Source organism: Procambarus clarkii, chromosome 22 (genome assembly GCF_040958095.1).
Source record: "Procambarus clarkii isolate CNS0578487 chromosome 22, FALCON_Pclarkii_2.0, whole genome shotgun sequence".
Lineage (NCBI taxonomy): Eukaryota > Metazoa > Arthropoda > Malacostraca > Decapoda > Cambaridae > Procambarus > Procambarus clarkii.
The window spans coordinates 13297889-13369121 of NC_091171.1; the positions used below are offsets into that span (position 1 = coordinate 13297889).

The 71233-nt window shown below is 51.1% G+C and overlaps 1 protein-coding gene across 4 annotated transcripts; it reads right to left on the reverse strand.

The window, feature by feature from the left end:
• Positions 1-14350: 14350 nt before the first annotated feature.
• On the reverse strand, positions 14351-54515 carry LOC123757514 (angiopoietin-4). 4 transcript variants are annotated; one of them, XM_069329459.1, is made up of 12 exons: positions 54377-54511; positions 53966-54043; positions 53890-53935; positions 48799-48913; positions 44001-44114; positions 39077-39212; positions 38819-38911; positions 35249-35320; positions 32073-32239; positions 28771-28897; positions 18987-19099; positions 14351-14739 (listed from the first exon to the last, which is right to left on the reverse strand). In XM_069329459.1, the coding sequence occupies exons 2-12, from the start codon at positions 53998-54000 to the stop codon at positions 14498-14500; spliced, it is 1260 nt and encodes a 419-aa protein (XP_069185560.1). In that variant the 5' UTR covers positions 54001-54043; positions 54377-54511; the 3' UTR covers positions 14351-14497. The 4 variants fall into 4 exon arrangements, with proteins under 4 accessions (XP_069185560.1, XP_045597186.1, XP_045597179.1 ...); XM_045741230.2 differs by having other exon boundaries at positions 32073-32224; positions 53890-54043; XM_045741223.2 differs by having other exon boundaries at positions 53890-54043; positions 54377-54509.
• Between the last annotated feature and the right edge of the window lie 16718 nt (positions 54516-71233).

Sequence of the window (71233 nt, forward strand, 5' to 3'; positions counted from 1 at the left end):
GGTTCTTAAGCTATATCTTGCTCTGGTTAGGCCCCATTTAGATTATGCAGTTCAGTTTTGGTCGCCGTATTATAGAATGGATATAAATTCACTTGAACGTGTCCAACGTAGGATGACTAAGTTAATTCCCCAAATTAGAAATCTTTCATATGAAGAAAGATGAACAAAGCTTAAGCTGCATTCACTGGAAAGGCGAAGAGTTAGGGGTGACATGATAGAGGTTTACAAGTGGATGAATGGACATAACAGGGGGGATATTTATAGGATATTAAAAATATCAACACAAGACAGAACACGAAACAGTGGGTATAAATTGGATAAGTTTAAATTTAGGAAAGACTTGGGTAAATACTGGTTCAGTAACAGGGTTGTTGATTTGTGGAACCAATTGCCGCGTAACGTGGTGGAGGTGGGGTCCCTCGATTGTTTCAAGTGCGGGTTGGACAAGTATATGAGTGGGATTGGGTGGTTATAGAATAGGAGGTAACTGCAGAAGGCCAATAGGCCTTCTGCAGTTACCTTTGTTCTTATGCAGAAGGCCTATTGGCCCATACGAGGCAGCTCCTATTTATAACCACCCAATCCCACTCATATACTTGTCCAACCCGCGCTTGAAACAATCGAGGGACCCCACCTCCAGCACGTTACGCGGTAATTGGTTCCACAAATCAACAACCCTGTTACTGAACCAGTATTTACCCAAGTCCTTCCCCCTCCCCTTCCGGCCCGTTGGCGTCGTGAGGGGGCTTGGTGGACGGCTGCCGGAGTGTGATGCTCCGTTGGGCAGTCCTCTGTCCTTTTCTGGCCTTGCACTCCTGCTGCTGTCTTCTCCAATTGTGCCGGATCGCTTTTCCTTTTCCTTATGTTTCGTTTTTCTCCCCCCTCTTCTCCTATCTGCTTGTCGTTTCCTGCCGACCTTTTGCTTGTTTTGGATTATTTCTTTGGACTTCTTCTATTTTGACGCCCGGGTGCTTGAGGAAGCATACTCTTGCACCCGTACAACTGTAGTACCCGACGTCTCGAGCGAGGGGAACCTTTTATTGTCAATCCCCCTTTCGTCGCTGAACCCGATCTCGACGGACTGACTGTTCTTAAGGTGGCGTTTGTGGGGCGTATACTCACGACGCACCCCTAGGGGGCCCCGGCATGATCGGCGATAGCTTCCTGTTGGGTGTCCTGCCTCTAATTGTGGCTCCATGGTGGGTATGGGGGCACATTCGTGGATGAATTTGTCACTTTTCGTCTCTATGTCGTTAAATGTTTCCGTTGTACCCTCTCAGGCTCGTGGGGTGGGCGACCAAGCCCCCGAGTCGGCCTGTATTGGAAGACCAGGCTCTGTAGCTCCCGCTGCGTTGGGCCCCGACCTTGCTCCTCCTTTGACCGTCCTGACTTCTTCCCCCAGCTCCCCTCCCTCCTCTGAGGTTGGGTCGAGCCTCCAGCCCCCGGTGGTGACCACTTCGTCCCCTGGTGTGGCTAAGTCTTTCGTTGTGACTACTGCGCCTTTTGACCCCTCTCTCTCTAGGGGTTCTCAACGCCGTTCGCGCCCCAACCGCACTCGCTCGATTCCTTCCCGTGCTGATGCGTATTAGGCCTTGTTTGGTCCTGCTTCATGGGCCAAATACTTTGAACTCCTCCCTCTTGATTCTGCGCCTCCTGACGATTTCTCCCTCCATCGGCATCTTGTAGATTCCATGGATGCGTGTGTTACTTTCAACCCCACTCGTCTCGGTACACGTGTCGTTGCTGCTCCTTCTCAGGATGCGGCTTCCCGCTTGGCTGCCTTATCTTGCCTTGGCGAGATCCCTGTTCGGGTCTCCAAGAACGTTCAGATGAATTCCAGTGTTGGCACTATTCTCCTCCCACCCCATGTTGCAACCGGTGTTCGGAATCTGCAGGATTGCCACGATGATATTCGGCATATCCTTGATGCCCAAGGCCATTCTGTCCTCCAGGTTGACTCGTTTACTCGTCCCCCTCGTGGTCGTCGCCGTCAACCCCTTCGCGTTGTGAAGATCACCTTTGATGGTAGGACCCTTCCATCCTCTGTCATTCTTGCTGGTGCTGGGTGCTCTGTCCAGGAGTATATTCCTTCTCCTCGACTTTGTAATAAGTGCTGGAGGTTTGGGCATGGTGCCCTCCGCTGCTCTGGGACTGTCTCTCTCTGTCCTTTGTGTGGGAGTGAAGGTCACTCTAAGTCAGAGTGCACTTCTCCCCAAGCTCACTGCCTCAACTGCGGTGAGGCCCATCCTACGTTCTCCCGTGCCTGTGTCCATTACAAGCTTGAGGCGGCCGTCCTTAACCTGAAGCACCGGGAGCGTTTGTCTTTTCCTGAGGCGACGCGCCAGGTTCGCCGGCTCCCGCCTTATACTAACATCTCTTATGCTCGCGTGTTGCGCTCTTCCTCTCCTCGTCCTTCCCCCCTTCCTCAGACTCTCAACCGTTTCCGGGCCTTGGACCCTGATACGCCCACTGCCCCCTCCTCTGTTCCTTTGAGTTCTTTCCCGAGGGGTCCCCCTCCTGGTCCTCTGTCTGGGGTTCCCCTTCTTTCAACCCGGTCTGTCATGTCTCCTGTGTATCTTCCTCGTCCCCCTCCGATCCTCCTTCCCATCCTCTTCCTCCATCTATCGGCTCTCCCCGCCGCCTGTCGGTGCAGGCGGATGTCCATCGCTCTCCTAACGGCCGTCGTGTGTGCTCTCGTTCGGCTTCTCCTGTTGAGACACTGGAATCCGTTGCCCGGTACGTAGTTGCTGGGACACCTGTCTCTCTAAGTCAGAAGCGTAAGCCTGGCTCCTCTCCTTCCTCTTCCCCGGCGGGTAAGAAGGCTTCGCTTTCTTCCTCAGCTCCTACTTCTGGCTCTGTTGCTCCTTCCCCTCCCGTTTCAGTGGTTGCGCCCCCTGTTCCTGCTATGGAGGTTTCTTTGGCCCCTGCTTCCCTTTCGGTTGCTGCTCTTGCTGGGGTGCGCTCCCCTCTTTCTACTCCCCCTCTTCCTACTGCTGTCCTTGACTGCTCCTCTCCGTTGTCTCCTCCTCTTCCTCCTCCTCCGGACCCCGCCCGCCCACCTCTGATCTGTTCTCCCGTTTCCTTCCCTCCGTCTTTGCTCAGTTTACCCATGCCCCCTAACCCTGACTTTGCTGACCCTGATCCCGACCCTGATATTCTTTAACGTGCTCTGTTGCTCTTTCGCCTTTGTTTCTTCCTTGTTCTCTGTTTTTGTCCTTTCTCTTCTCGTCGTTGTCCATTCTTCAATGGAACGTTCGAGGTTATTACGCCAATTTCCTCGAACTCCAACTTCTGATTTCGCGGTTTTCGCCCCTTTGTGTCTGTCTCCAGGAGCCAATGCTTGGTGCTCGTCCTGGTCGTTTTCGTGGCTATTCCTTTCTCTCCCCCCCCCCCAGCCATTGCTGGGGCTTCTAATTCTTCTGCTCTCTTGATTCGTGCAGATGTTCCCTTTGTTCCTTTACTTTTTCCTTCGCCTCTCCATTGTTCTGCTGCTCGTATCTTTGTGGGGAAATGGTACACAGTTTGTTCCATTTATCTCCCCCCGAGTGTCCCGCTCTCTCTTCCTGATTTGAAACACCTCCTAGACTCCTTGCCGGAGCCTGTGCTCCTGCTGGGTGACTTCAATTGTCGTCATTCTCTTTGGGGTGACGTTCTGACGAATACCCGGGGTCGCCTCCTTGAGCCGTTTCTCCTATCTTCTTCCCTGTCTCTTCTGAATTCTGGTGAGCCCACTCATTTGGACTCTCGGACTCGCACCCTTTCTTGTCTTGATCTTTCTCTCTGCTCTTCTTCTCTTTACTTAGATTTCACGTGGCAGGTTCTTGATGACCTCCATGGAAGTGATCATTTCCCCATCCTTGTTTCCTTTTTCTCTTTTCGCCCTTCCCTCTCTTTCCCTAGGTGGCAGTTTGCTAAGGCAGACTGGACCCTATTTACCCTCAGTGCTGCTCTCTCTGACCTCTCCCTTCTGCCTCTCTCTCGCGCTCTCCTCCTTTTTCATGACACTGTCTTCAACGCTGCCCTCCGCTCTATTCCTCGCTCTTCCTCTCGGGGTCCACGGAAGTGCGTTCCCTGGTGGAATGCGGACTGTGCTCGGGCTGTCCGCTGTAAGCGTGCAGCCTGGAAGAGGCACCGCCGTAGGCAGACGACCGATTCTTTTCTTTTCTTTCGGAAAGCGAGTGCGGTGGCCCGTAGGGCCATCCGTACGGCTAAACGTGAATGTTGGGCATCTTATGTCTCAACAATTACGTCCGAAACCCCTCTGGCCCAGATCTGGAAGCGTATCCGCAAGATAGCGGGTAAGTTCGTTCCCGATGTTTCACCGGTCCTTCACCTCCATGATACTCTTGTGGCGGACCCGTTGCAGGTCGCTTCCGAACTGGGTTCCCACTTTTCTTCTGTTAGCTCTGGTCTTCATCTTCCCCAATCTTTCCTTCTTCGTAAACCTGTCCTTGAGTCTCGTCCTTTAGATTTCTGCACTCATCTTCAGCTTCCCTATAATGATCCCTTCTCTCTCTCTGAACTTCGTTCTGCCCTGGCCCTCTGCGGTTCTACGGCGGCGGGCTCCGATGGTATTCATTATGAGATGCTTCGCCATCTCCCTCCGAGCACGTCTCAGTATTTACTGAGTCTGTATAATCGGGTCTGGGAGTCGTCGTCAGTCCCTGAGGACTGGCTCGATGCCGTTGTCCTCCCTGTTCGCAAACCGGGGTCTCTGGGTACTTCCCCTAAGGACTTTCGCCCTATTGCTCTCACGAGTTGTGTCTGCAAACTCTTTGAACGTATGGTTAACGTTCGTCTGATGTGGTTCCTGGAACACCATCACCTCCTCTCCCCTTCTCAATTTGGTTTCCGCAAGTGCCGCAGCACGACAGATGTCCTGGTGAACTTGGAGGTCTATATTCGTACTGCTTTTGCTGCGAAGACCTCCGTTGTTGCCGTCCTTTTTGACCTGGAAAAGGCTTACGACACCACTTGGCGTTATCATATCCTATCTCAACTTCATTCTTTTGGCCTTCGTGGTCATCTCCCTCTCTTTCTCCGCAGCTTCTTCTCTCGTCGTTCCTTTCGGGTGCGCCTTGGTACCGCTCTCTCTCCCTCTTTTCAGCAATACGAAGGTGTGCCCCAGGGTAGTGTTCTGAGCACTACTCTTTTTCTGGTTGCCCTCAATGGTCTTCTTTCCTCTCTTCCTTCTGGTGTCTTCTCCGCTCTCTATGTCGATGATCTTACCCTTTGTTGTCAGGGTGATGATTCGCCTCTCCTTCAACGCCGGCTTCAACTTGCAATTGATGCCGTGTCGTCTTGGGCCACTGATCATGGCTTCAAGTTCTCTACTTCTAAGACTTGTGCCATGACATTTACGCGGAAACGGGATGTTCTTCGTCCCTCTTTGTCACTTTATGGTCATCCCCTTGAATACAAAGATTCCGCGAAGCTTTTGGGGTTATTCCTTGACACTCGTTTGTCTTGGTCTCCCCATATCTCTTACCTCCGTGTTGAGTGCTCTAAGGCCCTTACCCTCCTTCGGGTCTTGTCCCATACTTCTTGGGGGGCAGATAGGCGCACTCTCCTTGCTTTACATTCCTCTCTCGTCCTGTCTAAGCTCGATTATGGTTGCCCTGCTTACTCGTCTGCTTCTCCTTCTACTCTTCGCCGTCTTGATGCTTTGCACCATACTGGGTTGCGCCTCAGTTCTGGTGCCTTTCGTTCGACTCCCGTCCTTAGCTTGTATGTTGACACTGGCTTCCTGTCTCTCCAGGACCGCCGTGATCGCTACTGTCTTCGCTATCTTGCGCGGTCCTTGCAACATCCTTCCTCTCGCCTCTGTCGTGCTTTAACTTTTACCCCTCCTGCGGTTCCTGTTCCTCTTCACCACCTCCCTCTTTCTGTCCGGTTATCTCGCCTGCAGGATTCTCTTTCCGTTCGTATTTCTGATGTTTCTCCTCGTGTTGTTCCTTCTTTGCCCCCGTGGAGGGTCCCTCTTCTGCGGTTTTGTACTTCCTTGACCCGTATCACTAAAGCTTTTACCCCTCCTACGGTTCTAAAACGCCTTTTCCTCAAGCACTTTTCTTCTCACTCCCGCTCCGTTTCTGTCTTCACCGATGGGTCTAAGTCAGCGGACGGTGTTGGCTACTCTGTTGTTTTTCCTGATCGCACTTATATGTGTCGCTTGCCTCCGGAGACTAGCATCTTTACAGCGGAACTTTATGCTATTCTCTATGCTCTTCGTCTCCTACTTTCTCGTTGTCAGTCTTCCTTTGTAGTTGTTGTTGACTCTCGTAGTGCCCTCATGGCTCTCGGGTCCTTTAATCCAGTTCATCCAGTGGTTGTCGAGATCCAGCATTGGCTGTTTCTCGTTCATTGTAAATTTAAGTCGGTTGAGTTTTGTTGGGTTCCCAGCCATATTGGTGTGTCTTTAAATGAGCGTGCGAATGCTGCCGCCAAGGAAGCTGTCCGCTCTTGTCCCATCTCTCGTAAGGGCATTCCGTATTCCGACTTTTACCCGGTTATCCATTCCTCAGTCCTTACCCGTTGGCAGGCTTCTTGGTTGTCTGTTACTGGTAACAAGCTACGTACTCTTAAATGTTGTGTTTCCTCGTGGCAGTCCTCCTTCCACCGTAACCGGCGGTGGGAAACAGCTCTGGCGAGGTTGCGTATTGGCCATACTCGCTTAACCCATGGTCACTTGATGGAGCGCCGCCCTGCTCCTTATTGTCCTAGTTGCATTGTCCCTCTTACGGTCGTGCATGTCCTTCTTGAATGTCCTGACTTCCAGGACGAGCGTATGTCTTGCTTTCCGACCGCCCCTCGCGGTCACCTGTCCCTCGATAGAATTCTTGGTGACTCGGATACTTTTGATATCGTTCGCTTTATGCGTTTTTGTTCTCGTATTGGCATCCTTGGTGATATTTAGCGCCCTCTGATTATTTTGCGTCTTTGATGGTGCTACATAGCCTTCCCGGTTTGGTGCCTTCTTTTGATAATTACTTACTTACTTACCCAAGTCTTTCCTAAATCTAAACTTATCCAATTTATACCCATTGTTTCGTGTTCTGTCTTGTGTTGATACTTTTAATACCCTATTAATATCCCCCCTGTTATGTCCATTCACCCACTTGTAAACCTCTATCATGTCACCCCTAACTCTTCGCCTTTCCAGTGAATGCAACTTAAGCTTTGTTAATCTTTCTTCATATGAAAGATTTCTAATTTGGGGAATTAACTTAGTCATCCTACGCTGGACACGTTCAAGTGAATTTATATCCATTCTATAATATGGCGACCAAAACTGAACTGCATAATCTAAATGGGGCCTAACTAGAGCAAGATATAGCTTGAGAACCACACCAGGTGTCTTGTTACTAACGCTGCGATTAATAAATCCAAGTGTCCGATTTGCCTTATTACGAACATTTATGCATTGATCCTTTTGTTTTAAATTCTTACTAATCATAACTCCCAGATCCCTTTCGCAATTCGACTTCGCAATATCAACACCATCTAGCTCGTATCTTGTAACCCTATCATCATTACCTAACCTCAGAACTTTACATTTATCAGCATTAAACTGCATCTGCCAATCCTTCGACCATTTCAAAACCCTATCTAGATCAACTTGAAGTGATAGCGAGTCCTCCTCCGAATTAATTTCCCTACCGATTTTCGTATCATCGGCAAATTTGCAAATGTTGCTACTCAAACCTGAATCTAAATCATTTATATATATTATAAACAACAGAGGTCCCAGGACAGAGCCCTGAGGCACCCCACTTACAACATTTTCCCACTCTGACTTGACTCCATTTATACTAACTCTGTTTCCTTTGGTATAGCCATGCCCTTATCCAGCTTAATATAGCACCCCCAATACCATGAGACTCTAACTTTTTAATCAGTCTTTCATGTGGCACTGTATCAAAAGCTTTGCTAAAGTCAAGGTACACAACATCGCAATCCTTACCACTATCAACTGCCTCAACAATGCTAGAATAAAAAGATAACAAATTTATTAAACATGAACGGCCATTTATAAAACCATGTTGTGACTCAATTATTAATTTATGTTTTTCAAGATGAAGACGAATTTTATTTGCTATTATAGATTCGAGTAACTTTCCCACAATAGACGTTAGGCTAATTGGTCGATAGTTAGACGCAAGTGATCTATCTCCTTTCTTAAAAATTGGTATCACATTAGCAACTTTCCAAAACTCTGGCACTCTGCCTGACTCTATTGATTTATTAAATATGGTTGACAGTGGGTCACAAAGCTCCTCTTTGCATTCTTTAAGCACCCTGGCAAACACTTCATCCGGCCCTGGGGATTTGTTTGGTTTGAGTTTTACTATTTGTTTAAGAACATCCTCCCTGGTAACTGCTAAACTCGTCAACCTGTCCTCGTCCCCACCCACATAGACTTGTTCGGTTGAAGGCATATTGTTAAGTTCCTCTTTAGTTAATACAGATACAAAATATTTATTAAAAATACTACTCATCTCTTCATCACTATCTGTTATTTGACCTGTCTCAGTTTTTAATGGACCTATCCTTTCCCTAGTCTTAGTACGATATAACTGAAAAAACCCTTTAGGATTTGTCTTTGCTTGCCCTGCTATGCGAACTTCATAGTTTCTTTTTGCTTTCCTTATCTCTTTTTTAACATTTCTAACCAGTTGTACGAATTCCTGTTCTAAAGTGACCTCCCCATTTTTAATCCTTTTGTACCAAGCTCTCTTTTTACCTATAAGGTTCTTCAAATTCTTTGTTATCCACTTTGGGTCATTGGTATTCGATCTATTCAATTTGTATGGTATACTACGTTCCTGTGCTTTGTTTAGAATATTCTTAAATAAGTTTTTTTTTTTTTTTTTTTTTTTTTTTTTTTTTTTTTTTTTGAGAGATATATACAAGAGTTGTTACATTCTTGTACAGCCACTAGTACGCGTAGCGTTTCGGGCAAGTCCTTAATCCTACGGTCCCTGGAATACGATCCCCTGCCGCGAAGAATCGTTTTTTCATCCAAGTACACATTTTACTGTTGCGTTAAACAGAGGCTACAGTTAATGAATTGTGCCCAGTAAATCCTCCCCGGCCAGGATACGAACCCATGACATAGCGCTCGCGGAACGCCAGGCGAGTGTCTTACCACTACACCACGGAGACTGCAAATATATTGAATCCACATCGAAATCCCCATTTACGTCACCTATCGCTGGGTTCATGTCTCGCTCCAAGACCGGCCCCCACCCCATACCCAAGACTTTCCAATCAATTTGACCCAAAAAATTTCTAAGGCTATTAAAATCAGCTTTTCGAAAATCTGGCACTTTAACAGAATTTTCTCCTACAGGTCTATTCCATTCTATGCTAAATCTGATTTCTTTGTGATTACTGTTCCCTAGCTCACTCCCTATTTCGATGTCATTAATTTGTGTTTCCCTGTTAGTTAACACTAAATCTAAAATATTATTTTCCCGTGTTGGTTCCTTAATGTGTTGCGTAAGAAAGCAATCGTCAATTAATTCTAGAAAATCTTCTGCTTCACTATTCCCTGTTTTGTTCAACCAGTTTATTCCACTAAAATTAAAGTCACCCATGACGTAAATACTGTTAGATCTAGATGCCCTAGATATTTCATCCCATAGATGCTTTGCTTCCATTCTGTCTAAATTTGGTGGCCTATATTTAACTCCTATTATAATATTATTTGCTTTTTCGTATAATTCTATCCAAATAGTTTCTGTGTGTGGCTCAGTTTTGATTCCCTCTTTGAGACTATATTTCAAATTGTCCCTAACATATATATGGCTACTCCCCCTCCTCGTCTAATATATCTATCTGTGTGAAATAGTTTAAATTCATTTATTTGATATTCAGCTAATAGTTCTCTATTTTCTACATTCATCCACGTTTCGGTAAGTGCAATAATATCTATTTTTTCTGTGCAGACAAGAGCATTTAATTCGTTAATTTTATATCTTAGACTTCTACTGTTAGTGTAATATACCCTAAGTGAATTGTTATTTTGAGGCCCTTCTCTTTCCCTGATCATTTTGCCAATTCCTTTCTCCCACAAACACATACTTTTATTACCTCCTTCTTCCAAATCAATTCCCATACCTCTATCTACTAACAGTTTAAACCCAAACAAACACCTCTAACCACTTCTTCCAACGAGTTCGCAACAGCAACAACCCCAGCTCTCGATAGATGCACCCCATCACGAGCATACATTTAATTTCTTCCATAGAAGTGTTCCCAGTTGTCTATGAAAGATATTGCATTTGATTTGCAATATCTTTCCAGCCGGCAATTGACACCAAGTGCCCTCGATATTCATTCATTTCCTACTCCCTTTCTTGGAAGAATGCCACATATGATCGGGATTCCTCCCTTGCTCCTAACTAATTCAATGGCTGTCCTGAATCTCTGTATTAGTTCCTCACTCCTAACTCGTCCAACATCATTACCCCCTGCACTAATACAAATAATGGGTTTGTTTCCATTTCCTGTCATAATATCATTCATGTTTCCAACAATATCACCAATTCCAGCTCCCGGATAGCAAACCCTTCATCTGTTCCCCCTATCTCTGGCACAAAACGTTCTGTCTAAATACCTCACCTGGGAATCTCCCACAACCAAAATTCGCTTCGATTCTCCCTTTTCCTTTCGAGCAGTTTGAGGGACCTGCGCTTCAATGCTCCTTGTTGCTTTGCCTCCTCTCTGAACAACAGGTTCACCACAGCACTCTTCCTTTAATACGTCAAATGCATTAAAAGTCCTTAGGTGTAGGCTATTAGTTGTCGGTTTTGCCAAGGTCTTCTTAAGACCCCTGTCTTTCACAACTTGCCAAGACGAGGTCTTCTTAATACTGGTCCCGTCAGTCCTTCTTAATGAGGTCCCGTCAACTCTGGCCTCCTCCTTCGTTTCCTCCCGAAGTCTCAGCCGTCGTACCTCCTCCCGCAGGGAACCCATCTCTGCTCTCAGAGCTCCAACTAGACTCACCAAATCCTTCACTAAATAAATCCTTCACTTTTAATACCCTAAATAGGGTATTAAAAATATCAACACAAGACAGAACACGAAACAATGGGTATAAATTGGATAAGTTTAGATTTAGGAAAGACTTGGGTAAATACTGGTTCAGTAAAAGGGTTGTTGATTTGTGGAACCAATTGCCGCGTAACGTGGTGGAGGCGGGGTCCCTCGATTGTTTCAAGCGCGGGTTGGACAAGTATATGAGTGGGATTGGGTGGTTATAGATAGGAGCTGCCTCGTATGGGCCAATAGGCCTTCTGCAGTTACCTTTGTTCTTATGTTCTTATCTTTTGTTCTTGAAGTTCCAGGTCTCAGGAAATCTTCCCTATCGATTTTATCATTTCCTGTTACTATTTTGTACGTAGTGATCATATCACCTCTTTTTCCTCTATCTTCTAGTTTTGGCATATTTAATGCTTCTAACCTCTCCTCGTAGCTCTTGCCCTTCAGTTCTGGGAGCCACTTAGTAGCATGTCTTTGCACCTTTTCCAGTTTGTTGATGTGCTTCTTAAGATATGGGCACCACACAACAACTGCATATTCTAGCTTTGGCCTAACAAAAGTCGTGAACAATTTCTTTAGTATATCGCCATCCATGTATTTAAAAACAATTCTAAAGTTAGAAAGCGTGGCATAGGCTCCTTGCACAATATTCTTTATGTGGTCCTCAGGTGATAGTTTTCTATCTAGAACCACCCCTAGATCTCTTTATCAGAATTCTTTAAAGATTTCTCACATAATATATAGGTTGTATGGGGTCTATGTTTTACTATTCCACATTCCATAACATGGCATTTATTCACATTAAATTCCATTTGCCAAGTGGTGCTCCATATACTTACTTTGTCCAGGTCATCTTGAAGGGCATGACAATCATTTATGTTTCTTATCCTTTCTATTATCTTAGCATCATCAGCAAACATGTTCATATAATTCTGTATACAAACTGGTAGATCATTTATGTAGACAATGAACATCACCGGTGCAAGAACTGAACCCTGTGGTACTCCACTTGTGACATTTCTCCAGTCCGATACATTGCCTCTGATCACTGTCCTCATTTTTCTATGTCAGAAAATTTTTCATCCATGTTAGAAGCTTACCTGTCACCCCTCCAATATTTTCCAGTTTCCAGAACAACTTCTTATGTGGAACTCTGTCGAAAGCCTTTTTTAGGTCCAGATAGATGCAGTCAACCCAACCATCTCTTTCCTGTAATATCTCTGTGGCTCGATCATAGAAACTGAGTAAATTCGATACACAGGATCTTCCAGATCGAAAACCATACTGTCTGTCTGATATTATATCATTTCTCTCCAGGTGTTCTACCCATTTAGTTTTGATTAGCTTTTCCAATACTGTCACTATTACACTTGTCAATGATACAGGTCTATAATTGAGGGGGTCTTCCCTGCTGCCACTTTTGTAGATTGGAACTGTGTTAGCCTTTTTCCACACATCTGCTACGACTCCTGTACACAGGGATGCCTGAAAGATCAGGTGAAATGGAATGCTGAGCTCAGTTGCACATTCTCTCAGAACCCATGGTGAAACGCCATCTGGACCAGCTGCTTTGTTCTTACTTAGCTCCTTTAGCATATTTTCCACTTCGTCTCTAGACACCTCTATGTGCTCTATGTTGTTCTCTGGAATTCTTATTGTCTGGTTCCCTAAAGATTTAATTTTGTACAAACACACTTTGGAACTTTTCGTTTAATATTTCACACATTTCCTTTTCATTTTCCGTGAATCTGTTTCCCATTTTCAACCTCTGGATATTATCCTTTACCTACAAGTTGTTGTTTATGAATTTGTAGAATAGGCCCGGTTCTGTTTTACATTTATCCGCTATCCCCTTTTTCAAAATTTCTTTCTGCCTCTCTCCTTACTGCTGTATAGTTGTTTCTCGCATCTTTGTATCGCTGGTATGTTTGGGGGCTTGGCCTCTTCCTATACTGATTCCATTTTTGTGTCTTTTGGTCTCTGGCCCTCTCGCAATATCTAATGATCCAATCCTGTTTTCTTGCCCTGCATCTCTGTTTTGGTATGAATGTTTGTGTGCCTGCATCGTATATTTTGCAAAATTTTGCATACATTTCATTTACTTCCTTGCCTAGCAACAAGTTTGTCCAACTACACTCATTAAAAAAAATTTGAAGTTCCCATAGTGACCTCTCTTTAAATCGAGTTTATCAACTGTTTCAATGTTCCCATTTTCTTCTAGATGATATCTTAAAGCATATTTAATGTCTAACAGGTCGTGATCACTCTTTCCCAAGGGAGGAAGGTACTGGATGTCAAATATCTCTTCTTCTTTCCTGGTGAATACTAGATCCAGTACTGACGGTACATCTCCTTCCCTCAGTTCTTGTGGCCTGCTTGACGTGTTGATACAAGAATGTCTCCAGAATGAGGTTCACAAATCTGCATGTCCAAAAGTCCTCCGTTCTTACTTCATAGGCCTCCCAGTCTATTGCTCTAAAGTTGAAGTCCCCCAGTATCAACAGTCGTGATTTATCTTTATCTGCTTGTACAATAATATCTACATAAGGAAACTGGAAAAGGTTCAGAAGTTTGCAACGAGATTCGTCCCAACGTTACGAGGGATGGGATATGAAGAGCGCCTGAAGGAAATGAGCCTTACGATACTAGAAAAAAGAAGGGAGAGGGGGGATATGATATGAACGTATAAAATACTGAGGGGCATTGACAAAGTGGACATAGACGAAATATTCACACGGAATAGTAACAGAACGAGGGGACATGGGTGGAAGCTGGAAACTCAGATGAGTCACAGAGATGTTAGGAAGTGTTCTTTTAGCGTGAGAGTAGTGGGAAAATGGAATGCACTTGTGGAACAGGTTGTGGAAGCAAATACTTTTCATACTTTTAAAAGTAGGTATGATAGGAAAATAGGACAGGAGCCATTGCTGTAAACAACCGATGCTCGAAAGGCGGGATCCAAGAGTCAATGTTCGATCCTGCACAGACAACTAGGTGAGTACAAATAGGTGAGCACACACACACACACACACACACACACACACACACACACACACACACACACACACACACACACACACACACACACACATTGTGTGTGTGTGTGTGTGCTCACCTATTTGTACTCACCTAGTTGTCTGTGCAGGATCGAACATTGACTCTTGGATCCCGCCTTTCGAGCATCGGTTGTTTACAGCAATGGTTGTTTACACGCGCTCTTATCAGGTCTGATGTTGAAGTGTTCGGTCATGGAGCAAGGGCAGAGTACACGGGTGTCTCCAGGATGCCCGGGAAGCAAAGCTTAAAATCTGTGTTCGTTTTTTATTTTAACCGAGTATTCTGCACATCTATTTAGAAGCAAACAATATTTGATTTAATAATGCAACATTTACTCGCTACTGAAGCTAAAAGGTTGTTGTTGGGAGGCAGGATGGAGGTGGGGGCAGCGGTAGCCTCAGACGTTGTGGTCGTGGCATGAGTAACCGTTCAGGTGGACAGCCTTGACGGTCTTGTCGCAAGCGGCGGGTCGGAGCTTCATCTGGAGACTTGGGCCGTGTAGGGGAACCTTCTTGTTGTTCATCTTGTAGGTGCAGGTTGTGTTGAGCTGGCCCGGGGCGGTGAAGGCAATGGTGGGGTCCAGGGTGCCGCAGTTGTAGTACCACCACCCGCCTTTACTCTCCTCGGCGCAGTTCTTGGCTGTGGCCAAATGTCAGTGTTAAAAATGCATCATAAAGGAATGTTTTGAGGGAATTTCATTATAAATTTTATGCCAGCTCAATGATCTCTTCCCGGAGTAAAAGATAATTATAAACCTCACATCTAAACTTTACGATCTCGAATATCTTTACTCAGCTGAGGTTCAGAGTTCAGCAATAGTTGCTATTTGACTGTTGTCACCCTCAATCCTGGAACCGTTTTTTTTTATTAGTTTTCTACCACAGACGTGGCCACACATTTACAATGCTAATCAGAATATATACATATTCTTCACGAACAGAGTTGGAGATCTGCTATAACCTCTCAGGTACCGTCCGCAGCCTAGCTCCTGTACCTGCCACAGCCTCCTGTACCTGCCACAGCCTCCTGTACCTCCCACAGCCTCCTGTACCTCCCACAGTCTCCTGTACCTCCCACAGTCTCCTGTACCTCCCACAGTCTCCTGTACCTCCCACAGTCTCCTGTACCTCCCACAGTCTCCTGTACCTCCCACAGTCTCCTGTACCTCCCACAGCCTCCTGTACCTCCCACAGCCTCCTGTACCTCCCACAGCCTCCGGCACCTCCCACAGCCTCCGGCACCTCCCACAGCCTCCGGCACCTCCCACAGCCTCCGGCACCTCCCACAGCCTCCTGTACCTCCCACAGCCTCCGGCACCTCCCACAGCCTCCGGCACCTCCCACAGCCTCTTGTACCTCCCACAGTCTCCTGTACCTCCCACAGTCTCCTGTACCTCCCACAGCCTCCTGTACCTCCGAACACTCACCAAGGAGGCGATTTGAGAAGGGACAGAAGAAAGTGAGCCTCAAAGCGATGTACACTAACATAGATGGAATTACAAATAAAGCAAATGAGCTTGGAGAATGGGTACTAGAGGAAAACCCAGACATAATAGCCCTCACAGAAACAAAGATCACGAAAACGACAACAAACGCAGTGTTCCCACAGGACTATTATGTTATGAGGAAAGAGAGGGAAGGAAGAGGTGGGGGTGGTGTAGCTCTGCTGGTAAGAAAAGGCTGGGATTTTGAGGAGATGGATATTCAGGGCTGTGAAGGTTTCAGTGACTATATAGCAGGTACCGTAACAAATGGAGGGAAAAAAATTATAGTTGTAGTCATATATAATCCACCACCAAATGACAGAAGACCTAGACAGGAATATGATAGAAACAACATGGCCACCATTAACATAATAGAAAGAGCAGCTTCTGTTGCTAGCAGGAATGGATCTGGACTACTAATTATGGGAGACTTCAACCACGGGAAGATAGATTGGAAGAACAGAGACCCGCATGGAGGACCAGAAACATGGAGAGCTAAGCTGCTGGACGTGGCAACAAGAAACTTTCTAAGCCAGCACATCAAAGAACCAACAAGAATGAGAGGAGAAGATGAACCAGCAATGCTTGATTTGATATTTACCCTAAATGAGTGGGATATAAGAGAAGTTAAGATGGAAGTGCCCTTGGGAATGAGTGACCACAGTGTATTGAACTTTGAGTACCTGGTAGAGCTAGGACTTATCTCCCCCAAAAAAGAACTAGGAATCAAAAGGCTGGCATACCGAAAGGGAAATTATGAACAGATGAGAAGTTTCCTAAGTGAAATACCTTGGGACACAGACCTCAGAGATAAGTCTGTACAGGGTATGATGGACTATGTTACCCAAAAGCGTCAGGAGGCAGTAAACAGGTTCATCCCGGCCCAAAGGGAAAAATCCGAGAAGCAACAGAAGAATCCATGGTACAATAGGCCATGTATGGAAGCGAAGAAACTGAACAAAAGGGCGTGGAGGAACTTCCGGAATAACAGAACACCAGAAAGCAGAGAGAGATACCAGAGAACCAGGAATGAGTACGTTAGGGTGAGAAGAGAAGTAGAGAAAAGTTTTGAAAATGATATAGCAAACAAAGCCAAGACCGAACCAAAGCTACTCCACAGTCACATCAGAAGGAAAACTACAGTGAAAGAACAGGTATTGAAACTTCGAACAGGCGATGACAGGTATACAGAGAATGACAGAGAGGTGTGTGAAGAACTCAACAAGAGGTTCCAGGAGGTCTTCACAATAGAACAAGGTGAGGTCACTGTGCTAGGAGAAAGGGAGGTAAACCAGGCGGCCTTGGAAGAGTTCGAAATTACGAGAGAGGAGGTCAAGAGACACCTGCTGGATCTGGATGTTAGAAAGGCTGTTGGTCCAGATGGGATCTCACCATGGATACTGAAAGAGTGTGCAGAGGCACTTTGCTTGCCACTCTCCATAGTGTATAGTAAGTCACTGGAGACGGGAGACCTACCAGAAATATGGAAGAGGGCGAATGTGGTCCCAATATACAAAAAGGGCGACAGGCAAGAGGCACTGTACTACAGGCCAGTGTCCTTGACTTGTATACCATGCAAGGTGATGGAGAAGATCGTGAGAAGAAGCCTGGTAACACATCTGGAGAGAAGGGACTTCGTGACAAATCGCCAACATGGGTTCAGGGAGGGTAAATCTTGCCTTACAGGCTTGATAGAATTCTACGATCAGGTGACAAAGATTAAGCAAGAAAGAGAGAGCTGGGCGGACTGCATTTTCTTGGATTGTCGGAAAGCCTTTGACATAGTACCGCATAAGAGGCTGGTACATAAGCTGGAGAGACAGGCAGGTGTAGCTGGTAAGGTGCTCCAGTGGATAAGGGAGTATCTAAGCAATAGGAAGCAGAGAGTTACGGTGAGGGGTGAGACCTCCGATTGGCGTGAAGTCACCAGTGGAGTCCCACAGGGCTCTGTACTCGGTCCTATCTTGTTTCTGATATATGTAAATGATCTCCCAGAGGGTATCGATTCATTTCTCTCAATGTTTGCGGACGATGCTAAAATTATGAGAAGGATTAAAACAGAAGAGGACTGTTTGAGGCTTCGAGAAGACCTAGACAAGCTGAAGGAATGGTCGAACAAATGGTTGTTAGAGTTTAACCCAACCAAATGTAATGTAATGAAGATAGGTGCAGGGAGCAGGAGGCCAGATACAAGGTATCATCTGGGAGAGGAAATTCTTCAGGAGTCAGAGAAGGAAAAAGACTTGGGGGTTGATATCACGCCAGACCTGTCTCCTGCAGCACATATCAAGCGGATAACATCAGCGGCATATGCCAGGCTGGCAACATACGAACGGCATTCAGAAACTTGTGTAAAGAATCATTCAGAACTTTGTATACCACATATGTCAGGCCAATCCTGGAGTATGCAGCCTCAGCATGGAGTCCATATCTAGTCAAGGATAAGTCTAACCTGGAAAAGGTTCAAAGGTTTGCCACCAGAGTAGCACCCGAGCTGAGAGGTATGAGCTACGAGGAGAGACTACGGGAATTAAACCTCACTTCGCTGGAAGACAGAAGAGTTAGGGGGACATGATCACCACAGTCAAGATTCTGAAGGGAATTGATAGGGTAGATAAAGACAGTCTATTTAACACAAGGGGAACACGCACAAGGGGACACAGGTGGAAACTGAGTGCCCAAATGAGCCACAGAGATATTAGAAAGAACTTTTTTAGTGTTAGAGTGGTTGACAAATGGAATGCTTTAGGAAGTGATGTGGTGGAGGCTGACTCCATACACAGTTTCAAGCGTAGATATGATAGAGCCCGATAGGCTCAGGAATCTGTACACCTGTTGATTGACGGTTGAGAGGCGGGACCAAAGAGCCAGAGCTCAACCCCCGCAAACACAACTAGGTGAGTACAACTAGGTGAGTACAACTAGGTGAGTACAGCCTCCTGTACCTCCCACAGCCTCCGGCACCTCCCACAGCCTCCGGCACCTCCCACAGCCTCCTGTACCTCCCACAGCCTCCGGCACCTCCCACAGCCTCCGGCACCTCCCACAGTTTCCGGCACCTCCCACAGTTTCCGGCACCCCCCACAGCCTCCGGCACCTCCCACAGCCTCCGGCACCTCCCACAGCCTCCGGCACCTCCCACAGTTTCCGGCACCTCCCACAGCCTCCTGTACCTCCCACAGCCTCCGGCACCCCCCACAGCCTCCGGCACCTCCCACAGTTTCCGGCACCTCCCACAGCCTCCTGTACCTCCCACAGCCTCCTGTACCTCCCACAGCCTCCTGTACCTCCCACAGCCTCCGGCACCCCCACAGCCTCCGGCACCCCCCACAGCCTCCGGCACCTCCCACAGCCTCCGGCACCTGCCACAGCCTCCGGCACCTGCCACACAGCACCTGCTCACCTGGGGTGTGGTCGTTATCATAATCAAAGGTGGAGAAGGATTTGCCGGTGTGGACGGCGAGGCAGTGGTCGATGGTGCTGAGAGCGTTGTACTTGCTGGCGGTCAGCCGGTACCTGCAAGTACACCAGGGACGAGGTGAGGTGATGGGGGTCTAGTACACCAGGGACGAGGTGAGGTGATGGGGGTATAGAACACCAGGGACAAGGTGAGGTGATGGGGGGGTCTAGTACACCAGGGACAAGGTGAGGTGATGGGGGGTCTAGTACACCAGGGACAAGGTGAAGTAATGGGGGGTCTAGTACACCAGGGACGAGGTGAAGTGATGGGGGGTCTAGTACACCAGGGACAAGGTGAAGTGATGGGGGGTCTAGTACACCAGGGACAAGGTGAAGTAATGGGGGGTCTAGTACACCAGGGACGAGGTGAAGTGATGGGGGGTCTAGTACACCAGGGACGAGGTGAAGTGATTGGGGGGTCTAGTACACCAGGGACAAGGTGAAGTAATGGGGGGTCTAGTACACCAGGGACAAGGTGAGGTGATGGGGGTCTAGTACACCAGGGACGAGGTGAGGTGATGGGGGGTCTAGTACACCAGGGACAAGGTGAGGTGATGGGGGGTCTAGTACACCAGGGACAAGGTGAGGTGATGGGGGTCTAGTACACCAGGGACAAGGTGAAGTGATGGGGGGTCTAGTACACCAGGGACAAGGTGAGGTGATGGGGTCTAGTACACCAGGGACAAGGTGAGGTGATGGGGGGTCTAGTACACCAGGGACAAGGTGAGGTGATGGGGGTCTAGTACACCAGGGACAAGGTGAAGTGATTGGGGGTCTAGTACACCAGGGACAAGGTGAAGTGATTGGGGGTCTAGTACACCAGGGACAAGGTGAGGTGATGGGGGGGTCTAGTACACCAGGGACGAGGTGAGGTGATGGGGGGTCTAGTACACCAGGGACGAGGTGAAGTGATGGGGGGTCTAGTACACCAGGGACAAGGTGAGGTGATGGGGGTCTAGTACACCAGGGACAAGGTGAGGTGATGGGGGTCTAGTACACCAGGGACAAGGTGAGGTGATGGGGGGCCTAGTACACCAGGGACAAGGTGAGGTGATGGGGGGGTCTAGTACACCAGGGACAAGGTGAGGTGATGGGGGTCTAGTACACCAGGGACAAGGTGAGGTGATGGGGGTCTAGTACACCAGGGACAAGGTGAGGTGATGGGGGTCTAGTACACCAGGGACAAGGTGAGGTGATGGGGGGTCTAGTACACCAGGGACAAGGTGAGGTGATGGGGGGTCTAGTACACCAGGGACAAGGTGAGGTGATGGGGGGGGGTCTAGTACACCAGGGACAAGGTGAGGCGATGGGGGTCTAGTACACCAGGGACAAGGTGAGGTGATGGGGGTCTAGTACACCAGGGACAAGGTGAGGTGATGGGGGTCTAGTACACCAGGGACAAGGTGAAGTGATTGGGGGTCTAGTACACCAGGGACAAGGTGAAGTGATTGGGGGTCTAGTACACCAGGGACAAGGTGAGGTGATGGGGGGGTCTAGTACACCAGGGACGAGGTGAGGTGATGGGGGGTCTAGTACACCAGGGACGAGGTGAAGTGATGGGGGGTCTAGTACACCAGGGACAAGGTGAGGTGATGGGGGTCTAGTACACCAGGGACAAGGTGAGGTGATGGGGGTCTAGTACACCAGGGACAAGGTGAGGTGATGGGGGGCCTAGTACACCAGGGACAAGGTGAGGTGATGGGGGGGTCTAGTACACCAGGGACAAGGTGAGGTGATGGGGGTCTAGTACACCAGGGACAAGGTGAGGTGATGGGGGGTCTAGTACACCAGGGACAAGGTGAGGTGATGGGGGTCTAGTACACCAGGGACAAGGTGAGGTGATGGGGGGTCTAGTACACCAGGGACAAGGTGAGGTGATGGGGGGTCTAGTACACCAGGGACAAGGTGAGGTGATGGGGGGGGGGTCTAGTACACCAGGGACAAGGTGAGGCGATGGGGGTCTAGTACACCAGGGACAAGGTGAGGTGATGGGGGTCTAGTACACCAGGGACAAGGTGAGGTGATGGGGGTCTAGTACACCAGGGACAAGGTGAGGTGATGGGGGTCTGGTACACCAGGGACAAGGTGAGGTGATGGGGGGTCTAGTACACCAGGGACAAGGTGAGGTGATGGGGGGTCTAGTACACCAGGGACAAGGTGAGGTGATGGGGGGTCTGGTACACCAGGGACAAGGTGAGGTGATGGGGGGTCTGGTACACCAGGGACAAGGTGAGGTGATGGGGGGTCTAGTACACCAGGGACAAGGTGAGGTGATGGGGGTCTAGTACACCAGGGACAAGGTGAGGTGATGGGGGTCTAGTACACCAGGGACAAGGTGAGGTGATGGGGGGTCTAGTACACCAGGAACAAGGTGAGGTGATGGGGGGTCTAGTACACCAGGGACAAGGTGAGGTGATGGGGGGTCTAGTACACCAGGGACAAGGTGAGGTGATGGGGGGTCTAGTACACCAGGGACAAGGTGAAGTGATGGGGGTCTAGTACACCAGGGACAAGGTGAGGTGATGGGGGTCTAGTACACCAGGGACAAGGTGAGGTGATGGGGGTCTAGTACACCAGGGACAAGGTGAGGTGATGGGGGTCTAGTACACCAGGGACAAGGTGAGGTGATGGGGGTCTGGTACACCAGGGACAAGGTGAGGTGATGGGGGTCTAGTACACCAGGGACAAGGTGAGGTGATGGGGGGTCTAGTACACCAGGGACAAGGTGAGGTGATGGGGGTCTGGTACACCAGGGACAAGGTGAGGTGATGGGGGGTCTGGTACACCAGGGACAAGGTGAGGTGATGGGGGGGTCTAGTACACCAGGGACAAGGTGAGGTGATGGGGGTCTAGTACACCAGGGACAAGGTGAGGTGATGAGGGTCTAGTACACCAGGGACAAGGTGAGGTGATGGGGGGTCTAGTACACCAGGGACAAGGTGAGGTGATGGGGGGTCTAGTACACCAGGGACAAGGTGAGGTGATGGGGGGTCTAGTACACCAGGGACAAGGTGAGGTGATGGGGGGTCTAGTACACCAGGGACAAGGTGAAGTGATGGGGGTCTAGTACACCAGGGACAAGGTGAGGTGATGGGGGTCTAGTACACCAGGGACAAGGTGAGGTGATGGTCTAGTACACCAGGGACAAGGTGAGGTGATGGGGGGTCTAGTACACCAGGGACAAGGTGAGGTGATGGGGGGTCTAGTACACCAGGGACAAGGTGAGGTGATGGGGGGTCTAGTACACCAGGGACAAGGTGAGGTGATGGGGGGTCTAGTACACCAGGGACAAGGTGAGGTGATGGGGGGTCTAGTACACCAGGGAAAAGGTGAAGTGATGGGGGTCTAGAACACCAGGGACAAGGTGAGGTGATGGGGGTCTAGTACACCAGGGACAAGGTGAGGTGATGGGGGTCTAGAACACCAGGGACAAGGTGAGGTGATGGGGGTCTAGTACACCAGGGACAAGGTGAAGTGATGGGGGTCTAGAACACCAGGGACAAGGTGAGGTGATGGGGGTCTAGTACACCAGGGACAAGGTGAGGTGATGGGGGGTCTGGTACACCAGGGACAAGGTGAGGTGATGGGGGGTCTAGTACACCAGGGACAAGGTGAGGTGATGGGGGGTCTAGTACACCAGGGACAAGGTGAGGTGATGGGGGGTCTGGTACACCAGGGACAAGGTGAGGTGATGGGGGTCTAGTACACCAGGGACAAGGTGAGGTGATGGGGGGTCTGGTACACCAGGGACAAGGTGAGGTGATGGGGGTCTAGTACACCAGGGACAAGGTGAGGTGATGGGGGGTCTAGTACACCAGGGACAAGGTGAGGTGATGGGGGTCTAGTACACCAGGGACAAGGTGAGGTGATGGGGGGTCTAGTACACCAGGGACAAGGTGAGGTGATGGGGGTCTAGTACACCAGGGACAAGGTGAGGTGATGGGGGGTCTAGTACACCAGGGACAAGGTGAGGTGATGGGGGTCTAGTACACCAGGGACAAGGTGAGGTGATGGGGGGTCTAGTACACCAGGGACAAGGTGAGGTGATGGGGGTCTAGTACACCAGGGACAAGGTGAGGTGATGGGGGGTCTAGTACACCAGGGACAAGGTGAGGTGATGGGGGTCTAGTACACCAGGGACAAGGTGAGGTGATGGGGGTCTGGTACACCAGGGACAAGGTGAGGTGATGGGGGGTCTAGTACACCAGGGACAAGGTGAGGTGATGGGGGTCTGGTACACCAGGGACAAGGTGAGGTGATCCCGGTCTTCGGGGGTATCAGACGTCTTTATCTGGCGTCAAGAGTTATGGCTGTGTACTGTACACGTCTGTGTAAGACCAAACATGGACCTGACGTATTGCTTATTTGTGAATAACGAGTATAATAATGCAAATTGGTGGTTTTCAGTATTAGTGCTAATATTTTTACATGTATAGTGAAGCTTATAACTATAGTTTAACGTGCGGTGATGCTCGTAACTAATATTTTAGATCTGCTTTAGTTTCTAAGACACTGTCTACTGAAGTAAACAAAGTGATTGATGCCGCAGTAAAGATGGTCAACTTCGTGAAGTGAAGGGCTGTCAATACTGGGGCTGTTTAGACTTGTGTGCTCAGGTCTAGAGTCTGATCATGAAACACGGAGGTCCAGTAGTTATGATGGGGGAAATGTTGCCAGTGGAGCTTTTAACCTACCGGATGAGCTGAGAGAGTTCTTCAGCCGTAATGTCACAAGTATCATGCACAGTTAAATAATCCGGAATAGAGAATAGGTTACTCATGTGAAGTGCCTATCTTGATATACTTGCTTAATATAAATATTTTCATGAATCTTTGCAAGGGGTTGATGTTGTTGTCACCGACTTCGTTCATAACCAAGAGTTCTCTAATGTAACTAGAACTGTGGCAGATAACCGTAAGAAATGGAAATTTTGACATGTTGTAACAAACTAGGCTGTTGTATGAATTATCCAGAGTGGTTTATCGACAAAAGAGAATGGGAAGCTGAGCCGCATGGTGACCTGACCCCCAGGGGAATTCGCGGTGGAAATAACCGACGCTTTGTTCATATCTGCGTATAATGAATCATCCTATAGTATTCAGTAATTTAGAGAAAATTAGCCTTTATTCATTTTGCATTAAAATTGTATTGTATAATAGTACTGGGTACAATATCAAGAGTATTCTAATTATTGAGTTTAAGTCACCATCAGTGACGTCACGAATCAGATCTAACTTTTAAAGCGGAGTGACCGGCGGTCATAGGTCATCAGGGGTTGACAGGTCTACTATTTCTCAAAGTTTTAATAACCATCTTTGTGATCGGGAACAGCTCTGCCGTTAGAGGCTTGTGTAATTTAATTCAGTAAAATAATTCAACCAGTCTGGATCAATTAAGTACAACAGAGGTTAATTGTTATAACTTAAACCTTGCTAGTAACTGGGTAGAACTTTGAATAGGCGGAAGGATACAAGGTTCTAGTCTGGGCTAGGCCAGACGAGGACAAATCAGTGTGAATACGGGAGCAGCTGGGAGAGGTCAAACATCTTACCTCTCCCCAAGACCACCCAACACCTAGAGCTGTGGTCGCCCAAGGTATAGTTGCTATTGTTAATTATAGGGATAGTCTTCTCATTTGCCACTCAGGTCAAGTAGGGAGTGTTAAAGTGATAGGGAGTGAACACATTTAGATTTTGTTTTAGTTTTCTTTTAATAAATTAAATTTGTTATTAATTTGCATTTTATTGTTTCCATGTGTTTTATGTGTATACTTGTCCTGGTCACGTGGTCCACACGAGGCAGAGTTGCATTGGGCGCCGATTCTAACATCGAATCGGAATTATCATTACCGTGTAATTTATTCCACACTCAAGGTCATCGTTTATAGTGGGGATCAAGCCCCTAGGTTGATTAATTATCGTGATCGATCCAGACCTCGATCATTGCTCTTGTATTACTGGTCTGGTGGTGGCAGCAGAGGTGACTCTAGGGTTTTGTTCAGAGCTTAGGTCACGTCATACTGGGTGTAGAATCCTAAGTCGGTCAATCGTCTTAGGACCACGTGGCGTGGAGTTGGCTTTGGTAAAAGTTTTGGAGTCCCTTGGTTTAGAAATAAAAGTAAGAATACGGGTAGAGGGAGTAGAAAGAAGGAAGAAAAAGAGAGAGAAACCCTAAACCTGTGTTACAATGTTTAAGACACTTGCTGACATGCTGGACGGCTGTCATGCTGGACGGCTGTCATGCGGGACGGCTGTCATGCGGGACGGCTGTCATGCTGGACGGCTGTCATGCTGGACGGCTGTCATGCGGGACGGCTGTCATGCGGGACGGCTGTCATGCGGGACGGCTGTCATGCGGGACGGCTGTCATGCGGGACGGCTGTCATGCTGGACGGCTGTCATGCTGGACGGCTGTCATGCGGGACGGCTGTCATGCGGGACGGCTGTCATGCGGGACGGCTGTCATGCGGGACGGCTGTCATGCGGGACGGCTGTCATGCGGGACGGCTGTCATGCGGGACGGCTGTCATGCGGGACGGCTGTCATGCTGGACGGCTGTCATGCTGGACGGCTGTCATGCTGGACGGCTGACATGCGGGACGGGTGTCATGCGGGACGGCTGTCATGCGGGACGGGTGTCATGCGGGACGGGTGTCATGCGGGACGGGTGTCATGCGGGACGGGTGTCATGCGGGACGGGTGTCATGCGGGACGGGTGTCATGCGGGACGGGTGTCATGCGGGACGGGTGTCATGCGGGACGGGTGTCATGCGGGACGGGTGTCATGCGGGACGGCTGTCATGCGGGACGGCTGTCATGCGGGACGGCTGTCATGCGGGACGGCTGTCATGCGGGACGGGTGTCATGCGGGACGGCTGTCATGCGGGACAGGTGGCCATTATATTAGTGGAACACCTCGCATCACCACAAAATGAAGTTAAGATTTTTAGTTCCAGATATGTCTTAAGTGGATTTAGTCTTAAGGATGAAGTCTTAAGAAGCTGTTTGCTCTCTTTCACTTATACCAGCAACATATTTGTGTGAATCTGGATGTTCCAGCTGCTCGTGACAACTAAGATAAGGTCTCGACAGAATGTGGAAGGTGACCTTGGACGTGCCTTCGTCAAACCTGTTCCTGTGCTTCCTAGGCCAGTAGAACAAGAGCACCATCGGCATGTGTAATCTTTCATATAAAGTTGGGTAGCAGCACATTGCTGTGTATACCTGTGATTGTGACTAAAAAAAAAAGCCGTTGGGGAATATTTCTCCATCTAGTTTTACATAATTTACCTAATTTCCAGTATAAAGCACATACACAAGTAAAGACAATTTCTTTTAATTGCTGTGAATAATTATTAAGATTAACTTGTAGTTAAAATTTAATTTAATATGGAAGAATTACGATTTATTCTTCCACTCATTCGTGAGAAATTCGGCTGCCACGTCAGCAAATTTTGAGTAACAACGAATTTGCGTCTGATTTAACAATTAATGCGTACTGTCTGAAGACTGGTTTATGCATATATTATTTTGACAAAATTAATTTAAACTGATCTCAAAGAATGTAAAATGAATATCCAGTCCTTCCCTGAATTACATAAATTATAAACGTTTAGAAAACGCGTTCGTGAGGGAAGGAGGCGGCGGCCATATTGGAGAACTAAGCCGACGACACGGCTGCCAGAGCGAGTATTGTCTGTAACATGTCAGCCTTGCGACGCTGTGCACCTCGTATCATCGTCATCAGTTCCTGGGAAGTACATGCGTTCCCATTCAGCAATGTAGTGGTTGAGCTTTTCCATCTAGGTTATGATGCAGGCTTAATACTAAGTGGTGAGCGTATATTACAATCACTTTAAATAATTATTATCACTCATTTAAGTTCTTAATGCAATCTAAACCAACAGTGTTCAGGCGATTTTACACTGCAAGATGTTGACAGGTAAATTGAGCAGTGACGGAGAAGTTAGCACCGTGTTCGTCTCCAGAGACTATCTTGAGATGATTTCGGGGCTTAGTGTCCCCGCGGCCCGGTCCTCGACCAGGCCTCCATCTCCAGGAAGCAGCCCGTGACAGCTGACTGACTCCCAGGAACCTATTTACTGCTAGGTAACAGGGGCATCAGGATGAAAGAAACTCTGCCCATTGTTTCTCTCCGACGTCCGGGATCGAATCCGGGACCACAGGATCATGCGTCCAGTATTCTGTCCGCTCAGCCACCGGCCCCCAGCCTGGTGACTAATGCCGTCATGTCCTTGTGGCCCTCAACTGCAACTTCCCACAACAGCTAAGGTGTTTTGTATCATTCATTTAAGGCTAGAGCAAGGTAATTTGACTTATTGGATTTAAATTAGACTTAACTAATTTAATCAATGTAATCAATTGCTCTAACATAGTCAGTTTCTAAATATAAAACCCCCAAGTTTTTTGGGATATATTTGTGTGGAGTTTTAAGATACAGTCCCCTGCTTTAAACAACAGATAAAGTTAAATATCTATTTAAGTGAATAAATTTATTAATTAAATTCAAGAAATTAAATAAATCCCACAAGTAAAATCCGACAGCCGTCACATTTTACTTTGCAGTTGAGGCCTCATTAGTAAACCAAGTTATGAGAACACCTGCAAACTGAGGCCTCATTAGTAAACCAAGTTTGAGAACACCTGCAAACTGAGGCCTCATTAGTAAACCAAGTTATGAGAACACCTGCAAACTTTTCCTTGACTTTTGCTGCAGTTTGTGAAATGTTTTCTAAAGGTGGTTAAATGCCTCCTAGTCTTTGTGCATATATAACCCAGAACATTAGTCTTGATATTAACACTACACATCCACACGTGAAGAATCTCACATTGTTCACTTCTGGTTCTTTATAACATTAATATTTCGAAATGTAGAATAATTTGCTAAATGCAAATAACAGAGATAAAATTAGCTCAAGATAAAACTGAGTGTAGTTGAGAACTGACATGATCAGTGTAGTTGAGAGCTGACATGATCAGTGTAGTTGAGAGCCGACATGATCAGTGTAGTTGAGAGCTGACATGATCCGTGTAGTTGAGAGCTGACATGATCCGTGTAGTTGAGAGCTGACATGATCAGTGTAGTTGAGAGCTGACATGATCAGTGTAGTTGAGAGCTGACATGATCAGTGTAGTTGAGAGCTGACATGATCAGTGTAGTTGAGAGCTGACATGATCAGTGTAGTTGAGAGCTGACATGATCCGTGTAGTTGAGAGCTGACATGATCAGTGTAGTTGAGAGCTGACATGATCAGTGTAGTTGATAGCTGACATGATCAGTGTAGTTGAGAGCTGACATGAACAGTGTAGTTGAGAGCTGACATGATCAGTGTAGTTGAGAGCTGACATGATCAGTGTAGTTGAGAGCTGACATGAACAGTGTAGTTGAGAGCTGACATGATCAGTGTAGTTAAGAGCTGACATGATCAGTGTAGTTGAGAGCTGACATGATCAGTGTAGTTGAGAGCTGACATGATCAGTGTAGTTGAGAGCTGACATGAACAGTGTAGTTGAGAGCTGACATGATCAGTGTAGTTGAGAGCTGACATGATCAGTGTAGTTGAGAGCTGACATGAACAGTGTAGTTGAGAGCTGACATGATCAGTGTAGTTGAGAGCTGACATGAACAGTGTAGTTGAGAGCTGACATGATCAGTGTAGTTGAGAGCTGACATGATCAGTGAGAGAACACAAGCCAATAATAACTCACAGTGCAGCCTCATCATCCACGACGAACTCTGGCCATTCTCCCCACTTGTCCGTGCCGTCCGTCAGGCGGAAGTCCATACGCAGGGTGTAGGCGCGGTTGTACGTCATAGTGTGTAGGTTCTCGTTACCTGTACACGTGGTAGTTATAGCACCTGGTGTGTTAAATCACGTTACCTGTACACGTGGTAGTTATAGCACCTGGTGTGTTAGATCACGTTACCTGTACACGTGGTAGTTATAGCACCTGGTGTGTTAGATCACGTTACCTGTACACGTGGTAGTTATAGCACCTGGTGTGTTAGATCACGTTACCTGTACACGTGGTAGTTATAGCACCTGGTGTGTTAGATCACGTTACCTGTACACGTGGTAGTTATAGCACCTGGTGTGTTAGATCACGTTACCTGTACACGTGGTAGTTATAGCACCTGGTGTGTTAGATCACGTTACCTGTACACGGGCACACGTGGTAGTAATAACACCTGCTGGCGTACAGGACACCTTGGCCACCCGACCAGACAAAATATGACCGGACATTTTGTCTGGTCGGGTGGCTAAGGTGTCCTGTACACCAGCAGAGTGCTCCTGGCAGTATGGGTTTGAGTCACTTCTGGGGTGTGAGTTTTCAGTTGCATATAGTCCTGGGGACCATTCAGGCTTGTTTGCATATTATATATATATATATATATATATATATATATATATATATATATATATATATATATATATATATATATATATATATATATATATATATATATATATTATATATATTAGTATATTATATATATTAGTATATATATATATATATATATATTTAATATATATATATATATATATATATATATATATATATATATATATATATATATATATATATATATATATATATTAGTATATTTTGGTAGCAGTCTTTCCTGTAGACATATATTATTAAATATGACCGAAAAAGTAAGATTAATAATTCTAACACGAATTTTCTCAATCTTTCGTACATTTCTTTTCACTGTTGGAGGTAAATCAAAAATCAATTCTCCAAAATTCATTTTTATTTCTAGTCTGACGCGACACGAGCGCGTTTCGTAAAACTTATTACATTTTCAAAGACTTTTAGTTTACAAATACACAACTGAATAGAACTTACACATCTCCTGGTTTCGTTTATATCTACATTTGAGTGAGGTGGATGGGGTGAGGTGGCATTAATAGGGTATTAATTTCATCAACACAAGACAGAACAAGAGGTGGCATTAATAGGGTATTAATTTCATCAACACAAGACAGAACACGAAACAATGGGTATTGAAATGGAAGTGATTGTAGAAAGCCTATTGGTCCATATTTCTTGATGCTTCTATACTGGAGCGGAGTCTTGAGGTGGGTAGAATGTAGTTGTGCATTAATTGGCTGTTGATTGGTGGTGTTGACTTCTTAATGTGTAGTGCCTCGCAAACGTCAAGCCGCCTGCTATCGCTGTATCTATCGATGATTTCTGTGTTGTTTACTAGGATTTCTCTGGCGATGGTTTGGTTGTGGGAAGAGATTATATGTTCCTTAATGGAGCCCTGTTGTTTATGCATCGTTAAACGCCTAGAAAGAGATGTTGTTGTCTTGCCTATATACTGGGTTTTTTGGAGCTTACAGTCCCCAAGTGGGCATTTGAAGGCATAGACGACGTTGGTCTCTTTTAAAGCGTTCTGCTTTGTGTCTGGAGAGTTTCTCATGAGTAGGCTGGCCGTTTTTCTGGTTTTATAGTAAATGGTCAGTTGTATCCTCTGATTTTTGTCTGTAGGGATAACGTTTCTATTAACAATATCTTTCAGGACCCTTTCCTCTGTTTTATGAGCTGTGGAAAAGAAGTTCCTGTAAAATAGTCTAATAGGTTGCATGGCGTTTCACTTTCCTTCTTATGATGTCTTCGACGAAACCATTGGAGAAGCCGTTGTTGACTAGGACCTGCCTTACCCTACAGAGTTCTTCGTCGACTTGCTTCCATTCTGAGCTGTGGCTTAGAGCACGGTCGACATATGCGTTCTAAGCCACAGCTCAGAATGGAAGCAAGTCGACGAAGAACTCTGTAGGGTAAGGCAGGTCCTAGTCAACAACGGCTTCTCCAATGGTTTCGTCGAAGACATCATAAGAAGGAAAGTGAAACGCCATGCAACCTATTAGACTATTTTACAGGAACTTCTTTTCCACAGCTCATAAAACAGAGGAAAGGGTCCTGAAAGATATTGTTAATAGAAACGTTATCCCTACAGACAAAAATCAGAGGATACAACTGACCATTTACTATAAAACCAGAAAAACGGCCAGCCTACTCATGAGAAACTCTCCAGACACAAAGCAGAACGCTTTAAAAGAGACTAACGTTGTCTATGCCTTCAAATGCCCACTTGGGGACTGTAAGCTCCAAAAAACCCAGTATATAGGCAAGACAACAACATCTCTTTTTAGGCGTTTAACGATGCATAAACAACAGGGCTCCATTAAGGAACATATAATCTCTTCCCACAACTAAACCATAGCCAGAGAAATCCTAGTAAACAACACAGAAATCATCGATAGCAGGCGGCTTGACGTTTGCGAGGCACTACACATTAAGAAGTCAACACCACCAATCAACAGCCAATTAATGCACAACTACATTCTACCCACCTCAAGACTCCGCTCCAATATAGAAGCATCAAGAAATATGGACCAATAGGCTTTCTACAATCACTTCCATTTCAATACCCATTGTTTCGTGTTCTGTCTTGTGTTGATGAAATTAATACCCTATTAATGCCACCTCTTGTTCTGTCTTGTGTTGATGAAATTAATACCCTATTAATGCCACCTCACCCCATCCACCTCACTCAAATGTAGATATAAACGAAACCAGGAGATGTGTAAGTTCTATTCAGTTGTGTATTTGTAAACTAAAAGTCTTTGAAAATGTAATAAGTTTTACGAAACGCGCTCGTGTCGCGTCAGACTAGAAATAAAAATGAATTTTGGAGAATTGATTTTTGATTTACCTCCAACAGTGAAAAGAAATGTACGAAAGATTGAGAAAATTCGTGTTAGAATTATTAATCTTACTTATTCGGTCATATTTAATAATATATGTCTACAGGAAAGACTGCTACCAAAATATACTAATATATATATATATATATATATATATATATATAATAGTCATTTTTTTCTTTTTAACCCTTGTAAAGTTATTAATATGTGGTAATGGTTGTAAAGCTGTTCTGATGTTGCCTTAATAACACTAAGAGTTACCGAAGTAGTGAGGTTGAGGAGAGGACCTACCCAGCCAGTACTCGCCAGAGGCGTTGCCGAAGCCCTCCCGGTAGTCGCTCCACGTGCGGTTGAAGTTTTCATGCTTGGTGAGGTTGTTCCTGGCCAGGAACACCGTCCAGCCGCCCCCGTCGGTCTCCATGTCGCACCACACCTCCACAGGCCTGGTGCAGCGGCAGCTATCGTCCAGGACGTCGGAGGCATTACATGTGTTAATGGTGACCAGACCACACACTACAAGGTGAAGGGACGACGACGTTTTGGACCGTCCTGGACTATTCTCAAGTCGATTGTGAGAATGGTCGACTTGAGAATGGTCCAGGACGGACCGAAACGTCGTCGTCCCTTCACCTTCTAGTGTGTGGTCTGGTCAACATACTTTAGCCACGTTATTGTGACTAATCGCCTGCACGTGTGTTATCAACGACGATGCCCGTGTTTGTGAGGTCGGTTGCTGACCCCCGCCAGAACACACGGTATCACGTGTTCTCTTAAATAGTTTTATTAAATAATTCACTAAGACTTCCCAAGCTAATGCTATAAACGAGGGAGGAGTAAGCGAGATACTCGCTGAAAATATGATAAAATATTGATCCTATAAATGTTTCTTGACCCTGGTATTATATATATATTACAAATATTGAAGATTATAAATGCCCTCATGATCCTAAACTTTCAATGTAAGTATCAGAAGGCAGCAAGCCGGGGACACTATGTAGCACCATTATGTCTTTACTGGTAATAATGTGTGCATGATGTTGAAGACGTGTACCTACAAGTCCAGCACGGTGCCCAACGTCACTGTCTCAAGCAACCCAAATCCTAGGAATAATGAAACGAATCTTTGACTTCAGGGAAAAGAAGGTAAATATAAAAGTATAAATCTCTGGTGCGTTGGGTTATTGTACCCAAGCCTGGAGACCTCGTCTTCAGAAACACACAGCTGCTTCGGAGAAAGTTCAACACCAGGCAACAAAAATCCTTCGTGAAGGGAGTCGACCCTGGTGCCAGAAATGATTGATAGCCTCCTGACTAAATATTGTAAGCCAGACGTGACACGGATCTTCTCACTGAAACTTTTAATATACTAACACAAAAATGGAGGAGATTGATCCAGACAAGTGGTTCAAAAGGTCAGATGTAACACAAACAAGGAGCAAAGGTTTCAAGCTCAACAAGCCAGAGTGTTGGACTGAGAACAGATGATGATCTTCACCCACAGGGCTGAAAACAGGGTTCACCCATGGAGCCGCCTACCCGCCCAAATTGTAAATACCAAAACTGCTGAATTTTAAAATCATTAGGACAAATGGGGGAAACCTTTGACAAGCTGCCGGCTTCCTGTCATTATCGAGGCCACTAGATAGTGATGTGTTCCAACTGTGTACTGTACTCACTCCACATGTGTTCCAACTGTGTACTGTACTCACTCCACATGTGTTCCAACTGTGTACTGTACTCACTCCACATGTGTTCCAACTGTGTACTGTACTCACTCCACATGTGTTCCAACTGTGTACTGTACTCACTCCACATGTGTTCCAACTGTGTACTGTACTCACTCCACATGTGTTCCAACTGTGTACAGTACTCACTCCACATGTGTTCCAACTGTGTACTGTACTCACTCCACATGTGTTCCAACTGTGTACTGTACTCACTCCACATGTGTTCCGTGTACAGTACTCACTCCACATGTGTTCCAACTGTGTAGTGTACTCACTCCACATGTGTTCCAACTGTGTACTGTACTCACACCACATGTGTTCCAACTGTGTACTGTACTCACTCCACATGTGTTCCAACTGTGTACAGTACTCACTCCACATGTGTTCCAACTGTGTACTGTACTCACTCCACATGTGTTCCAACTGTGTACTGTACTCACTCCACATGTGTTCCAACTGTGTACTGTACTCACTCCACATGTGTTCCAACTGTGTACTGTACTCACTCCACATGTGTTCCAACTGTGTACTGTACTCACTCCACATGTGTTCCAACTGTGTACAGTACTCACTCCACATGTGTTCCAACTGTGTACTGTACTCCCTCCACATGTGTTCCAACTGTGCTTTGCTGTATCTGGTACTAGAAATGGGGGGAGGGGTACCCGGCGGTAGCCTGTTTCTCTCTCCCTTCTTCCCTTCCATTCTCCCACCTCCTTCTCCTCTCCCATTCTCCATTCCTCCCACTCACAGTTACAGCCCCGCTCCTTTGCCAGGTAAGACCACTACGGGCTCACCATAGCCCGTGCTACTTACAACTTTTTGTTCCCAGTAGCTGACTCTTAAACAACCACCACCCTCCCACTCTGCCATATTCCCTGTCTCCCACTCTGCCTCGCTCCATCTCTCACCCTCCCTCCTCCTTCCTTCTCTCTGTTCTCCCCCTCCCTCCTCCTCCGCTCCCTCCCACTATAAAGCTTGGTGTTTCCTCATGAAAATGACCTTTCCTTTCCTAACCCCCTCCTGCTTCCTGTCCAAGGGGGGGGAGGGGGGGTAGAACATGCTAATCATGTTGTAGTTTGTTGATTAAAATGAATCAACAATTACGATGTTGAATCAACGTCGATAACATCCAAAACATCAGTTGGAAAACACTATGGACAATGAACTCACATTTCAGACCTCAGAGTTTTATGGGGCAAAGTTTGTGTGGCTGTGACACGAATGGTACCGGCTACCTTGGTCAAAATTAGCTTCAGTGCCAAAAGTAATATTCAATGTGAAATGCATCATATTTTTTCATTTAAATATATATCAGAGCCCCTCGTAATATGCTGCGACCCATCCTTTTATTTAGACAGTACCTATTGTGACAGTCGTAAATAGTCACGAATTCGTAGTTCTCAGCTTTAAGTAGTATACTGACTAGTAGGGATTTTTTAAAATAAATGAAGCTAAAACACACACTTAAGCACACTTGTGTACTATGTTAGGCCTCAGATATCCTCTATTATGTCTAGGGAAATTAGGATAGGTTAGTTTAATTTGTCTAAGGTACACAAGAAATTTTTTTGGTTTGCCCAACTCAATAGTGCCGATTTCTACTTAATAATTTTGTTGTAGGTTGGTATATATACTATGATCGTTACTATAAGTACCACCAAAAGAGGAAGATGGGCGGGGATATCGGTGTTAAAAAATAAAGAACTGACTTGAATAGCGAGTTGGAGAAGGACGTACCTGAAGGGGTAGATCTTGTAGACCCCGCTGGTGGTGTGGCCCAGCTGGAGGTAGTCGGCGCAGTCCACCGGCCTGCAGCACACGGGTCACCACACACGGGTCATCATCACACGGGTCATCATCACACGGGTCATCATCACACGGGTCATCATCACACGGGTCATCATCACACGGGTCATCATCACACGGGTCATCATCACACGGGTCATCATCACACGGGTCATCATCACACGGGTCACCACACACGGGTCACCACACACGGGTCACCACACACGGGTCACCACAAAGTTTACCAATACATTATTAGGAAATATAGTCAACATAGAACATATATTACACACTATATCAAGGAACAAAAACGAAGACAGTAATATCCTAACCTGTCTCGGCCCTAGCTATAATCTATAGGCTTAACATAGTGCATATATGAACTATATTATGACTATGTTACGTATATATGTTAGCCCATCCTTCTAAAATTATACTATTTATAACATGTATTTGATCAAACGTACAAAAATGTACTGTTGGAGACCAAAAAGTTGACATTTTGTACTACTGAATGAGCCCAAGTGACGCTAAAAGGTACTGAAGTAACCAAATAACAAAGCCTAATTTCAGTCTCTAATAAGCAGTCTCTGTGGCGCAGTGGTAAGATACTCGCTTGGCGTTTCGCAAGCGCCTTGCCTTGGGTTCGAATCCTGGCCGGGGAGGATTGACCGGGCGCCAATCCTTAACTGTAGCCTCTGTTCACCCAGCAGTGAATGGGTACCTGGTTGTTAAACGATTCGGCGGGTCGCATTCCGGGGAAATTAGGGTTAAGGACCTGCCCGAAACGCTACGCGTACTAGTGGCTTTACAAGAATGTAACTCTTGTATGCAATTGTCCAATGAAACCCCTAGGCCTAATATACGCTGTCTCAAGTGTATTATAGTACACACGTGTGGGTGTGTACTACACTAGGCCTCGGAGTGGTTATGTTTCGTGTTTACTTCCCGTACTCGCTACACAATTAGTAGTAAACACGCGAACATTGTTTGCTGCAACAGTCGCTATTTGTACGTTCCACCACAGACTGGTGGATCAAGACAGTATCATCATCCAGGAGGATGGGCTGACCTTGTTGTAATATGAGCATCCACACCACACATTACATTGGTGTAATATATATATATATATATATATATATATATATATATATATATATATATATATATATATATATATATATATATATATATATAATATATATATATATAATATATATATATATATATATATATATATATGTCGTACCTAGTAGCCAGAACGCACTTCTCGGCCTACTATGCAAGGCCCGATTTGCCTAATAAGCCAAGTTTTCCTGAATTAATATATTTTCTCTAATTTTTTTTCTTATGAAATGATAAATCTAACCATTTCATTATGTACGAGGTCAATTTTTTTTTATTGGAGTTTGAATTAACGTAGATATATGACCAAACCTAACCAACCCTACCTAACCTAACCTAACCTATCTTTATAGGTTAGGTTAGGTTAGGTAGCGGAAAAAGTTAGGTTAGGTTAGGTAGGTTAGGTAGTCGAAAAACAATTAATTCATGAAAACTTGGCTTATTAGGCAAATTGGGCCTTGCATAGTAGGCTGAGAAGTGACTTCTGGCTACTAGGTAGCCAGAACTCTACTAGGTAGCTACTAGGCGTTTTTTGAAAAACAGCGCCATTTGTTGCACATAATAGCAACATGCACGCTATACTAAATATGTCACGAATACCATTTCAGTGTTTCCGATTGCATTGATAAATTTTATTTTCATAGATTTCGATTTATTATATTTTTATTGAATTATTTAGTGTGACATTGTGTTGGAATTGAGCTGTGTTGTTTACCATACCGTTCATTTCGTAAGTATAAGTATAGATGCCACACCTGTGACAGGTAAAACTATACTTATCAACTTATCAACTGGGTGCCAAGTCATGTGGGAATAATAAGAAATGACATTGCAAACGAAGCTGCAAAACTTGCAACTAAGAGAAGAAATGTAGACATTTACATACCACAGAGTTTATCACAGATTAAGAAAGTAATTAGAAACAGAGCAATGCAAAAGATGTACAGTGACCACAACACAGCAGTTGCAACATCAGGATCTGCGGGTTGGTGCAAGAATTCAACCTACTATGAACCACTTAGTTTGATGAAAGGGAACAATAGAACAACAGAAGTACACTTACATCGCATCAGGCTTGGATACTCATGTGCAGGGAAAATAGGCTTACAGGTTCCGGAAGATGAGAGGAAATGTCAACACTGTGGAGAAATGCCCGACACACCACTGGAACATTATCTAACACAGTGCACAGTTACAGCCACAACAGACCACTGGAACATTATCTAACACAGTGCACAGTTACAGCCACAACAGACCACTGGAACATTATCTAACACATTGCACAGTTACAAACCCACTAAGATTTCAAATTAGATTCAACAGAGCAGACGAAGTTGTTAAACACATGGGACATCATCTTACTGAAGCGACCATACGAGTCATAAATACTCATACTCCGCCCAAGTAAAACAGAAACAAGCAACACTTAGTGGGCCAGCCAGAGGCTTAGGGCCCGCGCATGAATATCCCTGGAATAAAAATATCAGGGGAATTGACAGGGTGGACAAAGACAAACTCTTCAGCACGGGTGGAACACGAACAAGGGGACACAGGTGGAAACTTAGTACCCAAATCAGCCACAGAGACATTAGAAATAATTTTTTCAGTGTCAGAGTAGTTAGTAAATGGAATGCATTAGGAAGTGATGTGGTGGAGGCTGACTCCATACACAGTTTCAAATGTAGATATGATAGAGCCCAGTAGGCTCAGGAATCTGTACACCAGTTGATTGACAGTTGAGAGGCGGGACCAAAGAGCCAAAGCTCAACCCCCGCAAGCACAAATAGGCGAGTACACACACATCCCCATGAAGCAGCCCGTAGCAGCTGTCTACCTCCCAGATACCTATTTACAGCTAGGTGAACAGAGGCATTAGGGTGAAAGAAACTTTGTCCATTTGTTTCCTCTTCCGGTAATCGAACCCGGAAGTCGAATTCGGGGTTTGGACTACGATCCCCGAGCGCTGTCCACTCAGCCGCGAGGCCCCCTCTTTTGTGTGTGTGTGTGTGTGTGTGGGCAATCCATCCTCCTGTTTAGAGAGTACCTATTGTGACAGTCGTCAATAGTGAGAATTCGTACGTTCTTACACTTTAGTAGTATACTGACTAGTAAGGAATTCATTGAAAATAAATGAAGTTAAAACACAAACTTACATATTCCTAGGCCCAGTGTAGCACACATTACTCCTCAGAGATCGTGCATTACGCCCAGGAAGGTTAGGCTAGTTCAGTTTTAAAAAGCAACACAAGTAAAAAATAGTTTTCCGGTTTGTCCGACTCAATAGTTCAGATTTCAACGTTCTCATGTTGCTGTAGGTCGGTATATACACTCTGGTCCTCATCGCTACTGTAAGTACCACCAAAACAGGAGAATTGAGAAAAAGCGTGGAGTACTGACCTGAATCTGGCAGCGAAGAGGTTAGGATTCCTGGGCGGGGAGCGGCCAGCGGGCGCCAGGCCGCTCGACGGAGCCTCCAGAGGAAAGTCTAACCTGGAGGGAGTGGGGGGCGGGGGTCAGAGGTCATGGTGGGGGCGACAATCACACTGTGATTATATCAATAATCAGAGATATGTATGATCAATATATTCGTGATATATTTTCAAGTCAGTAACTGAGGTAGATATGTCTACCAAGTCTACCGTTGGGAGGAGGTACCTGTTGGAGGTGTCGCGGGTGTGTCTGGTGTACTGGTCCGCGGCGCCCAGCTCCACCAGCCCCACCCGGAGCTGTATCATCTGCAGCAGCAGGCTGGCCTTCTCTGCCTCCAGGCGCTCCACCCGCTCCATTAGCTCTGTCACAACACTGAGACTGTCACAACACTGGTGACTGTCACAACACTGGTGACTGTCACAACACTGGTGACTGTCACAACACTGGTGACTGTCACAACACTGGTGACTGTCACAACACTGGGACTGTCACAACACTGGGACTGTCACAACACTGAGACTGTCACAACACTGGTGACTGTCACAACACTGGTGACTGTCACAACACTGGGACTGTCACAACACTGAGGACTGTCACAACACTGAGACTGTCACAACACTGGTGACTGTCACAACACTGGTGACTGTCACAACACTTGGACTGTCACAACACTGAGACTGTCACAACACTGGTGACTGTCACAACACTGGTGACTGTCACAACACTGGTGACTGTCACAACACTGGGACTGTCACAACACTGAGGACTGTCACAACACTGAGACTGTCACAACACTGGTGACTGTCACAACACTGGTGACTGTCACAACACTGGGACTGTCACAACACTGGTGACTGTCACAACACACCGGGGACTGTCACAACACACCGGGGACTGTCACAACACACCGGGGACTGTCACAACACACCGGGGACTGTCACAACACACCGGGGACTGTCACAACACACCGGGGACTGTCACAACACACCGGGGACTGTCACAACACTGGTGACTGTCACAACACTGGGACTGTCACAACACTGGGACTGTCACAACACTGGGACAGTCACAACACTGGGACTGTCACAACACTGAGGACTGTCACAACACTGGGACTGTCACAACACTGGTGACTGTCACAACACTGGTGACTGTCACAACACTGGTGACTGTCACAACACACCGGGGACTGTCACAACACTGAGGACTGTCACAACACTGGGACTGTCACAACACTGGTGACTGTCACAACACACCGGGGACTGTCACAACACACCGGGGACTGTCACAACACTGGTGACTGTCACAACACTGGGACTGTCACAACACTGGGACTGTCACAACACTGAGGACTGTCACAACACTGAGGACTGTCACAACACTGAGGACTGTCACAACACTGAGGACTGTCACAACACAGGACTGTCACAACACACCGGGGACTGTCACAACACACCGGGGACTGTCACAACACACCGGGGACTGTCACAACACACTGGGGACTGTCACAACACACCGGGGACTGTCACAACACACCGGGGACTGTCACAACACACCGGGGACTGTCACAACACACCGGGGACTGTCACAACACACCGGGGACTGTCACAACACACCGGGGACTGTCACAACACACCGGGGACTGTCACAACACACCGGGGACTGTCACAACACACCGGGGACTGTCACAACACACCGGGGACTGTCACAACACACCGGGGACTGTCACAACACACCGGGGACTGTCACAACACACCGGGGACTGTCACAACACACCGGGGACTGTCACAACACACCGGGGACTGTCACAACACACCGGGGACTGTCACAACACACCGGGGACTGTCACAACACACCGGGGACTGTCACAACACACCGGGGACTGTCACAACACACCGGGGACTGTCACAACACACCGGGGACTGTCACAACACACCGGGGACTGTCACAACACACCGGGGACTGTCACAACACACCGGGGACTGTCACAACACACCGGGGACTGTCACAACACACCGGGGACTGTCACAACACACCGGGGACTGTCACAACACACCGGGGACTGTCACAACACACCGGGGACTGTCACAACACACCGGGGACTGTCACAACACACCGGGGACTGTCACAACACACCGGGGACTGTCACAACACACCGGGGACTGTCACAACACACCGGGGACTGTCACAACACACCGGGGACTGTCACAACACACCGGGGACTGTCACAACACACCGGGGACTGTCACAACACACCGGGGACTGTCACAACACACCGGGGACTGTCACAACACACCGGGGACTGTCACAACACACCGGGGACTGTCACAACACACCGGGGACTGTCACAACACACCGGGGACTGTCACAACACACCGGGGACTGTCACAACACACCGGGGGACTGTCACAACACACCGGGGGACTGTCACAACACACCGGGGGACTGTCACAACACCCCGGGGGACTGTCACAACACCCCGGGGGACTGTCACAACACACCGGGGACTGTCACAACACACCGGGGACTGTCACAACACACCGGGGACTGTCACAACACACCGGGGACTGTCACAACACACCGGGGACTGTCACAACACACTGGGGACTGTCACAACACACCGGGGACTGTCACAACACACCGGGGACTGTCACAACACACCGGGGACTGTCACAACACACCGGGGACTGTCACAACACACCGGGGACTGTCACAACACACCGGGGACTGTCACAACACACTGGGGACTGTCACAACACACTGGTGACTGTCACAACACACTGGTGACTGTCACAACACACTGGTGACTGTCACAACACACCGGGGACTGTCACAACACACCGGGGACTGTCACAACACACCGGGGACTGTCACAACACACCGGGGACTGTCACAACACACCGGGGACTGTCACAACACACCGGGGACTGTCACAACACACCGGGGACTCACAACACACTGGGGACTCACAACACACCGGGGACTGTCACAACACACCGGGGACTGTCACAACACACCGGGGACTGTCACAACACACCGGGGACTGTCACAACACTGGTGACTGTCACAACACACCGGGGACTGTCACAACACACCGGGGACTGTCACAACACACCGGGGACTGTCACAACACACCGGGGACTGTCACAACACACCGGGGACTGTCACAACACACCGGGGACTGTCACAACACACCGGGGACTGTCACAACACACCGGGGACTGTCACAACACACCGGGGACTGTCACAACACACCGGGGACTGTCACAACACACCGGGGACTGTCACAACACACCGGGGACTGTCACAACACACCGGGGACTGTCACAACACACCGGGGACTGTCACAACACACCGGGGACTGTCACAACACACCGGGGACTGTCACAACTCTTGTCGTAAAATATATTTAAAGTCGTTTATATCTTCATTTATATCAAATATGATGGAGCGTTTGACACGAGATTGGTACCATTGTGGTGGTGGTATGATGGTACTCTGGGGGGTGGTACCATTGTGGCGGTGGTGGTATGATGGTACTCTGGGGGAGGTACCATTGTGGTAGTGGTGGTATGATGGTATTCTGGGGGGTGGTACCATTGTGGTGGTGGTGGTATGATGGTACTCTGGGGGGTGGTACCATTGTGGTGGTGGTGGTATGATGGTACTCTGGGGGGTGGTACCATTGTGGTGGTGGTGGTATGATGGTACTCTGGGGGGTGTTACCATTGTGGTGGTTGTTGTATGATGGTACTCTGGGGGTGGTACCATTGTGGTGGTGGTTGTATGATGGTACTCTGGGGGTGGTACCATTGTGGTGGTGGTGATATGATGGTACTCTGGAAGGTGGTACCATTGTGGTGGTGGTGTTATAATGGTATTCTGGGGGGGTGGTACTATGTTACTATCCATCTATCTATATCCCTCTTCCAGTCTATATGATTTTAAATCTATCCATCCAACTATCTATGCATCTATCTTTCTGTCCATCCATCTATCCCTCAGTCTATCCATCTCTCATAAAAAATGTCCACCATTTCTGTGTGAGTGAGTGGAGTGATCAGTGTGAAATATAAACAAAAGGAATTGTCACTTATTTACTTAGAAAAAAAGGCGAGGCTTAAAAAAAACTAGGGAGCTGTTGGAGGATTCTGTTTTATGCCGCTACGGGCAAATTATGAATAGCAAGAAATTTTTTAATTATCCAAAAATCAATGAATGACGGTGTATATTACTGTAAGAGAAAAAATCTTTCTTGAGATGTTTATTTTCAAAATATTTAGGTGTGCAGCCGGCGGGCAGTGCCAAAAATCGTGGTGGAGATCTTGATGTGACCCTGGCACGCTGTTCCTTTTTAAATTATGGCGACCCCGACTAGCCTATGTTCATCCCGCACCCCAGGCCATTCTCTCTGTCAATTTGGGCCAGCCTGGCCCCAAGTGTCTGGCCTCCAACGTTGGACAAACAGACATTATCTCTTGTATAGAGTTGATGTCTAATTTGAATTAATGTTAATTTACTGATAGTGCCCTACCAGCTCGCAACTAACTGTGTTATGGGCTGGAGACAGCTGCATCTTCATAGTTTTGACACTAAGCATATTTAATAAATACGGGAAACGTACACAGGCGAGTAAAGGTGTAATGACGTACGTCAGACAAGTTAACACGGGCGTGAAACTGTACCTATGTTTAGCGTGTTACGAAGGGTGTAGAGTTGTGTACAAGTATGCCAGGTGAGTTACGAAGGGTGTAAAGGTGTGTACAAGTATGCCAGGTGAGTTACGAAGGGTGTAAAGGTGTGTACAAGTATGCCAGGTGAGTTACGAAGGGTGTAAAGGTGTGTACAAGTATGCCAGGTGAGTTACGAAGGGTGTAGAGGTGTGTACAAGTATGCCAGGTGAGTCATGAAGGGTGTAAAGGTGTGTACAAGTATGCCAGGTGAGTCATGAAGGGTGTAAAGGTGTGTACAAGTATGCCAGGTGAGTCATGAAGGGTGTAAAGGTGTGTACAAGTATGCCAGGTGAGTCATGAAGGGTGTATAGGGGTGTATACAAAATATAAATACAAGAAGATATATATATCTAAATATAAAACAAAAAGGAGGAGAAGCGTGTTACAAGGAAGGTGGCGTGTAGTGGGGTTGTTACCTTGGTTGTGGGAGTGTAGGGAGACGCACTGAGTTAGCACCAGGGAGAGCACCGGGTCGCTGGTGGGGTCGAGCTGGTCCACGTCCACCATGTTGCCTCGATGGCGCTGCTTCTCTGAGGACAAAGTCAGCCTCTGGTCTTACCACCCTCCCAACTCTCGCCTCAATGGGTCTTGGCGGACCACCGCAGCATTAATATATTAAATTTCTGTATAAAGTTACGCATAAGTTAGGTATTTAAGTTCTGTTGGCGATTATTTATATTAATTAGGAACCCGTTCTCAGACCAAGTCCATGCCATCCAGCGGTCGACCCCAAAGACACATTCATAAATTTTAACATGCTGTACATTCAAAACAGGGTTTTTCTCAAATATAAATTAATATTGTGATATATTAGCATATTGTGCATATTTAGGCATTAGGTAGGTTAGGTGTTTAGGTTCTGTTGGCGATTATTGGTATTTGTAGTACGTGGGTGAAGCATTTATAGTGTTGTGGTTGGGACAAAATTCGTCAGTGACGCACTTGTTCCGGAAGTGTTCGAACAAAATAAGTTGTGAGTCGTGTGTAAACCTTTTTTTCATTCATAAACAGCTGGGGTTGGCGGGTGCATGGAATTCTTTTGGGTCTTTGTTTGGAGGACGGGCTGGAGTCAACCCGTCCTCGCATACAAAGATCACAGCTCGTTAATCCAGCTGCCAAACCCCGTTTTTTAATAAAAAAGAATCAGTTTACACACACGATTCACAGCTGCAACCCGTCCTCACACATTGGCTGGTTAAAATTGGTGGGTGAAGCATTTACAGCGTTGTGGTTCGAACAGAGGACGTGAGCGAAGCAATTGTTCCGGAAGTGTTCGGACATCATCAGTTGTGAGTCGTGTGTAAACCGCTTTTCATTCATAAACGGAGTTTGGCGGCTGGATTAACGACCTTGGATCCTTATGTGAGGACGGGCTGTACAACTGCTGTCGTCCGAACACTTCCGGAACAAATGCTTCGCTCATGTCCTCTGTTCGAACCACAATTCTATAAATGCTTCACTCACGTACTTCAAATACAAAAATCGCCGACAGAACCTGGACACATAACTTAACCTACGCCTAATTATACATACAATTTTTATGTATAATATTAATTTATATATGAGAACAAACCAATTTTTAATACACAGTATGTTAAAGTTGATGAATGTGTCTGCGGAGGACGGCCGCTGCTTTAACCAGCCTAGTGTGAGGACGGGTTGAACAGTGATCGTTAGCGTGCTAGAGACCGTGCCGCGGGGCTCTTGAACCCCGGAACCACCGCAAGGTAACCGCTAGTGGAGTATGATTCTTAGAGGTGGTTAACATTGAGGGATTGAGAAGTTTCTTCAAGGTACAGAGAGCTCTAATGTCTTAACCTTAGTTTATTATATAACTATCTGGGAATATAGAAACACACTGGGGTCGGCGCTGCTTTCCTCACGTGAAGACAAAGGGTGAGCTTAAGCCAGACTGGACCAGCAGCGTAGCGGCCTGAAGTGTGTTAATTAACAATACAGGAGAGAGCACGGTGTAGGTGTGGCCCGGGCCAGAGCACGGTGTAGGTGTGGCCCGGGCCAGAGCACGGTGTAGGTGTGGCCCGGGCCAGAGCACAGTGTAGGTGTGGCCCGGGCCAGAGCACGGTGTAGGTGTGGCCCGGATCAGAGCACGGTGTAGGTGTGGCCCGGGCCAGAGCACGGTGTAGGTGTGGCCCGGGTCAGAGCACGGTGTAGGTGTGGCCCGGGTCAGAGCACGGTGTAGGTGTGGCCCGGGCACACCTCTGCTGGTGTAGAAGTGAGCACACCTTGTTCCTTCACTGCAGAGGCAATCAGTGGGAAGGGGAACTGTACCTTGTCCCAACAGATAGTCTAATAGGAAAACATCTCTGGACATTTAGCTGTGTGTGAACATTCTTATGGTCTGGTAAGGCACCTGTTGTTGGGTATGTGATTGTTTAAGTTATTAATGGTTGAGAATGTAATCATGTAAGGTGCCTTAAGTAGAGCATTTGATCGAATATGATAGGCGCACCTGTGGCCATATAAGGTACCTGTGGCCATATAAGGTACCTGTGGCCATATAAGGTACCTGTGGCCATATAAGGTACCTGTGGCCATATAAGGTACCTGGGGGACCATATAAGGTACCTGGGGGACCATATAAGGTACCTGGGGGACCATATAAGGTACCTGGGGGGCCATATAAGGTACCTGGGGGACCATATAAGGTACCTGTGGCCACATAAGGTACCTGTGGCCACATACGGTACCTGTGGCCATATAAGGTACCTGTGGCCACATAAGGTACCTGTGGCCATATAAGGTACCTGTGGCCACATAAGGTACCTGTGGCCATATAAGGTACCTGTGGCCATATAAGGTACCTGTGGCCATATAAGGTACCTGTGGCCATATAAGGTACCTGTGGCCACATAAGGTACCTGTGGCCACATAAGGTACCTGTGGCCATATAAGGTACCTGTGGCCATATAAGGTACCTGTGGCCATATAAGGTACCTGTGGCCACATAAGGTACCTGTGGCCACATAAGGTACCTGTGGCCATATAAGGTACCTGGGGACCATATAAGGTACCTGTGGCCATATAAGGTACCTGTGGCCATATAAGGTACCTGTGGCCATATAAGGTACCTGTGGCCACATAAGGTACCTGTGGCCATATAAGGTACCTGTGGCCATATAAGGTACCTGTGGCCATATAAGGTACCTGTGGCCATATAAGGTACCTGTGGCCACATAAGGTACCTGTGGCCACATAAGGTACCTGTGGCCACATAAGGTACCTGTGGCCATATAAGGTACCTGTGGCCATATAAGGTACCTGTGGCCATATAAGGTACCTGTGGCCACATAAGGTACCTGTGGCCATATAAGGTACCTGGGGACCATATAAGGTACCTGTGGCCATATAAGGTACCTGTGGCCATATAAGGTACCTGTGGCCATATAAGGTACCTGTGGCCATAAAGGTACCTGTGGCCATATAAGGTACCTGGGGGCCATATAAGGTACCTGGGGGCCATATAAGGTACCTGTGGCCATATAAGGTACCTGGGGGACCATATAAGGTACCTGGGGCCACATAAGGTACCTGGGGGCCATATAAGGTACCTGGGGGCCATATAAGGTACCTGGGGGCCATATAAGGTACCTGGGGGCCATATAAGGTACCTGTGGCCATATAAGGTACCTGGGGGCCATATAAGGTACCTGGGGGCCATATAAGGTACCTGGGGGCCATATAAGGTACCTGGGGGCCATATAAGGTACCTGGGGGGCCATATAGGGTACCTGGGGGGCCATATAGGGTACCTGGGGGGCCATATAAGGTACCTGGGGGGCCATATAAGGTACCTGGGGGGCCATATAAGGTACCTGGGGGGCCATATAAGGTACCTGGGGGGCCATATAAGGTACCTGGGGGCCATATAAGGTACCTGGGGGGCCATATAAGGTACCTGGGGGGCCATATAAGGTACCTGGGAGCCATGTAAGGTACCTGGGCGCCATATAAGGTGCCTGGGGGCCATATAAGGTGCCTGGGGGGCCATATAAGGTGTCTGGGGGGCCATATAAGGTGTCTGGGGGGCCATGTAAGGTACCTGTGGCCATATAAGGTACCTGGGGGCCATATAAGGAACCTGGGCGCCATATAAGGTACCTGGGGGCCATATAAGGTATCTGGGGGCCATATAAGGTACCTGGGGGCCATATAGGGTACCTGGGGGGCCATATAAGGTACCTGGGGGACCATATAAGGTACCTGGGGGGCCATATAAGGTACCTGGGGGACCATATAAGGTACCTGGGGGGCCATATAAGGTACCTGGGGGGCCATATAAGGTACCTGGGGGGCCATGTAAGGTACCTGGGGGCCATGTAAGGTACCTGGGGGCCATGTAAGGTACCTGGGGGCCATATAAGGTACCTGGGGGCCATATAAGGTACCTGGGGGCCATGTAAGGTACCTGGGGGCCATGTAAGGTACCTGGGGGGCCATGTAAGGTACCTGGGGGGCCATGTAAGGTGCCTGGGGGACCATATAAGGTACCTGGGGGGCCATGTAAGGTGCCTGGGGGACCATATAAGGTACCTGGGGGCCATATAAGGTGCCTGGGGGACCATATAAGGTACCTGGGGGGCCATATAAGGTACCTGGGGGGTCATATAAGGTACCTGGGGGACCATATAACGTACGTGGGGGACCATATAAGGTACCTGGGGGGCCATATAAGGTACCTGGGGGGCCATATAAGGTACCTGGGGGGCCATATAAGGTACCTGGGGGACCATATAACGTACCTGGGGGACCATATAAGGTACCTGGGGGGCCATATAAGGTACCTGGGGGGCCATATAACGTACCTGGGGGACCATATAAGGTACCTGGGGGGCCATATAAGGTACCTGGGGGGCCATATAAGGTACCTGGGGGCCATATAAGGTACCTGGGGGACCATATAAGGTACCTGGGGGACCATATAAGGTACCTGGGGGGCCATATAAGGTACCTGGGGGGCCATATAAGGTACCTGGGGGACCATATAACGTACCTGCGGGACCATATAAGGTACCTGGGGGCCATATAAGGTACCTGGGGGACCATATAAGGTACCTGGGGGACCATATAAGGTATCTGGGGGACCATATAAGGTACCTGGGGGACCATATAAGGTACCTGGGGGCCATATAAGGTACCTGGGGGACCATATAAGGTACCTGGGGGGCCATATAAGTGTAGAGGTGGAAAGCTTACCTTGCATGAGCGTGGTATTGTTGTCCTTGCAGGCGGGCAGGTCGGGGCACACCTTGCACAGCGACTCCGCTGCCTCCGCCGAGGGGCCCAAGCTCCCGGCCCCGCCTCCCGGCACCTGCGCGCACACAGGCACCTCCATCAGTGGTCACACACTCTCACTGTGCCCAAACTGACCCGCATGTCACCTTACATTCACTCGGTGGATGTCTTGGCATTAGACCTCACATATGTATGTGCGTTCATGTACATATACAGTATATGTATTTTTCTAAGAATATACTTAGTTATGGTTGAATATAATATTCATAAATTAATTGGATAAACACCCCACACTTGTGAAATTTATGTGAGGAATTTACACCAAGTCTTTCACACTCTCCCGATCAGTGCTTTGTCATGGTGTGAGTGTGTGGTCAGGACCAGACTTACATCTCAACGTTTAATGAGGCTGTTATCTTGTTGGTTTAAGAGTCGGCTACTGGGAACGAAAAGTTGCAAGTAGCACGGGCTATGGTGAGCCCGTAGTGGACTTACCTGGCACAGGAGCGGGGCTGTAACTTGGCTGTTAGCCTGGGTCGTCATCTTGTCCTTCTGAACCACCTGACCAGGTCACCACTAGTCCCGCCTCCGAAGACTTGGTGTAAATTCCTTACATAAATCTCACAAATACACAAGTGTGGGTTGTTATCCCATGTTGTTATGTGTGCGAGAAGACTTTACAGTTACTAATTCATAAATGAATGATAAGTTTCATGTCAGAAAAAAATTAAGGGTGATCAAAGTAAGCAATAAACAAAGAGTGATCAAAGATTTTTTTAATTGAAATCCTAGCAAGAAGACGGAGGGGGGGGGGGGGTTGACTTTGGGGAGGGGGGGTTATGGGCCCAGAGGGGAGTAGGGGTTATGGACCCAGAGGGGAGTAGGCACACCCGGGATTTTACTAATGCAACACAAGCTGGGAGAGGAGGAGGGGGGGGGGGGGGGATAGGGATTTATCGTGAGGGAACTCTTCCCACTCTCCTGCAGGTCTGCGGATAATTCAGGTCTTGGTTGTGTTATTGTGACAGATCCCCGCGTGGGCCCTGGACCTCTGGCGTGGGCCCTGGACCTCTGGCGTGGGCCCTGGACCTCTGGCGTGGGCCCTGGACCTCTGGCGTGGGCCCTGGACCTCTGGCGTGGGCCCTGGACCTCTGGCATGGGCCCTGGACCTCTGGCGTGGGCCCTGGACCTCTGGCGTGGGCCCTGGACCTCTGGCGTGGGCCCTGGACCTCTGGCGTGGGCCCTGGACCTCTGGCGTGGGCCCCTGGACCTCTGGCGTGGGCCCTGGACATCTGGCGTGGGCCCTGGACCTCTGGCGTGGGCCCTGGACCTCTGGCGTGGGCCCTGGACCTCAGGCGTGGGCCCTGGACCTCAGGCGTGGGCCCTGGACCTCAGGCGTGGGCCCTGGACCTCTGGTGTGGGCCCTGGACCTCTGGCGTGGGCCCTGGACCTCTGGTGTGGGCCCTGGACCTCTGGCGTGGGCCCTGGACCTCTGGTGTGGGCCTCTGGACCTCTGGCGTGGGCCCTGGACCTCTGGCGTGGGCCCTGGACCTCTGGCGTGGGCCCTGGACCTCTGGCGTGGGCCCTGGACCTCTGGCGTGGGCCCTGGACCTCTGGCGTGGGCCCTGGACCTCTGGTGTGGGCCTCTGGACCTCTGGCGTGGGCCCTGGACCTCTGGCGTGGGCCCTGGACCTCTGGCGTGGGCCCTGGACCTCTGGCGTGGGCCCTGGACCTCTGGCGTGGGCCCTGGACCTCTGGCGTGGGCCCTGGACCTCTGGTGTGGGCCTCTGGACCTCTGGCGTGGGCCCTGGACCTCTGGCGTGGGCCCTGGACCTCTGGCGTGGGCCCTGGACCTCTGGCGTGGGCCCTGGACCTCTGGCGTGGGCCCCTGGACCTCTGGCGTGGGCCCTGGACATCTGGCGTGGGCCCTGGACCTCTGGCGTGGGCCCTGGACCTCTGGCGTGGGCCCTGGACCTCAGGCGTGGGCCCTGGACCTCAGGCGTGGGCCCTGGACCTCAGGCGTGGGCCCTGGACCTCTGGTGTGGGCCCTGGACCTCTGGTGTGGGCCCTGGACCTCTGGTGTGGGCCCTGGACCTCTGGCGTGGGCCCTGGACCTCTGGCGTGGGCCCTAGACCTCTGGCGTGGGCCCCTGGACCTCTGGCGTGGGCCCTGGACCTCTGGCGTGGGCCCTGGACCTCTGGCGTGGGCCCTGGACCTCTGGCGTGGGCCCTGGACCTCAGGTGCGGGCCCTGGACCTCAGGTGCGGGCCCTGGACCTCTGGCATGGGCCCTGGACCTCTGGCGTGGGCCCTGGACCTCTGGTGTGGGCCCTGGACCTCTGGTGTGGGCCCTGGACCTCTGGTGTGGGCCCTGGACCTCTGGTGTGGGCCCTGGACCTCTGGTGTGGGCCCTGGACCTCTGGTGTGGGCCCTGGACCTCTGGCGTGGGCCCCTGGACCTCTGGCGTGGGCCCCTGGACCTCTGGCGTGGGCCCCTGGACCTCTGGTGTGGACCCTGGACCTCAGGCGTGGGCCCTGGACCTCTGGTGTGGGCCCTGGACCTCTGGCGTGGCCCCTGGACCTCTGGCGTGGGCCCCTGGACCTCTGGCGTGGGCCCTGGACCTCAGGCGTGGGCCCTGGACCTCTGGCGTGGGCCCCTGGACCTCTGGCGTGGGCCCCTGGACTTATGGTGTGGACCCTGGACCTCTGGCGTGGGCCCTGGACCTCAGGTGCGAGCCCTGGACCTCTGGTGCGGGCCCTGGACCTCTGGCATGGGCCCTGGACCTCAGGTGCGGGCCCTGGACCTCAGGTGCGGGCCCTGGACCTCTGGCATGGGCCCTAGACCTCTGGAGTGGGCCCTGGACCTCTGGTGTGGGCCCTGGACCTCTGGTGTGGGCCCTGGACCTCTGGTGTGGGCCCTGGACCTCTGGTGTGGGCCCTGGACCTCTGGTGTGGGCCCTGGACCTCTGGTGTGGGCCCTGGACCTCTGGTGTGGGCCCTGGACCTCTGGTGTGGGCCCTGGACCTCTGGTGTGGGCCCTGGACCTCAGGTGTGGGCCCTGGACCTTAGGTGTGGGCCCTGGACCTCTGGTGCGGGCCCTGGACCTCTGGTGCGGGCCCTGTACCTCTGGTGTGGGCCCTGGACCTCAGGCGTGGGCCCTGGACCTCAGGTGCGTTCCCTGGACCTCTGGTGTGGGCCCTGGACCTCAGGTGCGGGCCCTGGACCTCAGGTGCGGGCCCTGGACCTCAGGGGCCAGATTCACGAAAGCACTTACGCAAACACTTACGAACCTGTACATCTTTTCTCAATCTTTGGCGACTTTGTTTCCAATTATTAAACAGTTAATGAGCTCCGAAGCACCAGGAGGCTGTTTATAACAATATCAACAGTTGAATGGGAAGTTTTCATGCTTGTAAACTGTTTAATAAATGTAAACAAAGCCGTCAAAGACTGAGGAAAGATGTACACGTTCGTAAGTACTTGCGTAAGTGCTTTCGTGAATCTGGCCCCAGGTGCGGGCCCTGGACCTCAGGTGCGGGCCCTGGACCTCTGGTGCGGGCCCTGGACCTCAGGTGCGGGCCCTGGACCTCAGGTGCGGGCCCTGGACCTCAGGTGCGGGCCCTGGACCTCAGGTGCGGGCCCTGGACCTCAGGTGCGGGCCCTGGACCTCAGGTGCGGGCCCTGGACCTCTTTCTGTCTTAGCAAGGAAACTCGAGGTCTATTGTAAGTATACGTATAGTGAGTTTGTTTATTAATGTGTATTTTATGTATACTAGTGTGTGCGTTCATATTAAGCAGCTAGTTCACACGTACAAGGTTTACATTCCCGCTCAGGACGGAGACGTTTGAGCACGTTTCGTTTCACCTGACGCCTCTGTTCACCTAGAAATAAATAGGCACACGGGAGTTAATCAATTATTGTGGGTTTCATCGTGGAGAAGATGAGTAGTTGGCCTGTGTGTGACCCCCACAAGTCTTAAGAGACCATTCCCTGGTGGCGCAGTGGTAACAATCGCTCAAAGCTTCGTCATCGATTTCGTTCAGGTTCGTATCCTGACCGGGGAGGGTTGACTTGGCTACCTAACTGTTCGTCACCCAGCAGTGATTGGGTACCTGGTTGTCAACCGATTGGCTGGTTGTGTTCCAGGGAAAGCTAGTGGGGATAAGGCTCACCATGAGCTGTGGGAAGGACCAGCTCTCGTACGGTAGCAGGAGTCAGCAGGCGTGTCTTCCTGCGCCACTTGTCAGTACAAACAATCTAAGAAAAATATGTGCTTATGTTTTCCAGTATGTAGCTTTATGGATAATTTTATGTGGGTGTATGAATTCCACAATGTTATTATTATTAGTTAAAATTTGTGTCTATGACTAACAATATTTTTTTGTATTCTGCGATGCCACATATGAGGCTTAATTTATGTATACTGTTATGTGTTTTAATGTTTTTCAATATGTGGCATTTAGGCATTCTGGAATATGTATTAAAAGATGTATATGTTTATACATATACCGGTATAGATTACGATTGCGAGGTATTGGCACGACAGTATATATAATATACAGGTATTGAGCGGCACACACACAGACGAGGCTGATACAGGTAATCCCTCGGCTTTGAAACTCCTCTAATATTGAGAGATTGAAAAGTTCCATTTACAATGTAAATAGTTTTTATCTCTTCGTCTTTATAGACTCAGGGACCGAGGCTCTAAAAACGAAAATAGAACACGAAACAATGAATATAAATATGGATAAGTTTGAAAGCAAGAAAGAATTGTGAAAATATTGGTTTGGAAATAAGGGTTGTTGACTTTATGGAACCAATTACCGGGTAACTTGTTGGAGTGTTTCAAGTGTAGGTTAGACATGCTTATGAATGCGTTGGGTGGATATAAATATGAACTGCCTCGTATGGGTTAATAAGCCTTCGGCAGTTTTATTTATCCTTATGACTGGCTGTCTGTGACTAATTGACCAGAATATATGTATGTGTATACATGATGTGTATGCTTATACTGTGTGTGTGTGTGTGTGTGTAGGTGAGAGAGTTCTTACCGCGGTGGTATTTGTGGCAAAGGCAGCCATGCTGGCAACGGTGGTTAGCATGGCAGCCATGCTGGCAGCAGTGGTGAGCATGGCAGCCATGCTGGCAGCAGTGGTGAGCATGGCGACCACACTGGCTGTCCACACCCTGGACCTGGTCGCTAGCCTGGGAGAAGATGAGGGAGACACATTAGTAGCCTTCTACCTGTGAAATTATTAAATACCAAACTTAAATCAATTTAAATTTAAATAAATTAAACTTAAATTTATTCAAAACTTAAATACCAAACACAATCAGGCCTATTTCATTAACTCTAAATGTTCTCAAACTAGGCTGGCGACGTAATCTGGTGTATAATTTTAAACGTAATGCAGAACGTTCTTTTAAATATCTATTTTCAGAGTTTCTTAGCACTGTAGCAGAAGACAGCCGATATCTGGCAACTTGGCCAGATAGATTTACATGTTGGCATTATAGTTAAGCTTTCGTGAAACTAACAAAACAAATGAATAGTGAGGAAACGTAGACCAGAGCGCAGCGTGTTTGTGACCCGGCGACTGGGAGGACACTGAGGGCTGAGAGGCGGGCGAGGCTCATATGTACCCCGCCTGCCAGAGGTCCCTCAAGGGGGCAGGGAACTCCACCACTCTTGTCGGCCGGAGTCTTGCAAGTGCACGTTCCTTGCCTCACTGGGAAAGTCCATGTCATCAACAGCATTACAGCGAGTTCACGAGCTGCGACGCTGGGGAATGAGTGCTCTGGGATTTTCTGTAACATTTTATCAATTAACCCAACGTTTGAAGTTGTTCATAGTTGCAATATTCAAAGTTGTTGAAAAGAAGTTGCATCAGAGCCCACCATAAATGACAAGGACGGTAATTAATGTCAGATAATAGTTAAAATTTGGTTGCAGATTAAGTATTATTTAAGCTTGAGAAGCAGGTGAGGAAGCTTGCTGGACATTGTTCAGAGTCAACTGGTTGAGTATATCATCTTATTATTATATTATGGTCAGTACTGCATAACAGTAGCGAGGGGCAGCTGGTGGTGGTGGTGGTGGTGGGTGTGTGTGAGGGAGGCACTGGTGGTGGTGGGTGTGTGTGAGGGAGGCAGCTGGTGGTGGTGGTGGGTGTGTGAGGGAGGCAGCTGGTGGTGGTGGTGGTGGGTGTGTGTAAGGGAGGCAGCTGGTGGTGGTGGTGGGTGTGTGAGGGAGGCAGCTGGTGGTGGTGGTGGGTGTGTGAGGGAGGCAGCTGGTGGTGGTGGTGGTGGGTGTGTGAGGGAGGCAGCTGGTGGTGGTGGTGGGTGTGTGAGGGAGGCAGCTGGTGGTGGTGGTGGTGGGTGTGTGAGGGAGGCAGCTGGTGGTGGTGGTGGTGGGAGGGAGGCAGCTGGTGGTGGTGGTGGGTGTGTGAGGGAGGCAGCTGGTGGTGGTGGTGGGAGGGAGGCAGCTGGTGGTGGTGGTGGGTGTGTGAGGGAGGCAGCTGGTGGTGGTGGTGGGTGTGTGAGGGAGGCAGCTGGTGGTGGGAGGGAGGCAGCTGGTGGTGGTGGTGGGTGTGTGAGGGAGGCAGCTGGTGGTGGTGGTGGTGGGTGTGTGAGGGAGGCAGCTGGTGGTGGTGGTGGGAGGGAGGCAGCTGGTGGTGGTGGTGGGTGTGTGAGGGAGGCAGCTGGTGGTGGTGGTGGGTGTGTGAGGGAGGCAGCTGGTGGTGGTGGTGGGTGTGTGAGGGAGGCAGCTGGTGGTGGTGGTGGGTGTGAGGGAGGCAGCTGGTGGTGGTGGTGGTGTGAGGGAGGCAGCTGGTGGTGGTGGTGGTGGGTGTGTGAGGGAGGCAGCTGGTGGTGGGTGTGTGAGGGAGGCAGCTGGTGGTGGTGGTGGGTGTGTGAGGGAGGCAGCTGGTGGTGGTGGTGGTGGGTGTGTGAGGGAGGCAGCTGGTGGTGGTGGTGGGTGTGTGAGGGAGGCAGCTGGTGGTGGGTGTGTGAGGGAGGCAGCTGGTGGTGGTGGTGGTGGTGGGTGAGGGAGGCAGCTGGTGGTGGTGGTGGGAGGGAGGCAGCTGGTGGTGGTGGTGGGTGTGTGAGGGAGGCAGCTGGTGGTGGGTGTGAGGGAGGCAGCTGGTGGTGGGTGTGTGAGGGAGGCAGCTGGTGGTGGGTGTGTGAGGGAGGCAGCTGGTGGTGGTGGTGTGTGAGGGAGGCAGCTGGTGGTGGTGGTGGGAGGGAGGCAGCTGGTGGTGGTGGTGGGTGTGTGAGGGAGGCAGCTGGTGGTGGTGGTGGTGGGTGTGTGAGGGAGGCAGCTGGTGGTGGTGGTGGTGTGTGAGGGAGGCAGCTGGTGGTGGTGGTGGGTGTGTGAATGAGGCAGCTGGTGGTGGGTGTGTGTGAGGGAGGCAGCTGGTGGTGGGTGTGTGTGAGGGAGGCAGCTGGTGGTGGGTGTGTGTGAGGGAGGCAGCTGGTAGTGGTGGTGGTGTGTGAGGGAGGCAGATGGTGGTGGTGGTGGTGGTGGTTGGTGTGAGGGAGGCAGCTGGTGGTGGTGGTTGTGTGAGGGAGGCAGCTGGTGGTGGTGGTGGTGGGTGTGTGAGGGAGGCAGCTGGTGGTGGTGGTGTGTGAGGGAGGCAGCTGGTGGTGGTGGTGTGTGAGGGAGGCAGCTGGTGGTGGTGGTGTGAGGGAGGCAGCTGGTGGTGGTGGTGGTGTGTGTGAGGGAGGCAGCTGGTGGTGGTGGTGGTGGGTGTGTGAGGGAGGCAGCTGGTGGTGGTGGGTGTGAGGGAGGCAGCTGGTGGTGGTGGTGTGTGAGGGAGGCAGCTGGTGGTGGTGGTGTGTGAGGGAGGCAGCTGGTGGTGGTGGTGTGTGAGGGAGGCAGCTGGTGGTGGTGGTGTGTGAGGGAGGCAGCTGGTGGTGGTGGTGTGTGAGGGAGGCAGCTGGTGGTGGTGGTGTGTGAGGGAGGCAGCTGGTGGTGGTGGTGTGTGAGGGAGGCAGCTGGTGGTGGTGGTGGTGTGTGTGAGGGAGGCAGCTGGTGGTGGTGGTGGGTGTGTGAGGGAGGCAACTGGTGGTGGTGGTGGTGTGTGAGGGAGGCAGCTGGTGGTGGGTGTGAGGGAGGCAGCTGCTGGTGGTGGTGGTGGTGGTGGGTGTGAGGAAGGCAGCTGGTGGTGGTGGTGGGTGTGTGAGGGAGGCAGCTGGTGGTGGTGGTGGTGTGTGAGGGAGGCAGCTGGTGGTGGTGGTGGTGGTGTGTGTGAGGGAGGCAGCTGGTGGTGGTGGTGGTGGTGTGTGAGGGAGGCAGCTGGTGGTGGTGGTGGTGTGTGAGGGAGGCTGCTGGTGGTGGTGGGAGTGTGAGGGAGGCAGCTGGTGGTGGTGGGTGTGTGAGGGAGACAGCAGGTGGTGGTGGTGGTGTGTGAGGGAGGCAGCTGGTGGTGGTAGTGTTGTGTGTGAGGGAGGCAGCTGGTGGTGGTGGTGTGTGAGGGAGGCAGCTGGTGGTGGTGGTGGTGTGTGAGGGAGGCTGCTGGTGGTGGTGTGTGTGAGGGAGGCAGCTGGTGGTGGTGGTGGTGGTGGTGTGAGGGAGGCAGCTGGTGGTGGTGGTGTGTGAGGGAGGCAGCTGGTGGTGGTGGTGGTGTGTGTGAGGGAGGTAACTGGTGGTGGTGGTGTGTGAGGGAGGCAGCTGGTGGTGGTGGTGGTGGTGTGTGAGGGAGGCAGCTGGTGGTGGTGGTGGTGGTGTGTGAGGGAGGCAGCTGGTGGTGGTGGTGTGTGAGGGAGGCAGCTGGTGGTGGTGTGTGTGAAGGAGGCAGCTGATGGTGGTGTGTGTGAGGGAGGCAGCTGGTGGTGGTGGTGGTGGGTGTGAGGGAGGCAGCTGGTGGTGGTGGTGGTGGGTGTGAGGGAGGCAGCTGGTGGTGGTGGTGTGTGAGGGAGGCAGCTGGTGGTGGTGGTGGTGGTTGTGTGAGGGAGGCAGCTGGTGGTGGTGGTGGTGGTGGGTGTGTGAGGGAGGCAGCTGGTGGTGGTGGTGGTGGTGTGTGAGGGAGGCAGCTGGTGGTGGTGGTGGTGGTGTGTGAGGGAGGCAGCTGGTGGTGGTGTGTGAGGGAGGCAGCTGGTGGTGGTGGTGGTGGTGGGTGTGTGAGGGAGGCAGCTGGTGGTGGTGATGGTGGTGGGTGAGGGAGGCAGCTGGTGGTGGTGGTGGTGTGTGTGAGGGAGGCAGCTGGTGGTGGTGGTGATGTGTGTGAGGGAGGCAGCTGTTGGTGGTGGTGGTGGTGGGTGAGGGAGGCAGCTGGTGGTGGTGTGTGTGAGGGAGGCAGCTGGTGGTGGTGGTGATGTGTGTGAGGGAGGCAGCTGGTGCTGGTGGTGGTGGTGGTGTGTGAGGGAAGCAGCTGGTGGTGGTGGTGTGTAAGGGAGGCAGCTGGTGGTGGTGTGTGTGAGGGAGGCAGCTGGTGGTGGTGGTGGTGGGTGTGTGAGGGAGGCAGCTGGTGGTGGTGGTTATGGTGGTGTGTGAGGGAGGCAGCTGGTGGTGGTGGTGGGTGTGTGGGAGGGAGGCAGCTGGTGGTGGGTGTGTGTGAGGGAGGCAGCTGGTGGTGGTGGTGGTTGGTGTGAGGGAGGCAGCTGGTGGTGGTGGTTGGTGTGAGGGAGGCAGCTGGTGGTGGTGGTGGGTGTGTGAGGGAGGCAGCTGGTGGTGGTGGTGGTGGTGGTGGGTGTGAGGGAGGCAGCTGGTGGTGGGTGTGTGTGAGGGAGGCAGCTGGTGGTGGGTGTGTGTGAGGGAGGCAGCTGGTGGTGGGTGTGTGTGAGGGAGGCAGCTGGTGGTGGTGGTGGTGGTGTGTGAGGGAGGCAGCTGGTGGTGGTGGTGGTGTGTGAGGGAGACAGCTGGTGGTGGTGGTGGTGTGTGAGGGAGGCAGCTGGTGGTGGTGGTGGTGGTTGGTGTGAGGGAGGCAGCTGGTGGTGGTGGTGGGTGTGTGAGGGAGGCAGCTGGTGGTGGTGGTGGTGGGGGTGTGAGGAGGCAGCTGGTGGTGGTGGTGTGTGAGGGAGGCAGCTGGTGGTGGTGGTGGTGGGTGTGTGAGGGAGGCAGCTGGTGGTGGTGGTGGCTGTGTGTGAGGGAGGCAGCTGGTGGTGGTGGGTGTGTGAGGGAGGCAGCTGGTGGTGGTGGGTGTGTGAGGGAGGCAGCTGGTGGTGGTGGTGGGTGTGTGAGGGAGGCAGCTGGTGGTGGTGGGTGTGTGAGGGAGGCAGCTGGTGGTGGTGGTGGTGTGAGGGAGGCAGCTGGTGGTGGTGGGTGTGTGAGGGAGGCAGCTGGTGGTGGTGATGTGTGAGGGAGGCACAGCTGGTGGTGGTGGTGTGTGAGGGAAGCAGCTGGTGGTGGTGGTGGTGGTGTGTGAGGGAGGCAGCTGGTGGTGGTGGTGGTGGTGTGTGAGGGAGGCAGCTGCTGGTGGTGGTGTGTGTGAATGAGGCAGCTGGTGGTGGGTGTTGTGAGGGAGGCAGCTGGTGGTGGGTGTGTGAGGGAGGCAGCTGGTGGTGGTGGTGGGTGTGTGTGAGGGAGGCAGCTGGTGGTGGTGGTGGGTGTGTGAGGGAGGCAGCTGGTGGTGGTGGTGTGTGTGAGGGAGGCAGCTGGTGGTGGGTGTGTGTGAGGGAGGCAGCTGGTGGTGGTGGTGGTGTGTGAGGGAGGCAGCTGGTGGTGGTGGTGGTTGGTGGTGGAGGGAGGCAGCTGGTGGTGGTGGTTGTGTGAGGGAGGCAGCTGGTGGTGGGTGGGTGTGTGAGGGAGGCAGCTGGTGGTGGTGGTGGTGGGTTGTGTGAGGGAGGCAGCTTGGTGGTGGTGGTGTGTGAGGGAGGCAGCTGGTGGTGGTGGTGTGTGAGGGAGGCAGCTGGTGGTGGTTGGTGTGTGAGGGAGGCAGCTGGTGGTGGTGGTGTGTGAGGAGGCAGCTGGTGGTGGTGGTGGTGTGTGTGAGGGAGGCAGCTGGTGGTGGTGGTGGTGGGTGTGTGAGGGAGGCAGCTGGTGGTGGTGGTGGTGGTGGTGGTGGTGGTGGGTGTGTGAGGGAGGCAGCTGGTGGTGGTGGTGTGTGTGAGGGAGGCAGCTGGTGGTGATGGTGGTGTGTGAGGGAGGCAGCTGGTGGTGGTGGGGTGTGAGGGAGGCAGCTGGTGGTGGTGGTGGGTGTGTGAGGGAGGCAGCTGGTGGTGGTGGTGGTGTGTGAGGGAGGCAGCTGGTGGTGGTGGTGGGTGTGTGAGGGAGGCAGCTGGTGGTGGGTGTGAGGGAGGCAGCTGCTGGTGGTGGTGGTGGGTGTGAGGAAGGCAGCTGGTGGTGGTGGTGGGTGTGTGAGGGAGGCAGCTGGTGGTGGTGGTGGTGTGTGAGGGAGGCAGCTGGTGGTGGTTGTGTGAGGGAGGCAGCTGGTGGTGGTGGTGGTGTGTGAGGGAGGCAGCTGGTGGTGGTGGTGGTGTGTGAGGGAGGCAGCTGGTGGTGGTGGTGGTGGTGTGTGAGGGAGGCAGCTGGTGGTGGTGGTGGTGTGTGAGGGAGGCAGCTGGTGGTGGTGGTGGTGTGTGAGGGAGGCAGCTGGTGGTGGTGGTGGTGTGTGAGGGAGGCAGCTGGTGGTGGTGGGAGTGTGAGGGAGGCAGCTGGTGGTGGTGGGTGTGTGAGGGAGGCAGCTGGTGGTGGTGGTGGTGTGTGAGGGAGGCAGCTGGTGGTGGTGGGAGTGTGAGGGAGGCAGCTGGTGGTGGTGGGAGTGTGAGGGAGGCAGCTGGTGGTGGTGGTGTGTGAGGGAGGCAGCTGGTGGTGGTAGTGTTGTGTGTGAGGGAGGCAGCTGGTGGTGGTGGTGTGTGAGGGAGGCAGCTGGTGGTGGTGGTGGTGTGTGAGGGAGGCTGCTGGTGGTGGTGGTGTGTGAGGGAGGCAGCTGGTGGTGGTGGTGGTGTGTGTGAGGGAGGCAGCTGGTGGTGGTGGTGTGTGAGGGAGGCAGCTGGTGGTGGTGGTGGTGGTGGTGTGTGAGGGAGGCAGCTGGTGGTGGTGGTGTGTGAGGGAGGCAGCTGGTGGTGGTGTGTGTGAGGGAGGCAGCTGATGGTGGTGTGTGTGAGGGAGGCAGCTGGTGGTGGTGGTGGGTGTGAGGGAGGCAGCTGGTGGTGGTGGTGTGTGAGGGAGGCAGCTGGTGGTGGTGGTTGTGTGAGGGAGGCAGCTGGTGGTGGTGGTGGTGGTGGGTGTGTGAGGGAGGCAGCTGGTGGTGGTGGTGTGTGAGGGAGGCAGCTGGTGGTGGTGGGTGTGTGAGGGAGGCAGCAGGTGGTGGTGTGTGTGAGGGAGGCAGCTGGTGGTGGGTGTGTGTGAGGGAGGCAGCTGGTGGTGGTGGTGGTGGTGTGTGAGGGAGGCAGCTGGTGGTGGTGGTGGTGGTGTGTGAGGGAGGCAGCTGGTGGTGGTGGTGGTGGTGGGTGTGTGAGGGAGGCAGCTGGTGGTGGTGGTGGGTGAGGGAGGCAGCTGGTGGTGGTGGTGGTGTGTGTGAGGGAGGCAGCTGGTGGTGGTGGTGATGTGTGTGAGGGAGGCAGCTGTTGGTGGTGGTGGTGGTGGGTGAGGGAGGCAGCTGGTGGTGGTGGTGTGTGTGAGGGATGCAGCTGGTGGTGGTGGTGATGTATGTGAGGGAGGCAGCTGGTGGTGGTGGTGGTGGTGGTGTGTGAGGGAAGCAGCTGGTGGTGGTGGTGGTGGTGGTGTGTAAGGGAGGCAGCTGGTGGTGGTGTGTGTGAGGGAGGCAGCTGGTGGTGGTGGGTGTGTGAGGGAGGCAGCTGGTGGTGGTGGTTATGGTGGTGTGTGAGGGAGGCAGCTGGTGGTGGTGGTGGGTGTGTGGGAGGGAGGCAGCTGGTGGTGGGTGTGTGTGAGGGAGGCAGCTGGTGGTGGTGGTGTGTGAGGGAGGCAGCTGGTGGTGGTGGTGTGTGAGGGAGGCAGCTGGTGGTGGTGGGTGGTTGGTGTGAGGAGGCAGCTGGTGGTGGTGGTTGGTGTGAGGGAGGCAGCTGGTGGTGGTGGTGGGTGTGTGAGGGAGGCAGCTGGTGGTGGTGGTGGTGGTGGGTGTGAGGGAGGCAGCTGGTGGTGGTGGTGGTGGTGGTGGTGGTGGTGGGTGTGAGGGAGGCAGCTGGTGGTGGTGGTGTGTGAGGGAGGCAGCTGGTGGTGGGTGTGTGTGAGGGAGGCAGTTGGTGGTGGTGGTGGGTGTGTGTGAGGGAGGCAGCTGGTGGTGGTGGTGGTGTGTGAGGGAGGCAGCTGGTGGTGGTGGTGGTGTGTGAGGGAGGCAGCTGGTGGTGGTGGTGGTGTGTGAGGGAGGCAGCTGGTGGTGGTGGTTGGTGTGAGGGAGGCAGCTGGTGGTGGTGGTGGGTGTGTGAGGGAGGCAGCTGGTGGTGGTGGTGGTGGGTGTGTGAGGGAGGCAGCTGGTGGTGGTGGTGGTGGGTGTGTGAGGGAGGCAGCTGGTGGTGGTGGTGGTGTGAGGGAGGCAGCTGGTGGTGGTGGGTGTGTAAGGGAGGCAGCTGGTGGTGGTGGTGGGTGTGTGAGGGAGGCAGCTGGTGGTGGTGGGTGTGTGAGGGAGGCAGCTGGTGGTGGTGGGTGTGTGGGGGAGGCAGCTGGTGGTGGTGGTGGTGTGAGGGAGGCAGCTGGTGGTGGTGGGTGTGTGAGGGAGGCAGCTGGTGGTGGTGATGTGTGAGGGAGGCACAGCTGGTGGTGGTGGTGGTGGTTGTGTGTGAGGGAAGCAGCTGGTGGTGGTGGTGGTGTGTGAGGGAGGCAGCTGGTGGTGGTGTGTGTGAGGCAGGCAGCTGGTGGTGGTGTGTGTGAGGGAGGCAGCTGGTGGTGGTGGGTGTGTGAGGGAGGCAGCTGGTGGTGGTGGTGGTGGGTGTGAGGGAGGCAGCTGGTGGTGGTGGTGGTGTGTGAGGGAGGCAGCTGGTGGTGGTGGTGGGTGTGTGTGAGGGAGGCAGCTGGTGGGTGTAAGGGAGGCAGCTGGTGGTGGTGGTGTGTGTGAGGGAGGCAGCTGGTGGTGGGTTTGTGTGAGGGAGGCAACTGGTGGTGGTGGTGGGTGTGTGAGGGAGGCAGCTGGTGGTGGTGGTGGTGTGTGAGGGAGGCAGCTGGTGGTGGTGTGTGAGGGAGGCAGCTGGTGGTGGTGGTGGTGTGTGAGGGAGGCAGCTGGTGGTGGTGGTTAGTGTGAGGGAGGCAGCTGGTGGTGGTGTGTGAGGGAGGCAGCTGGTGGTGGTGGTGTGTGTGAGGGAGGCAGCAGGTGGTGGTGTGTGTGAGGGAGGCAGCAGGTGGTGGTGGTGGTGGGTGTGAGGGAGGCAGCTGGTGGTGATGGTGTGTGAGGGAGGCAGCTGGTGGTGGTGGTGGGTGTGTGAGGGAGGCAGCTGGTGGTGGTGGTGGGTGTGAGGGAGGCAACTGGTGGTGATGGTGTGTGAGGGAGGCGCAGCTGGTGGTGGTGGTGGGTGTGAGGGAGGCAGCTGGTGGTGATGGTGTGTGAGGGAGGCAGCTGGTGGTGGTGGGTGTGTGAGGGAGGCAGCTGGTGGTGGTGGGTGTGTGAGGAAGGCAGCTGGTGGTGTGTGTGAGGGAGGCAGCTGGTGGGGGTGGTGGTGGTGGGTGTGTGAGGGAGGCAGCTGGTGGTGGTGGTGGTGGTGTGTGAGGGAGGCAGCTGGTGGTGGTGGTGGTGGTGGGTGTGTGAGGGAGGCAGCTGGTGGTGGTGGTGGTGGGTGTGTGAGGGAGGCAGCTGGTGGTGGTGGTGGGTGTGTGAGGGAGGCAGCTGGTGGTGGTGGGTGTGTGAGGGAGGCAGCTGGTGGTGGGTGTGAGGGAGGCAGCTGGTGGTGGTGGGTGAGTGAGGGAGGCAGCTGGTGGTGGTGGGTGTGTGAGGGAGGCAGCTGGTGGTGGTGGGTGTGTGAGGGAGGCAGCTGGTGGTGTGTGTGAGGGAGGCAGCTGGTGGGGGTGGTGGTGGTGGGTGTGTGAGGGAGGCAGCTGGTGGTGGTGGTGGTGGTGGGTGTGTGAGGGAGGCAGCTGGTGGTGGTGGTGGTGGTGGGTGTGTGAGGGAGGCAGCTGGTGGTGGTGGTGGTGGTGGGTGTGTGAGGGAGGCAGCTGGTGGTGGTGGTGGTGGGTGTGTGAGGGAGGCAGCTGGTGGTGGTGGGGTGTGTGAGGGAGGCAGCTGGTGGTGGTGGTGGGTGTGTGAGGGAGGCAGCTGGTGGTGGTGGTGGGTGTGTGAGGGAGGCAGCTGGTGGTGGTTGGTGTGAGGGAGGCAGCTGGTGGTGGTGGTGGTGGTGTGTGAGGGAGGCAGCTGGTGGTGGTGGTGGGTGTGTGAGGGAGGCAGCTGGTGGTGGTGGTGGGTGTGTGAGGGAGGCAGCTGGTGGTGGTGGTGGTGGGTGTGTGAGGGAGGCAGCTGGTGGTGGTGGTGTGTGTGAGGGAGGCAGCTGGTGGTGGGTGTGTGTGAGGGAGGCAACTGGTGGTGGTGGTGGGTGTGTGAGGGAGGCAGCTGGTGGTGGTGGTGGTGTGTGAGGGAGGCAGCTGGTGGTGGTGTGTGAGGGAGGCAGCTGGTGGTGGTGGTGGTGTGTGAGGGAGGCAGCTGGTGGTGGTGGTTAGTGTGAGGGAGGCAGCTGGTGGTGGTATGTGAGGGAGGCAGCTGGTGGTGGTGGTGTGTGTGAGGGAGGCAGCAGGTGGTGGTGTGTGTGAGGGAGGCAGCAGGTGGTGGTGGTGGTGGGTGTGAGGGAGGCAGCTGGTGGTGGTGGTGGTGGGTGTGAGGGAGGCAGCTGGTGGTGATGGTGTGTGAGGGAGGCAGCTGGTGGTGGTGGTGGGTGTGTGAGGGAGGCAGCTGGTGGTGGTGGTGGGTGTGAGGGAGGCAGCTGGTGGTGGTGGTGGGTGTGAGGGAGGCAACTGGTGGTGATGGTGTGTGAGGGAGGCGCAGCTGGTGGTGGTGGTGGGTGTGAGGGAGGCAGCTGGTGGTGATGGTGTGTGAGGGGAGGCAGCTGGTGGTGGTGGGTGTGTGAGGGAGGCAGCTGGTGGTGGTGGGTGTGTGAGGGAGGCAGCTGGTGGTGTGTGTGAGGGAGGCAGCTGGTGGGGGTGGTGGTGGTGGTGTGTGAGGGAGGCAGCTGGTGGTGGTGGTGGTGGTGTGTGAGGGAGGCAGCTGGTGGTGGTGGTGGTGGTGGGTGTGTGAGGGAGGCAGCTGGTGGTGGTGGTGGTGGGTGTGTGAGGGAGGCAGCTGGTGGTGGTGGGTGTGTGAGGGAGGCAGCTGGTGGTGGTGGTGGGTGTGTGAGGGAGGCAGCTGGTGGTGGTGGGTGTGTGAGGGAGGCAGCTGGTGGTGGGTGTGAGGGAGGCAGCTGGTGGTGGTGGGTGAGTGAGGGAGGCAGCTGGTGGTGGTGGGTGTGTGAGGGAGGCAGCTGGTGGTGGTGGGTGTGTGAGGGAGGCAGCTGGTGGTGTGTGTGAGGGAGGCAGCTGGTGGTGGTGGTGGGTGTGTGAGGGAGGCAGCTGGTGGTGGTGGTGTGTGAGGGAGGCAGCTGGTGGTGGTGGTGGTGGGTGTGTGAGGGAGGCAGCTGGTGGTGGTGGTGGTGGGTGTGTGAGGGAGGCAGCTGGTGGTGGTGGTGGTGGGTGTGTGAGGGAGGCAGCTGGTGGTGGTGGGTGTGTGAGGGAGGCAGCTGGTGGTGGTGGTGGGTGTGTGAGGGAGGCAGCTGGTGGTGGTGGTGGTGGGTGTGAGGGAGGCAGCTGGTGGTGGTGGTGGTGGGTGTGTGAGGGAGGCAGCTGGTGGTGGTGGTGGTGGGTGTGTGAGGGAGGCAGCTGGTGGTGGTGGTGGTGGGTGTGAGGGAGGCAGCTGGTGGTGGTGGTGGTGGGTGTGTGAGGGAGGCAGCTGGTGGTGGTGGTTGGTGTGAGGGAGGCAGCTGGTGGTGGTGGTGGTGGGTGTGTGTGGGAGGCAGCTGGTGGTGGTGGTGGTGGTGAGTGTGTGAGGGAGGCAGCTGGTGGTGGTGGTGGTGGGTGTGAGGGAGGCAGCTGGTGGTGGTGGTGGTGGGTGTGTGAGGGAGGCAGCTGGTGGTGGTGGTGTGTGTGAGGGAGGCAGCTGGTGGTGGTGGTGTGTGTGAGGGAGGCAGCTGGTGGTGGTGGGTGTGTGAGGGAGGCAGCTGGTGGTGGTGGTGGTGGTGAGTGTGTGAGGGAGGCAGCTGGTGGTGGTGGGTGTGAGGGAGGCAACTGGTGGTGGTGGTGTGTGAGGGAGGCAGCTGGTGGTGGTTGGTGTGTGAGGGAGGCAGCAGGTGGTGGTGTGTCTGAGGGAGGCAGCTGGTGGTGGGTGTGTGTGGGAGGCAGCTCGTGGTGGGTGTGTGAGGGAGGCAGCTGGTGGTGGTGTGAGGGAAGCAGCTGGTGGTGTGTGTGAGGGAGGCAGCTGGTGGTGGTGTGAGGGAGGCAGCTGGTGGTGGTGTGAGGGAGGCAGCTGGTGGTGGTGGTGTGTGTGGGAGGGAGCTGGTGGTGGTGTGAGGGAGGCAGCTGGTGGGTGTGTGAGGGAGGCAGCTGGTGGTGGGTGTGTGAGGGAGGCAGCTGGTGGTGGTGGTGTGTGTGGGAGGGAGCTGGTGGTGGTGTGAGGGAGGCAGCTGGTGCAGCAGCACCCATCTCCCACACACAACTATGGCCTCGGGGTTCACAATGTCGTCCTTCACTGTGGAAAATATCCCATGTGACTGTAAGTCGTGCCTAATAGGCCGAGTTGCGCAACTAGCCAAAGTTTCCTGAAATGTTATATATACCAATTAGTTTCTTGAGGAATGAAAAAGCTCTCCATTACATTATATATGATTTGATTTGTATTAATTTTAGTGAAAACTTACACTTAAATTTTGCAAACTAACATAATGTAATATATTATATTGATATTATTGTCAAGGAATCGATTTGGAAACAAGTATTTAAAAATATTGAAAATCTGCCTTTCAGGCAAATCGGGTCTTGCTTACTAGGCCAAGTACTGAGATTCTGGCTATTAGGTACGACATATGTCTATACTGTAAGAGACAATATATGTCTGACAACATTGAAACCCGTATGAATGCGGCTTGAATCATTCAACTTGACAGAGGGAATGGTCTGAGGTACAGGATGAACATAGGCTTTCGGGGAGACAAGAGTTCAAATGGTAACGTGTCACGGTCAAGTTCGGACCTCTCGACCAGCTTTGGCGCTGGCTGCCGGCTAACCATGTAAACATTTTGAAATAAAAAATTCAAATCAATGCTTTTATAATAATAATAATATGCAGTTTTATTCACTGATACGGGTAAAATTTACACAATATTGATATGAATATTTGGGCCGTGGGTTCATATTTAAGCATCAGCCGTTCTACCATCTACTTATGTCATACTTTTCAATCTAAGTACATAGGTAAGACATTGACCAAACTGACGAGGCGTTTGACCTGTCATCCTCAATCAGGTGCTTCTAAAAATGACCCCCTCCCCATCCGGCCTGTTGGCGCCGTGAGGGGGCTTAGTGGACAGCTGCCCGAGTGTGATGCTCCGTGGGACAGTCCACTGTCCTTCTGTGGCCTTGCACTCCTGCTGCTGTCTTCTCTAATTGTGCCGGATCGCTTTTCCTTTTCCTTATGTTTCGTTTTTCTACCCCCTCTTCTCCTATCTGCCTGTCGTTTCCTGTCGACCTTTTGCTTGTTTTGGTTATTCCTTTGGACTTCTTCTATTTTGACGCTCGGGTGCTTGAGGAGGTATACTCTTGCACCCGTAGAACTGTAGTACCCGACGTCTCGAGCGAGGGGAACCTTATATTGTCAATCCCCCTTTCGTCGCTGAACCTGATCTCGATGGACTGATGGTTCTTAAGGTGGCGTTTGTGGGGCGTATACTCACGACGCACCCGTAGGGGGCCCCGGCATGATCGGCGATAGCTTCCTGTTGGGTGTCCTGCCTCTAATTGTGGCTCCATGGTGGGTATGGGGGCACATTCGTGAATGAATTTCTTTCTCTTCGTCTATATGTCGATGAATATTTCTGTTGTACCTTCTCAGGCTCGTGGGGTGAGCGACCAAGCCCCCGAGTCGGCCTGTATTGGAAGACCGGGCTCTGTAGCCCCCACTGCATTGGGCCCCGACCTTGCTCCTCCTTTGACCATCCTGACTTCTTCCCCCAGCTCCCCTCCCTCCACTGTGGCTGGGTCGAGCCTCCAGCCCCCAGTGGTGACCACTTCGTCCCCTGGTGCGGCTAAGTCTCTCATTGTGACTACTTCGCCTTTTGCCCCTCTCTCTCTGGGGGGTCTCAACGCCGTCCGCGCCACGGCCGCACTCGCTCTATTCCTTCCCGTCGTGATGCGTATCAGGCCTTGTTTGGTCCCGCTTCATGGGCCAAATACTTTGATCTCCTCCCTCTTGATTCTGCGCCTCCTGACGATTTCTCTCTCCATCGGCATCTTGTTGATTCCGTGGATGCGTCTGTTACCTTCAACCCCACTCGTCTCGGTACACGTGTCGTTGCTGCTGCTTCTCAGGATGCTGCTTCCCGCTTGGCTGCCTTATCCTGCCTTGGCGAGATCTCTGTTCGGGTCTCAAAGAACGCTCAGTTGAATGCCAGTGTTGGCACTATTCTCCTCTCGCTCCATGTTGCGACCAGTGTTTGGAATCTACAGGACTGCCACGATGACATTCGGCATATCCTTGATGCCCAGGGCCATTCTGTCCTCCAGGTAAACTCGTTTACTCGTCCCCCTCGTGGTCGTCACTGTCAGCCCCTTCGGGTTGTGAAAATCACCTTGATGGTAGGACCCTTCCATCCTCTGTCATTCTTGCTGGTGCCAGGTGCTCTGTCCAGGAGTATATTCCTTCTCCTTGGCAATGTAACAAGTGCTGGAGGTTTGGGCATGGTGCCCTCCGCTGCTCTGGGACTGTCTGTCTCTGTCCTTTGTGTGGGGGCGAAGGTCACTCTAAGTCGGAGTGCACTTCTCCCCAGGCTCGCTGCCTTAACTGTGGTGAGGCCCATCCTACCTTCTCCCGTGCCTGTATCCATTACAAGCTTGAGGCGGCCGTCCTCAACTTGAAGCACCGGGAGTGTTTATCTTTTCCTGAGGCGAGGCGCCAGGTTCGCCGGCTCCCGCCTTATGCTCGGGTGTTGCGCTTTTCCTCTCCTCGTCCTTCCCTCCTTCCTCGGACTCACAACCGTTTCCCGGCCTTGGATCCTGATACACCCACTGCCCCCTCCTCTGTTCCTTTGAGTTCTGTCCCGAAGGGTCCCCCTCCTGGTCCTCAGTCTGGGGTTCCCCTTCTTTCTACCCGGTCTGTCATGTCTCCTGTGTCTTCTTCCTCGTCTTTCTCCGATCCTCCTTCCCATCCTTCTCCTCCATCTATTGACTCTCCCCGCCGCCTGTCGGTGCAGGCTGATGTCCATCGCTCTCCTAACAGCCGTAGTGTGTGCTCTCGTTCAGCTTTTCCTGTTGAGACACTGGAATCCGTTGCCCGGTACGTAGTTGCTGGGACGCCGGTCTCTTTAAATCAGAAGCGTAAGCCTGGCTCCTCTCCTTCCTCCTCCCCGGCGGGTAAGAAGGCTTCGCTTTCTTCCTCGGCCCCTACTACTGGCTCTATTGTTCCTTCCCCTCCCATTTCAGTGGTTGCGCCCCCCGTTCCTGCTATGGAGGTTTCTTTGGCCTCCACTTCCCTCTCAGTTGCTGCCCTTGCTGAGGTGCGCTCCCCTCTTTCTACTCTCCCTCTTCCTGCTGCTGTCCTTGACTGCTCCTCTCCGTTGTCTCCTCCTCTTCCTCCTCCTCCTCCGGACCCCACCCGCCCACCTCTTGTCTGGTCTCCCACTTCCTTCCCTCCGTCTTTGCTCAGTTTACCCATGCCCCCTAACCCTGAATTTGCTGACCCTGATCCCGACCCTGATATTCTTTAACGTGCTATGTTGCTCTTTCGCCTTTGTTTCTTCCTTGTTCTCTGTTGTTGTCCTTTCTCTTCTCGTTGATGTCTATTCTTCAATGGAACGTTCGAGGTTATTACGCCAATTTCCTCGAACTCCAACTTCTGATTTCGCGGTTTTCGCCCCTTTGCGTCTGTCTCCAGGAGCCGATGCTTGGTGCTCGTCCTAGTCGCTTTCGTGGTTATTCCTTTCTCTCTCTCCCCCCCTTCCCCAGCTATTGCTGGGGCTCCTAATTCTTCTGCTCTCCTGATTCGCTTTGATGTTCCCTTTGTCCCCTTACTTTTTCCTTCGCCTCTCTATTGTTCTGCTGCTCATATCTTTGTGGGGAAATGGTAAACAGTTTGTTCCATTTATCTCCCCCCAAGTGTACCGCTTTCTCTTCCTGATCTGAAACACCTACTGGACTCCTTGCCGGAGCCTGTGCTCCTGCTGGGTGATTTCAATTGTCGTCATTCTCTTTGGGGTGATGTTCTGACGAATACCCGAGGTCTCCTTCTTGAGCTGTTTATCCTCTCTTCTTCCCTGTCTCTTCTGAATTCTGGTGAGCCCACTCATTTGGACTCTCGGACTCGCACCCTTTCCTGTCTTGATCTTTCTCTTTGCTCTTCTTCTCTTTACTTAGATTTCACGTGGCAGGTTCTTGATGACCTCCATGGCAGTGACCATTTCCCCATCCTTGTTTCCCTTTTCTCTTTTCGCCCTTCCCTCTCCTTCCCTAGGTGGCAGTTTGCTAAAGCGGACTGGAACCTATTTACCCTCAGTGCTGCTCTCTCTGACCTCTCCCTTCTGCTTCTCTCTCGTGCTCTCCTCCTTTTTCATGACACTGTCTTCGACACTGCCCTCCGCTTTATTCCTCGCTCTTCCTCTCGGGGTACATGGAAGTGCGTTCCCTGGTGGAATGCAGACTGTGCTCGGGCTGTCCGCTGTAAGCGTGCAGCCTGGAAGAGGCACCGCCGTCGGCAGACGGCCGATTCCTTTGTTTTCTTTCGGAAAGCGAGTGTGGTGGCCCGTAGGGCCATCCGTAAGGCTAAACGTGAATGTTGGGTATCTTATGTCTCCATCTGATCAACCAGGCTGTGACTCATACGTCAGGCTGCGAGCAGTTGCGTCCAACAGCCTGGTTGATGAGTCCGGCAACCAGGAGGCCTGGTCGACGGAGACGCGGGGACGCTAAACCCCAGAAGCACCTCAAGGTAGGTAACCGGTAACCATCACGTCCGAAACTCCTCTGCCGCAGATCTGGAAGTGTATCCGCAAGATAGCGGGTAAGTTCGTTCCCGATGTTTCACCGGTCCTTCAGCTCCTTGGTACTCTTGTGGCAGACCCGTTGCAGGTCACTACCGAACTGGGTTCCCACTTTTCTTCTGTTAGCTCTGGTCTTCATCTTCCCCAATCTTTCCTTCTTCGTAAACCTGTCCATGAGTCTCGTCCTTTAGATTTCTGCACTCGTCTTCGACTCCCCTTCTCTCTATAACGATCCCTTCTCTCTCTCTGAACTTCGTTCTGCCCTGGCCCTCTGCGGTTCTACGGCGGCGGGCTTCGATGGTATTC

Bases quoted from the DNA above. Each gene is read 5' to 3' on its own strand.
- LOC123757514 (XM_045741223.2), bottom strand. From the start codon at position 54,000: ATGCTCACCACTGCTGCCAGCATGGCTGCCATGCTCACCACTGCTGCC. The intron at 19,100-28,770 runs GTGAGTTATTAT...GTGTACTTGCAG, and splicing joins GTGGATGATGAGGCTGCACT to GTACCGGCTGACCGCCAGCA. The intron at 14,740-18,986 runs GTGAGCAGGTGC...ATTTGGCCACAG, and splicing joins TGATAACGACCACACCCCAG to CCAAGAACTGCGCCGAGGAG.